Source organism: Silene latifolia, chromosome 5 (genome assembly GCF_048544455.1).
Source record: "Silene latifolia isolate original U9 population chromosome 5, ASM4854445v1, whole genome shotgun sequence".
NCBI lineage: Eukaryota > Viridiplantae > Streptophyta > Magnoliopsida > Caryophyllales > Caryophyllaceae > Silene > Silene latifolia.
In genome coordinates, this window is record NC_133530.1 from 63,281,646 (window position 1) to 63,353,734 (window position 72,089).

The 72,089-nt window shown below is 38.9% G+C and overlaps 1 protein-coding gene and 1 non-coding gene across 2 annotated transcripts; both read left to right on the top strand.

Annotated features, from left to right (window-relative positions):
- The first annotated feature begins 26,342 nt into the window (after nt 1–26,342).
- Nucleotides 26,343–26,449, top strand: LOC141658202 (small nucleolar RNA R71). Its single transcript, XR_012549102.1, has one exon. It is a non-coding gene; the product is annotated as a small nucleolar RNA R71 (small nucleolar RNA).
- A 14,944-nt stretch (nt 26,450–41,393) lies between these two features.
- On the top strand, nt 41,394–42,089 carry LOC141655443 (uncharacterized). The gene is made up of 2 exons (XM_074462523.1): nt 41,394–41,866; nt 42,023–42,089. The coding sequence occupies exons 1-2, from the start codon at nt 41,394–41,396 to the stop codon at nt 42,087–42,089; spliced, it is 540 nt and encodes a 179-aa protein (XP_074318624.1).
- Nucleotides 42,090–72,089: the final 30,000 nt, after the last annotated feature.

Here is a 72,089-nt window from a genome sequence, read left to right on the forward strand (position 1 = left end):
GCTTGGGGACAAGCAAAGGTTTGGTTTGGGGAAGTTTGATGCGTGTCTATAATATGATGTTTTACATCTTTATTTCCACGCATTTTATGTCTATTATTAGTAGTTTATTCTACTATTTGCCCCTTTTCGTCGACTTCCGCCTTTTTATGTTATATTGCAGATTATTGCGGAATTGAGTAGATAATGAGCCAAACCCGTCCCAAAGTGTTTAGCATAGCATTTGACATGAAGGGAAAGCTCGCGAAGTGAACTTGGTGCGCATTTCAAGGCCTGGAGGGTGTATTTGCGTGAGTTTTAGAAGCGGATTGCCAGCTACAGTGGTCTATAGACTGACCTACATGGTCTATAGACCGTCAGAATGCTTCTCGACATTGTAGGCTACTTCAGATGGCTATTTATCGAGTTCTAGAGCAGATAATCGAGCAATTCCAATTGGAGGTGAAAGCTTATCCTCTTAGCTTTCCAACGCCGCATAGAACGCCTGATTTGACCAAGTAACGAAGAAATTGCAGCTGTTTTAAAATCGGTGCGCTGCAGAATCGTCGAATGCAGTGACAAATAGCGCTGTTGGTCGATCGACCTGGTCAAGTGGTCGATCGACCACTCCACGAGTCTGACGAGAATTTAAAGACGAGATTTAGCTTAAGCCCATTGTATATTAGGTTTAGGAATAAGAGTTGCGTGATACTCCTATATAACGTAGCTTTAGCTTTCAGTTTTATCATTCAGTTTTCATCATCAAAAATTTAGGGTTCTTTAGTTTACATTAATTTCTCAATAAAGTTCCTTGCTTGCTTTCGGATTCAATTCTTGCTTCCTACTTCGGTATTATTTTTTCCTTAATTTAAGTTTCTACTTTATTTTGTCATTAGCATAGAATTGATAGATTAGAATCCCGAACCATAGCCTCTTTATTGCGTTTTATTGCTTTAATCATTCAAATTATGTTTTCCCATATCGTTTATTTCAATTTCGTTGTTGTTATCAATTTTAATATGCGTAGGTAATCACCCTTTGCTAAGATGTGAGGGAATTTGTGGCGTAGACGACGTAGAATAGGTAGACCTGATACGGGTCTTGGTCGATCGACTGATGTCAATAGTCGATCGACTGAAAACCTGGTCGATCGATCCCAACTAGTCGATCGATCAGATCGCGTAAGAATTAGCACTGTTCGATTGATTTAATTGCAATTTTTGATAAAAGACCGAGAGGCTATTTGTTAAATTCTTAGGAATTGACCGACCCAATAGATCGAAAGAGAGGGGAGGGCAATAGACTATCAATTGAATGACTAAATTATACTAAGATCGTAAGATAAGTAAAATTTAGGCATTAGGAATCACTTTTCAGGGCGTGAGCTAGTATTAGTGAGACCTAGGGACTAGTAGCTTAGGCTGAGCGGCGCTACTTGTTAAGTTGGTCTGAGAGGACTTCTTATTTTCCCACCTTACGTGATTATTTCAGATTTACCTAGGACTTGCGTCGTCGTAGCTACAATGAACCGATCGTCTTGGCATCCTTTTTATTATTGTTAAACCTAATTTAATTGCTTTAGTTGTAGCTTTTATTTTTATTGCTATTAGTTAGTTTTAAATCAATCAAAACCCCCTCATTGTTACCCTTAGACTAAAATAGAAAGCAACTAATAATTCCCTACCTCCCTGTGGTTCGACCCTGACTGCCGCTATCTATAGTAGTAGTTTGGAAATTTATAAATATTATTTTTGGTACTCTACGACGGTATCAACGCTCGTCTCGGTAAAGCCGCTCGTCCCAAACTCGGTACGCTCGTCTTTTCTCCTTCCCAGTTGAAGCAGGATCCCTGGAATGAAATCCGAGCGGATTTTTGCTAAGATGCTCGGATCAAATGCAGCAAGACGCTCGTCCCGACCACAAAGACGCTCGGATTCATACACTTACCTCGACTAATCCGTCCGAGCCCGACCCTCAGCCGCTCGTCCCACCTCTCTTTTCTATAAAAATACCCCCTACCATCCCTCATTTTCTCATCTTATCTAAACCTAATTCACTCATCTTCATATCCAAACACTCCCCTCACGACAAAAACCAACGAAACCCTAACTTTCCCAAATCAAAATTGATGAATCTAAAGGGAAAAGCCAAGAAGCTTGTTGAAGGCGCTACCAAGAAATGCAAGGGCTCATCTTCTTCATCCCCTCAATAAATGATGGTTCCAAGAAGCTTCCATCCCGTGATAAGAGGAGGGGTGGAGCAACTTGAGTACTTTCCGGAGGTACTCTTCACATCTGATGACCACCGCGCTAAGTTTGTCAAGTTGCTAGGTAAGGATTACGAACAGACTCAGTTTATTGACACTAGGGTGTTAGAAATCCTAGGTATAAGGTACCAAACCGAAATTTTCTTTGACGGTTTGGGGATTGGGAAATTATTCCATGCCCATGAAGAGACGTACCTTAACCTTACCTTGGAATTTTTTAGTAGCCTTCGTATTGTTTCGAACACACGGAACAATGTTGGTATGGAGTTCCGGTTGTGCAACCTTGACCATAGCCTATCACTTGACCAATTTGCTCGAATTTTTGGTCTTGTTGTACCAACAAGCAACATCAACAAACCCTCCGACTTTGATGTAGACCTAGTTTGGAAGGCTATTTCCGGGAGGGATTTCATTCACCAAAAACAATGCTACAACTTTGCTATTCAATACTCGGTGATTCGGATCACCGAACGTTTCTTAGCCGGCCCCATTAATGGGAGACATGAGCAAGATAGGTGCACTCTCCTCGATCTGACATTCCTTGAGTCATATCTAAATGTTCGGGGGACAAGGAGGTACAACTTCAATACCCCCCTTGAGATGCTTACGAGATTCTATGATTTCTCTCAAGGGAACTTCCAACTTAAGACCTTCGTGATGGGGGGTCTAATTACTATCTTGCCTAACTACCTTTGTCTCGGGTTCAATACCCATGGGACTTATACACCTCTTGAGGGTAGTACTTTGATTGATGAGGACGCCATCTTCAACCACCACTGGTGGTGTGCCTACACTCAAAATGGGAGTGTAGAATGGTTCACAAAGGGTGTTCCTCTATTATTCTTTCGGGGTAGAATATACCCGGTACCGACCCAAGGTTGAGCCCGTATTCACCTAGGCCGAGCTACCTTCTCGACATCCAAATCCACCCCAACCCCCCTCAAAGAGAAGAAGTACCCCGCCAACCTCCACAACCTCGAGTGATTCCGGTAAGGCCCATTGCCCCGCCGTCCTATGTGCCTTTCCCATCATACCCTACTCCTTATACGCCATTCACACCACAAATCCCCAATGCTCCCGATTTGCATGACTAGATGAACCTTATGAAGAAGCTTGATCTCGGAGTACACGATGGGCGGGTCGATAACTACATGGCCCTTTATCCTCAGTACTATCAAATGGCACAACAAGGGTATATCGACCCTAATGGCCCTCGACCATCTTGGGCACAACCACACCTCTTGTTCCCTAATCAAGGGAACCAAGCCGGGAACTTTGATGGTCAAGGTGGAGGATACTCTAGTCAAGGAGGAGGGTATGACCAAGGAGGAAGTTCTAGTAGGTATGTCTACCACCAAGATGATGATGACGAGTGAGAGATGCCTACCTCACCACCTCCATTTGTATGATACTCTTCTCTCCCTCTCTCTTTTGTATAGTGCATTGCATTAAGTTTAGCCTTCACTTACATTTGTATTATATTTCATATTGCATTTACATTAGTTAGTTCATATAGTATAGTTGTATTATAATATATCTCACATGATTAGATTATTTTGCATTGTAATATATCTCACATGATTCATGTAAAATAATTGCATACAGATTAGAACTCATAAACACTAATGACCAATCCTATTCTTTTCTACACTAGAAATAGTGTTTAAATCGGTTTGGGGAGGTTTGATCATAGGTGAGAACATGCATCATTTAGTATAGTTTAGATTGCATTCGTTTGTTATATATGACATATATAATTGCATTTAGTTAGAGCATGCATTCATATCATATCATTGCATTTGTACTTTATTTCAAAAAATCAAAAATCCAAAAAAATGTATTTCTTTTTCATTCCTAATCCTACATGTACATTGAGGACAATGTCAAAAATAAAGTTAGGGATGGGAATTTATATTCCAAAAAATGATAAAAATTGAAAAAATTTGAAAAATACAAAAACATGTCTTTTTGTTTCATAAACATAAATACCATAAAAATTTGAAAAATTCAAAAATTCAAAAACATGTTCATTTCCCTTATATTATAGTTTTGTGTATATACTGTGTTTGTATATACTTGTGTTTGTCCATCCTTTTTCACATTGATCGAATACGCCACATCCGAGACATGAGGATATTGAATACCGCATGGTATGTTCTTTCCAATCTCCTTTTTCCTCTTTATGTTAATGACTATGTGACTTTATTTTGATTGATGCGGTATAAACAATGTGAAATTAGGATTGTATTTAGTTTATTTGGCATGCTAGTTGGTAGAAGCATATGCATTAGGATGTATATATGTTAGTTACAGCGTGGCATATAGTTGCATTTAAGAAAAATTTTGTGAAACCGTCTATTTGGGAAGCTTGACAAGTGTTTATAGGCCCTAGTAGATGCTTTTTCGTCTTAAGACTTTGCTTGTTAGAATACTTGTAAAACACCCTAGGATGTGTCATGCTAGTATCCTTTGACCCATGGATTAAGGCCTAGTCAAGAGTACCTTGTGGTGTGATAACTCCTTGGCTACCGTTTATTCCAAGGTGACCCTTGAAACCATGCAACCATCATTCCTCCATGTTCTACCATATTTTTGTCATCAAAGGAAATGGGCACAAAAATTGTTCAAAATTTGAGTTCAAGAAATGAAATGAAAAGTCAAAAAGTTTGCAAATGCATCAAAAGAAAAGAGGAGTAACAAAAATGAAAACTCCTATGCTTCAAAAATAAGGCACCCTCGTTACTAATTGGGGTGACTTTGAAAATATTCAAAAGAAAATGCAAAAGTTGAAAAGTTGTCAAGTATTGAAATGCCAAAAATCAAAAGAAATGGCAAAAAGAAAGTGTTCTCAAATGTTATATGGCACAAGAAATTTGGAGGAAACAATAACAAAAGCAAACTCCCATATGAAACTCAAGTTCTATTGATCCCTTTTCCATCGTATCCACTTTTGTGCATGGTAGAGAGGGGACGACCCTTCTTCTTGTCCAGGCAAGAATGGGAATTCCGCGATCCTCCAGTGTTTCTAACACCATAGGGACTCTATTCTTGACAAAAGCATTTAAAGATCTAGGACAAAGGTACCCTAGCTTGACACAACTTGGAGGTGATTTATTGGTATCCTTCTAAGCTTAGTAGTTTGAAGAAACCATATCTATGAAGGAGTGTGTACCTTTGAATTACTTTCCCTTTAGATAATTTCCGCCACTTAGATGAGGAAAGTGGCTATTCTTTTTGTAGATGCATCCATTACTTGTTTTTGTGTGCTTTAATGATTGGATGTGTTGCCATTTTGGCAAGACCCACCTTGCCTTGCAAGAAGGCATCCTACCTCATGGTTGTCTTGTTGTGAGTTGAAGGGGCGGAGTGAGACCCGCTAATTGTCTCATATCGGTTATATTAGTAGGATAGTTTAAATATAGGTCTAATTTTTGTCACCTCTTTACTCGGACGAGTAAAGGTTCGGTTTGGGGATATTTGATGTGACTCATATTTGCGCAAATTTAGTCCCTTTATTGAGCCTATTTTGCATACTATTATAATATTCCATAGCCATTTTGTCCGTCAAATGCTTTCTATTTTGCTTTCCTAGTGCATTTCATACGTTTTGTAGGAAAGGAGACAATTACGCCGAAATTCCCGTCTCTTGAGCTTATTTGGAAGGACATTAACGATCTTGGTAGAACGAGTGGAGAAAAAGAGGCAAGAACTAAAGACCAATGTTGCAAGAATAAGAAGTATGTGAGAGGAAGCATTCTGAACAGCAATCTGAGTGTCCAAAGCTTCAAGACGCTCATCCAAGTGCCCCAGAATCCTAGCGTCCCGACCTTCAGCCGCTCGTCCTACCTGCCTACAATCCGAGCGTCCCACCCTTGTACACGAGCGTCCCTCGGTGTCGTCAGCAAGGATGCGCATCTCTCCAAAATACTTGCATTTCCCTACTTAGAACTTAGAATTGTTAATTACTAATTTAGCCTTAGTTAACCTAATGAGGCACTACTATAAATACCCCATTTTGATGATAATCAAAGGGGGCTTCCACATTAGAAATTCCTCTTAGATTAGATTAGGAGTAGATTATAATAGATTACTCTTTAATCTTTCCATAAATTTCACATTAATCTCTCCTTAATTATTGTTCAAGTTTGTTACTTTTGGGTAATTGAAGATTATTGGGTTATTATTGGAGGATTGACAACCCTTCATCAATCAATCAATCAAGTTCTCTTCTTTTATTCTTTGCTTTATTATTGGGAATCATCTCAAGTTTGGTATAATTCCTTTACTCTTTACTCTTTATTGTTTATTTCCTTAAGATCTTATCATGTTTATACTTGTTGTAATGATTGACACCATTAATGACATGTTTTCCATGATAATGAGGGAGTATTTACTAAACTAGGATTAGTGGGTAATTAGGGGAAACAAACATGGGACTAATCATGCTTAATCTAATATGTTTTCATAATTAAATTGCTTGCTTGTTGTGATGTCAACCTATGCACATGTTATGTTTGATGAAATGCTAAGCCTATGAATCCTTGCATTTACAACCATCTCTTATCTATTCAACTTGACTTGTAAGATATAAACCAACTCGAGTCTTGTTAGACCATGCATAGAAGTGATTAGGAGGAAATTAAGTCGACTTGTAGGTGTTGTACAATCTAATGGATTCGGCTCCGGGACCCAACTCTTCCTAAGAACCGTAAGACATAAACCAACTCGGTTCCTTTACCACATTAATTGCTTGCAACTTTGTGAACATTTTTGTATGATCATCTCCCATGAATCCCTTATGGCCCCATGATATCCTAGCATTTTTAATCATTTGTTTACATCCTTCCTTTTATTGCTTGTTTTACTTTATTGCTTACATTAGTCTAGAACACAACTACAACCCAAATCAATCGTGACACTTGCATAAATTGAAATGGATAAACTTAGAACCCAAAGCACACCGTCCCATGAATCGACCTCGACTTACCACTAACTAGTTGTTTGTTGAGAATATAAATGTGTTTGATTGGGAGACCCAACGACATCACCCATCACATCATTCCTTTAATTTTTGTGTTTTTTGTTGTAATTTCGCTTTGTTTTTGTCTCACTTTAGGAATTTTAGTCATCTTTTCTGATTTTTATTAATTGATGTTTAATTGTTATCGTTTTCCTTGTTTAATTCATGTTTTAATCATCTCGCGTTACTTGATTTAGTTTAATTTTTGTTTTTTTTGTTGTAATTTCGCTTTGTTTTTTGTCTCAATTTCTGAATTTTAGTCATCTTTTCTGAGTTGTATTAATTGATGTTTTATTGTTATCGTTTTCCATTTGAATTCATGTTTCATTCATCTCGTGTTACCTGATTTATTTTGATTATCTCATGTATATATTGCTCATCACTATTACAATTATCGCTTTATCTCGTCTTTTCTTTTGCGAACTGTTTCGCATGATTCATTCAGATTTGACCTTATTGTTGCTGTTTGACCTAAATTTGTTTACCTACTTAATTTAACTTAGTATCACAACATAACCCTAATAGTATCACTCATATTCTTTACAGTATCCTAGTTTCAAATATAGTTATATATTATATGTTTTACCTAATTAGCATATCACAAGTTGTCTTTAATAATATCACATATCATTCACAATAGTATCATACACTAAAATATCTAATAATACATGCTTCTGTAAATTAGTATCCCACACTTTACTTTACAGTAGTTACTTTATATAATTCAGTATCAGCCCTTATGCTTACTAGTATCACATATTATCCTTAATAATATCACAGCCTGATTTACTCTCATTTACTTTTCCCTGCTAGAATTTGTTCCATCAGCCTGTTTTGAAGATACTTTTTCTGCTTCTCTTATACCTGGTTCTACTCCACAATGCATAGAAGTTGATGATGTGCATAGTGGAAATCACCTTTCTTTGATTGTCACCCCTGGAGTTTCTGAGGAGTGGATACGGAATGTTGCCGCTCAATTTACACCTAGAAAAGGACAAAGTTTTGCTACCTTAGATGAGTGTATCCAATTTAATGAAACTTATGCGGACGCTCGCGGATTTGAACCAAGAAAGTCTTCAACTAAAAGGTTTCGTGGTAGTGGTGATATAAAGACAAAACTCATTGTCTGTAATCGAGAAGGCTTTAGGGATAGTCAGCCGAATGTGTTACCCTCTAATGGTGAAGAGGAGGAGAGAAGTATGAAACCATATGATCCTAGGAAGACCCACTTTTTGTTCTTGATCAGTTTCATGCTGCCCATAACCACTTTCTTTGTCCACTAAAGTATAAAGAATTTCAGAACAAATCCAGCCACCTTAATTTACATCAGAAACAAACAATCATTGACAATTGCAAGGTAAATATCAGCCCAACGACTACTTTCAGGTCTTATAAGGAGTATGTTGATGGCTATGAAAATGTGGGAGCATGTTTGACTGACATTGAAAATTTTGGTAGGGAAATCAAGTGTTTTTATAGGGCAGCGGGATGCTCAAATGTTAATAAATCAGCTTGAAGTGCTTTCTGAAACTAGGCTAGGGTATTATTATGCGTATGATGTTGATGAGAAGCGGTGTTTGTTTCGTGTTTTTTGGGCTGATGCAGAGGCACGTCGAAACTACTTACTATATGGTGAGGTGGTGACCTTTGACCCAACCTATTCAACCAATAAGTGTGATATGAAATTCTGTCCTTTTACTGGTGTAGATCATCACAAGAAGTCGGTCACCTTTGTTGCTTCACTTGTGGTTAGGGAGAACGACAAAAATTTCAATTGGGTTTTCCAGTAATTCTTAGATTGTATGGGTGGAAAGGAACCCAATTGCTTATTTACCGACCAATGCCCTGCAATAAAAATTGCATTGCCTGCTGTTTTTAAAACAGCTGCCCATTGTTATTGCATGTGGCACATCATACATAAATTACATGAAAAGGTAGGCACGACGGTGACCAAAGAGACGGACTTTGTAAGCCGTATGAATTCTATTGTTTGGGATTCCGACCTAGAGCCTTTTGACTTTGAAGAGATGTGGTCTGCGTTGATCAATGAGTTTCAACTGGAAGATAATGGATGGTTTAAAAATATTTTTGTTGGAATATGTGTCCTCCGACAATAATGCAATCACAACTGTCAATCATGATGATCACATGTTTAAATCTCATTTTAAAAATAGATGTGGGATGTAATGTTTTACAGTCAACTGGTCCACACATATCGGTAATGACTGACTGACTAGAGTTTGACATTACTGTCGTACGGCGGTGGTGATCAGTTGATCCCCTTAGGTCATACCTATAGGATGACGCTCTTAATTGATTATTTAATTAATCGTATGCCGATACGAGTTAATTAAATTGCCTAAAATTGACGGATGATTTTGTGAGTAAAGTTAACGTGTCTTATTGTAATTCGATTAAATTAGATACGGTCTAAGTAATCGAATTGTTTTATTACTTGGATCAAATTATTGTTTACGAAACAATTGAAATTGAAATTGAATGAATAATTTATTATAAATACAAGACGTTGTAATTTATAATTTGATAAACCGTTTTGGTACAAGTAATTACGAACTACTAGTCGATTTTGTATATGACATATTTTATGAGTATGTTGATTTTTAATATGTTAAAAATACATTACAATTTCACATGTCAAGTAACATGTCACATATGTCACAATTGACAAATGACAAAATAAAATGGACTACCCATTTTATTTAAGTGTGCCGAAAAAAGGAGGGAGTATTAGATTTATATTGTGTTTTTATTTTAAGTGGAAAACACAATGATCAAACCCTACTTGTAGCCTTGCATGCCTATTTTTCTTGGGTAGAAAAACAAGCTCATGCATTGGCTCCTACTCCCTCCTCCAACCGGTTTTTCCAAGAGAAAAGAGAGAGCTTTTCCTCTATCATTTTCATTTTCACTACTTCATCATAGTTTTCTAGTGTAAGAAAATGAGATTACTCTCTACTATTGTGAAAATTCTAGAGAAACAAAAGCTCACAAATTCCTCTCCTCTTAACCGAAATAGAGGAGAACAAAATAAATATTTTGGGTCAATTTTAAGCTAGATTAATAATATTACTAGTTCATAATATTATTAATTATTAAGAGTAACACCTTGGGTATATGCTTTTGGGAGAGTTTTTAATTTGAACCTTGTTCATCCATTATAAGGAAAGCTCAAGAACTAACAAGAAGGAGATCTTGTTGGTGCCCAAATGGCCGAAAATAAGATGGTGAGAAATAGATTTTTCCATCTCTTTTATTTTAGTTTGCATGCATAAGATCTAGAATTTATTTTATGACTAAATAAATTTGAACATATATGAATATGTAAATTAATGAGATTATATATTTCTAACAATTTTAACAAGCGGCAGCGTTGGATTCCGGCTTATTATCGTGACATTCCTCTTGGTTGTGTTCTCAGAACTACCCAATATTCTGAGAGCATGAAAAACTTCTTCAACCGGTTCGAGAATCCTCGTGGCACACTTGTGGAATTTTTGTTGTGCTTCCAGAGCGCGATGGATCAACAAAGATACACCCAAAAGTCACTTGATAGAGACAGTGATTTCTCTCTACCTGTAACCAAAACCATCCTTCATCTCGAGATTCATGCATCCACCATCTACACACACGAACTCTTTTACAAATTCCAAAGCAGTGTGTCGCTTCTTTGCATTCATCTAGCGCTGGATATTCTTCAAGGGATTCCACTGCAAGGTTTCTTGATGTTGAAGATGCAAAATTTCGTACAACGTACACAACAACATTTAAACCCACAACTTTCGATGCAAAATGTTCATGTAAGAGGTTCTGGAAGGGATACATCTGCAAACACATTATCATGATTTTATCAGGTAAAGGGGTGAGGAAGATACCTGAACAATACCTTTTGAGTAGGTGGACAAAGAACACCAAAAAGATGCCTCTTTATGATGTGCATGGGCAATTGATGGACAATTTTGATTCGTCAGATATGAGTAAGCTGCAGATTTCGAATGTTTGGTCAGAGTTCTACTTAACGTTGTCTTTGATAAAATCTCTGCCTGAAAATCATGTAACCGATCTTACCGATTTATTGAAGGCATTTAGACAGAAATTCAAGCCCGGCCCTGAAACAATGACAAAACAACAAGAGTTAGAGATGCTTCTTGGGGTTAAATGTTCAGATGCGGTCCATATACTACTGTAGGAAATATCGGTATGCTTCCTTTAAGATTATTAGGATTATAACGAAATTATAATAATGAAAAACTATCATAAACGAAATTGCATAAACAAAATAGTATAGATTAAGAATCAACCTTTGGTCCTAGGAAATATGGCCTAAGAACAAATATCAAATTGATATTCTCCTAATAGTTGCACCCAAAATGTGATGAGAAATGCCTCTTTTCTTTGCTAGAATAGATCCCCAATTTTTGTGAGGTTTTAGGGTTTTGTATGATGATTAGAATTAGGTCAAAAAGAGTAGTCAAAAATGATCTCCCTTCTACGCTATTATAACCGAAAAAGGGAGAGAAAAATGGGAGATATTTTTTTCTTTCTTTTCTTGTTTTGACCGAGTGAACCACAAAGGAAGAGAGAAATCTCCTAATTTTTGGTAGTTATTTTAATGTATAAAATGTGTGTATATTTTTATCAATTGTCATATATGTTGTCCCGTATTAATAAGTCCACACATGCCGTTTGTAGTCGATTTATTAATTCCGGCCTGACAATATATATTATAACAATCTCGTATAATATATACTTTAACTATAAATATCGCATATTTATAATTTTCTAATTAAATATAACTGGTTACGTTTAATCACGAATTAACATCTTAATTCGTTTAAGCTAACATTATATACATTAATTAAATATAATAATTTATATTCAATTTACGAATTGACAGTTAATTCGTCTCAGCTAATACTATTTAATTGAATTAAATAATCTTCTCATCATCACATTGACTAACTGTTTAGTCGAATACATGGACTAACCTTTTAGTCATATAAGACATCAATGTGATTATATTTTCATACAATCACATCTCTCAAACACATCCTTTAGGTGTGACTTTTAGGGACCAGTTGATCACCACCATCAGTATGATAATAACGTCAAACTTCTAGCAAGCCAACCGTTATTAAGTAAACGTTAATCGACTGATAAAATACTAAGTATACCCTTGTGAACATATAAAAGATTTATATACGTTGTCACACTAATTGTGGAGGACACAAGCTCCAACAATCTCCCACTTGTCCTCACAAGTGTATGTGCGATAACCGATTCTCATATCCTAAAATTTCTCCCACTCAATGTAAAACAATTTGCAAAATCCGTATTCATAAAGGTCGTATTTTACAAGTGATCAATATCAAGAGTGGTTTTCCCGACTAGAGAGTAACTTAACTGATAAACGAATCATCATTTGAGCATGGCCATGCATTTCAGTTACAACTCCTCGAGTGGCCCTGAGAAATAACTAAACCTGATAAAGGTTGGATATTTTCTTCAACTCGAATCCTGCAGATATAAGCACAGTATGAAATGACCCAAAGTGACAATCGCTTAGCCTCTGTTACTACAGACCATGAGAAAGAAACCAAAGTCACCCAAAAACTGCCTTAATCTCAAGAGAAAGTCGATAGTCAAAAGAATCGACTCTAGGAATACAATGGACGTCCAATCCACGACCTGGCACCGAATGTTTTTAAACATTTAGGACTCCATTGCGTTGTCACAATTCTTGTCCTACGAGGTATCGTTATAACTCGCATCTGTGATCGATCAGCCAACTGTTTGACTTATGGCTCGTTGAACCCACCATCAATCAACTTCACAAAATAATAGCCAGAGTTATCAGCTCATGTAGGCGATTACGGACCAAAACAAATATAATGTAATTCAGTTCACTTTGTGGCGTTCAATGTTGTCGTACAATCCACATGAAAAACAAAATATGATAATAAAACGATGAAGTTATAAATAGCATATGAAAAAGATAATGTATCGAATCCATAATCAACTAGTACAACTCAGGAACACGTTTAATTCCCATGAAAATAACGTGCCCTTCATGCTTATCATATCTTAATGGTTTAGTGAGAGGGTGCGCGATGTTGTCATCCGAAACAATCTTGTCAATCACTATCTCCTCTTGCTCCACGTAATCACGGATCATGTGAGCCTTCCGATGTACATGTCTAGACTTGTTGCTAGACTTAGGCTCCTTAGCCTGGAAGATGGCACCTCTATTGTCAAAATAGATGGTGATCGGGTCATTCGAACTAGGAACTGTGGTAAGTCCTTGTAAGAATTGACGCATCCATATAGCTTCCTTTGCTGCTTCCGAAGTGGCATAGTACTCGGATTCAATAGTAGAATCTGCTACAACTTCCTGTTTGGAACTTTTCCAGCTGACCGCAGCACCATTGAGAGTAAAGACGAACCCGGACTGAGATTTTGAACCATCTCGATCCGTTTGGAAGCTAGCATCTGCGTAACCGATTGCGCATAGCTTAGTATCTCCTACATAAGTCAATGCCCAATCCTTAGTCCTCCGTACTTAAGGATGTTTTTAACAGCTATCCAGTGTGTTTCACCTGGATTCTTTTGGTACCGACTCGTCATACTCAATGCATATGCCACGTCTGGACGTGTGCATATCATGGCATACATGATTGATCCTATTGCAGATGCATAAGGAACACGACTCATGCGTTCAACCCCTTCAGGTGTCATGGGTGACTGAGACTTGCTCAAAAGCATCCCAGACGTCATTGGAAGGTTCCCCTTCTTGGAGTTGGTCATGCTGAACCTCTCAAGAATCTTATCTAAATAAGACTCCTGACTCAGTGATAACATCCGTCGTGATCTATCTCAATAGATACGGATTCCCAATATGCGTTGTGCCTCACCCAGATCTTTCATCTGGAAATGGTTCTTCAACCATCCTTTTACCGAAGATAAGAGAGGAATGTCATTCCCAATCAAGAGTATGTCATCGACATACAATATCAAGAAAACAATCTTGCTCCCACTCGACTTGATATATAAGCATGGTTCCTCGACTGATCGAGTGAAACCATACTCTTTTATCACATGGTCGAAACGATGATTCCCACTCCGAGAAGCTTGCTTAAGTCCATAAATGGAACGCTTAAGCTTGCACACTTTCTTAGGATTTTCCGGATCTATGAAACCTTCGGGTTGCACCATGTACAACTCTTCCTCTAAATAACCGTTTAAGAAGGCGGTTTTCACATCCATTTGCCAAATTTCATAGTCATGAAAAGCGGCAATCGCTAAGATTATCTGAATGGAACGTAGCATAACTACGGGTGCAAAAATTTCATCATAATGCAATCCGTGCACTTGAGTGAAACTTTTGCCACTAGTCATGCCTTATAGGTATCTGGTTACCCGTCTACAGAATGCTTTATTTTGTAAATCCATTTGCAATGAAGAGGTTTTACCTTATTAGGTAAAACAACTAGATCCCATACGTCATTCTCATACATGGAGTCCATCTCGGATTGCATGGCTTCAAGCCATAGCTTAGAGTCAGAACTGGTCATGGCACCTTTATAGGTAGCGGGTTCATTACTCTCTAGGAGCAAAACGTCATTCTCCTCGACCATACCAATGTATCTGTTTGGAGGATTAGAGACTCTAAACGACCTCCTAGGTTCCTGAGGAATATTAACCGTATCATCAGTTGAAGGAACAACTTCCTCCATCCGTTCCTCGGTTGTTGGTTCTTGAATCTCCGACAGCTCGAAGGTTCTATTACTTGACTTTTTCTCGCGAAATTCTTTCTCTTAGAACTTCTCACTAGCCGCAACAAAAACTCGATGTTCGGTAGGCGAATAGAAGTAATGACCAAACATTCCTTTTGGATAACCAATAAAATATGTCTTGACCGATCGCGGGCCGAGCTTATCCTCGTGTCTCCACTTGACATAAGCCTCGCAGCCCCAAACCCGAATAAGGACAAGTTAGGTACCGTTCCATTCCACATTTTATATGGAGTCTTGTCGACAGCTTTAGACGGACTTCAGTTAAGTATAAGAGCAGCTGACAAAAGAGCAAAACCCCATAATGAATCAGGTACTACCGTGTGACTCATCATGGATTAAACCATATCAAGTAGTGTTCGATATCTCCGTTCGGACACACCATTTAATTGAGGTGTTCTAGGTGGAGTTAACTGTAAAACTATTCCACAGTCTTTAAGGTGTTGATCAAACTCATTTGAAAGATATTCGCCACCCCGATCTGAACGGAGTGCTTTAACCTTTCTACCCAGTTGGTTCTCAACCTTATTCTGGTATTCCTTGAATTTCTCAAAGGACTCACTTTTATGCTTCATTAAGTAGACATATCCGTATCTACTCAAATCGTCCGTGAAAGTGATAAAATATCTATAGCCATCTCTAGCGGTAATTGACATAGGTCCACATACATCAGTATGTATGAGTCCTAATAGGTCACTAGCGCGCATTCCAACACCTTTGAAGGAAATTCGAGTCATTTTGCCGATAAGACATGATTCACACGTGCCAAATGTAGAAAAATCGAATGCGGGAATAGTCCCATTCTCGACGAGTTTCTTTACACGTTTTTCATTTATGTGTCCCATTCGACAATGCCATAGATAAGTTTGATCTTTGTCACCAACTTTTAATTTCTTATTATTCACATGTAATATATCTGTGGTTTAATCTAAGATATAAATTCCATTCATGGAAACTGCTTTGCCATAAACCATTTCATTGAAAGAGAAAATACAGCTATTATCCTTTATTGAAAATGAAAAGCCGTCTTTGACAAGTACGGAAACAGAAATAATGTTCTTAGATAAACTGGGTACATAGTAACAGTTATATAAATATAACTCAAAACCACTTGGGAGTTGGATTACGTATGTTCCCTTTGAGACTGCAGCAACTCTAGCTCCATTCCCGACTAGCAGGTCCACATCACCCTTTGCGAGAGGTGTGATGTTTTTTAGGCCCTGCAAATGATTACACAGATAAGAACCACAACCAGTATGAAGTACCCAAGTTCCGAAACTTGCATGGTTAATCTCAATCATATGTGTATAAGATGACATACCAACAGGAGTGACGCGGCCTGCTTTTATGTCCTTACGGTACACGGGACAGTGCCTCCTCCAATGTCCAGTCTTGTGACAATGGTGGCACTCAATGTCACCGCCCTTGCTCTTTACCTTGCCTTGTGAGCCACTAGCCTCACCAGGCCCACTCTTACCGTTTCCTGACTTTTTAAAATTTGGCTTTCCTACAGTTAGCTCGCCATGAGCCTTGGCCTTGCCCTTATTCTTGTTGGAAATCATGAGAACATCTTGCTTCATGCTCCCACTCAATTTCATATCCTTCTTGGTCTGTACGAGAAGTGAGTGTAGCTCATGAGGACTTTTCTTCATGTCATTCATGTAGTAATTTGCCCTGAAGAGGGCAAAACCATGATGAAGTGAATGAAGCATACGGTCAATGACTATGCTCTCACTGATTTTGCAATCAAGTGCCTCCAGTTTCTCGACATTCTCATTCATGTTAAGAATGTGTGGGCTAACCGGTTGGCCCTTCTGGAGTTTCGCATCAAAGAAGCGACAGGTATGCTCATAAGTAACGATTCTCGGTGCTTTTGAGAACTCATTAGTGAGCGTGGTGAAAATCTTGTTTGCACCTTGGGCAATGAAGCGTCTTTGCAAATTGGTTTCCATTGCAAAAATGAGTACGTTCTTTATCGCACCCGCTTCCATAACGAAGTCACTATAAGCAATTGACTCGTTAGCTCTTGCATTGGGGCCCGGGTTTGGCGGTATTGGCTCAGTTAAGTACTTGAGCTTACCGTCGCAATGGCGACATTCCGTAATGATGCCTCCCGAGTCCAAAGTTGGACCCATCATTCTTCAGTCGTGTGAACTGATTCATGTGGTCCATGAAAGCTTTTAGCCAGGACTCGCGTCCAAGTGTGGCACTTGGCATATGGATTTCGTTATTTCCAGCCATTTGTTGTAACAGTAATATCAATATAAAACGAATTCTACACTGCGAAAAGAAGAAAAAATAATAAGCATACTCATCGTTATGATTTAAGTATAATGCAATACTGTTATAACGCGAAGACTCAAGCATTTATACAATTGACCTCCCTCAAGAATTATATAAATGATCCCAAGACTCAATTATCTGTAAATTGATAAGCCAACCTCTTGGCTAATTCTACTATTAGAATTCTTGGTCGATAAATTTCTGTAAATTCTATCTATAGTCTATCATAATCACGAGAAACTCTTCGGATTATAATGTTGAGGTAAACTAAGTCAACACAAACTACTTACCCAACGTAGAAGGGGTCATATGGAGAGTAAGGTCCTATATGCCTACCGACGAAGAAGGGATTCATAGCTGTTTGGCCTATAAAGACTAGTCTCAATTTCATTTTTAGAGGAAGATCCCATCAACTTTATTTTAATTCATTTTAAGTGAACTAATATCTAGCATGCGAGAATGAATAAACTAAGATGATGGCTTATAATTGTGTGACATCTGTATGTCTATGAAAACTAACATTCAATCTATATGAGTCAATTTTCATGCATTTTAGTAGTAGGTGGTTTGATTTAGGCGGAAAATGATGCACTAATTATCATGTGAAGAAAAGCAATAGGAATGGAAAAACGGAAAACAAAATAAAGTCCTAGTGTGGCCTATCTACCAAAGTGAACATAAATACTACTTTGGAATCCATCCTTGGATCCGGGAAGCTTGTCTTGATGTTTCATCTTGGTCCATGGTCGTGATCCCTCGTGGGGTTTAGTTTTCAGTACTTGTCGTTAGGAGCACCTAGACCAAAACACAATTTATAACTTCACAAACAACTCTACAATTAGTAAAGAGGCAAGTAAAGGTCGGATCCCAAGGGACGGGAATTGAGATGAGATTTCTATTGCAACTAGTGGTGTCTAAGGGTGACACAATTGGGGTTTGAAGTAGAAGATTACTAAACTAAAAAGCAATGAAAGTAAACAAGCAAGATGAATTAAAAGGGATGTAAACAATTGATAAAAAGCACTAGGGTGTCATGGGGTCATAGGGGATTCATGGGAATTGATCATACAAACATATTCTCAAGTTATAAGCAAGCAATTATTGTTGTGATGGATCGAGTTGGTTTATATCTTACAATCCTAGGAAAGTTTGGGTCCCGGAGCTGAATCGATTAGATTGTACAACACCTACAAGTCGACTTAATCTTCCCTACTCAACAACTTTCATGGTCTAATGAGACTCGAGTTGGTTTATGTCTTACAAGTCTCATTGAAAAGATAGGTGATGGGTAAAAAATGCAAGGATTCATAGGCTCGCATTTCATCAAACATAACATGTGCATAAGTTGAGATCACAACAAGCAAGCAAATAAACTATGAAAGCATATTAATTTAAGCATGAATCATTCCCCGTGTTGGTTTCCCCTAATTACCCATTAACCCTAGCTAAGGAAACTACTCACTCATTATCATGCTGAACATGCTAGCAAGGTTGTCAGTCATACCAACAAAGTGAAACATGATGAATAAATGAAAGTGATTAACAATAATTAAAAAGGGATTAAGAGAATTAAACCTACTAATGATTCCAATAATAAAGCAAAGAATAAAAGAAGTACTTGATGCTTGATTGGAAGGTTGTCAATCTCCCAATAATAACCCAAATAATCTTCAATTACCCAAAATAAAGGATGAACAAGAGAGAGATTAAGGAAATAAAAATTGTATTAAAACTTGATTAAACGTTGATTACAAGATTAAAGAGATATTTGATTGATATTAACTACACTAAATATTGCTAAGAAGAACATGCTCTTCTAATTAGACTAATGGGGTATTTATAGTGGGAATTAGGTACATAAATTAGGGTTTACTAAGGGCTTAAATGACGATTAAGTCCTTGAGGAATCGCCGGTCTCTAGGGAGACTCCGGTCTCTTTTTCGACGGTCTTAGAAAAAGATGTGCATCCTTCCTTGAAGCTTGTAGAAGACGAAATGGAACTGTCTGGGAATCCGGGCGTCTTTGGCGCGGGACGGGCGGATTTGGGAGCTTTTGGACAGGCGTCCAGAGGGGGAAGACGGGCGTCTTTGGGTGGTTTTACCCGGGCGTCTTGCTGAGGAAGACGCTCGGATTGTGGTGAGGGACGAGCGTCTTCAGGGCAATCCGCACGGATTGTCAGGCAGTTTCATTCCTTCTTCTTTTCTTCGTTTTTCTTCATAAAATCCTTGAGGATTTCCTCGGGAATACAAGGATCTTTTCTCATCATTGCCCATCTACTATAGTATGCACAAAGACCTTCTAATCTTGTCTCTCCTTGATGCTTGGTCATTGAATTCAATCAATTTAGCCTCATTTTGCCATGAAAGTGCAAGGTTTGCACTCCTTTCCTACCAAGGACACAAAACCTCAAAGAATATGCAAAACAAAGAACTAAAGACAATAAATGACCCAAATATGCACTAAAAAGCATGGGAACAAGGCTAATTCGGGGACTAAATATGCTCTAATTATGGTCACATCAAATATCCCCAAACCGAACCTTTGCTCGTCCCGAGTAAAGAGGTGACAAAGACTAGGACCTTTATTTAAACTAACCTAATAACATAGCCTATATGAGACAATTAGCGGGTCTCACTCCGCCCCTTCAACTCACAACAAGATAACCATGAGGTAGGATGCCTTCTTGCAAGGCAAGGTGGGTCTTGCCAAAATGGCGACACATCCAAACATTAAGCACACAAAATCAAGTGATGGATGCATCTACAAAAGAATAGCCACTTTCCTCATCTAAGTGGCAGAAATTATCTACAAGGGAAGCAATTCAAGGGTACACACTCCTTCATAGATGCAATTTCTTCAAACTACTAAGCCTAGAAGGATACCAATAAATCACCTCCAAGTTGTGTCAAGCTAGGGTACCTTTGTCCTCAATCGTTAAATGCTTTTGTCAAGAGTAGACTCCCTATGGTGTTAGAAAAACTGGAGGATCGCGGAATTCCCCCTCTTGCCTAGAAAAGAAGAAGGGTCGTCCCCTCTCTACCATACACAAAAATGGATACGATGGATAAAGGGATCGATAGAATTTGAGTTTCACTTTGGGAGTTTGCTTTTGTTTTTGTTTTCCCCCCAATTTCTTGTGGTATATAACATTTTAGAACACTTTCTTCTGCCATTTCTTTTGATGTTTGGCAATTCAATACTTGACAACTTTAAACTTTTTGCATTTCTTTTTGAACATTTTCAAAGTCACCCCATATGTAGTGAGGGTGCCTTATATTTGAAGCATAAGTGTTCTATTTTTGCTCCTATTTTCATTTGATGCATTTTGCAAACTTTCTTTTACTTTTCATTTCATTGAACTCAAATTTGAACAATTTATTTTTTGTGCCCATTCCCTTTGATGACAAAATGTATGGTAGAATATGGATGATGGATGGATGCATGGTTTCAAGGGTCACCTTGGAATAAACGGTAGCCAAGGAGTTATCACACCACAAGGTACTCTTGACTAGGCCTTAATTCATGGGTCAAAGGATACTAGCATGACACATCCTAGGGTGTTTTACAAGTATTCTATTAAGCAAAGTCTTAAGAAGAAAAAACATCTACTAGGGCCTATATACACTTGTCAAGCTTCCCAAGTAGACGGTTTCACAAAATTTTTCTAACATGCAAACTACATGCCATGATGCAACTAACGTATATACATCCTAATGCATATGATTCTACCAACTAATATGACATATAAACAAAATGCAAGTCCTAAGTTCACATTGTTATACCGCATCAATCAAAATAAAGCCACATAGTCATTAATATAAAGAGGAAAAAGGAGATTGGAAAGATCATACCATGCGGTCTTCATGATCCTCATGTCTTGGATGTGGCGTAGTCAATCAATGTGAACAAGGATAGAACAAGCATAATATATACAACAATATATACAACAATATATACATGACTACACTACAAAGGAAATGAACTTGTTTTTGGTTTTTCAAATTTTTTCAAATTTTTACGGTTTTTCGAAATTTTTTGGATTGATTTTTGAATAAAAGTTAAGTTAGAATTCCCCATCCCCACACTAATAGGGGCATTGTTCTCAATGGCCAAAATGATGGGAAACTATGCAAGCATGATGCATGAATTCTACACTAAATGCAAGCTATACTAATCTACACTACATGATGCATGGGTTTTTGTTTATGACGGAGAGCATAATTTAGATTACCTCCCGTTGCGTATGCATGTACTTCCCCAAATCGAGATAGACATTATTTCTAATGTCTTAAAGTTGGGGGTAGTTCATGCACATAAGATGCAATGCATGAAACTAAATTTGTCATTTTGGATTTTCAAAAGTGGGAACAATGAAATAGGAACACCTCAATGGGGCCGAGGTGTTAGTCCTTTATGTTGATTGGACTCTCCAACCATGATCAAGATAAAATAAATAAAACAAAGAAAGAAGTAGACAAACCTCAAGAGGGTAGGAGCCTCCAAAGCTTGCTAGTCTTCCACCATATCATCATTGTCATCATCTTCCTCAATAGAAGTGGACTCATCACCACTTCCCTCTTCACTTCCTTGCTCACTTCCTTCATCATCTTCTTCTTCATTAGCCTCTTCCCCTTCATTTACCTCTTCATCAATGTCTTCATCAACAACCTCATTACCGACAACCTCATCGTCACCAGGTATCTCACCCCTAGATGCACTTGGAAAGAAGACTTCCCTATCCGCCCAACTAGGCAAAGGACATGAAGGATCAAGTAGTCCTTGCCTAGCTAAATGAAGGAGGGGTGGATATTGGGCTAAGTATGCATCTTCCCGATCCTTAAAAGCTTGTTTGTGCATCTCTTGCATAAGTAGAGTCATGTAGTCATTGCTTGCTTTAACACCTTTGGGTTTGAACTCTTGATACTTGAATGGATAGGGTGGTGTGACAATGGAGGACGAGGGCATTTCAATTTCACCCCTTTGTTGACGGATGATGTATTCGGCTTCTTTTGAGAGGGGAAGAAGGTAGTTGGTCCGATGGACACTCAAACGACATATCTTGGAAGGCAAAGTAAAAGATCTAGCTTCATTGGTGAGCCACCCATATTTGGTGTCAAGAGGGTTATGAGTGACCCACTTGTACTTGTTAATCATGGCATCCATGTCAATGAGATGACCCCCCTTTTTCGCCACATACTTGCTATCCTTGTTGAAATTCGGATCAAAGTACTTAGCCAAAAGAGTGACTAGACCTCCATTTACAATAAAAGCGGTGCCTTGCTTTCCACAATCAACATTTAGCCATCTTTCCACCAAAAGCCTTAGAGAATTGTAAGGCTTGGTGAATTCCCTTCCAATATTCAAGGCCGACTCAAGTAGAACACAATCGAGCTTGGTAAAGTGGTTAGTGTCTTTTCTTGCAATAACTAGGTGAATCACTAAGACCCAATGCTTTACCCAATTCATCAAAGGTGATGCGCCTACTCACATTAGCAAGGCGGAACTCGATGTTTTCTCTAGTCTCTACCTTAGTAACTTTCAAAAAACTCAAGAATTCTAAGGTAAGGGAGGGGTATGTCAATTCTATTGTAGCAAACAATTTTCCCAACCCCATGGCTTCAAAGAAGGCTTTTGTTTGTTCAAGGACACCCAATTTGTTCAAGGCATCTTCACATATGAATTTGGTGGGTAGAAAGGATTTTCTAGCATACGTGGCAAATGTATCCCTATGGGAGTTAGAAATGAAAATTACCTCCGGATAGTTTGATAATTGAGCAATTTCCGGAGTTGTTGATGTTGTTGCTTCCAAGGGAGGAATTTGTTGTTGAACTTCCAAGTTTGAACTAGCTACCACCATAGCCAATGAGGCTTTCTTTGCTTGAAGACATTTTTGTCTTTTTGAGAGTGCCTTTGCCTTAGGTGCCTTTGTTGATCCTTTTGTTCTTGACATTGATGAAAATACCAAGAAAAGAGTGAAAATCTTCAATTTCCAAGTATACCCAAATCGATTTTAAGATGAAAGGCTTTGCCTTTGTAATTTCAAAAATCGACTTAAAGGTTGAAGATTTTGGTGCTTGGTTTGATTTTTGTTGGAAGCGGAGTGATTGATTGTTGTTAAAAGGAAGTTTGGATTTGTTTTTATTGAATTTGGTTGAGGACATCTTGTTTTGGTGATGGAGAGGATGAGGGTTTTGAGTTTTGGGGTTTATGGGTAGTGTTTTGAATGAATGAAAGAAGGAATGAATGTGGGATGAGGTATTTAAAATACCCGAAAATTTTTAAACTGCAGGGGAAGACGGGCGTCTTTCCTTCGGGGCGCTCGAATTCTGCCTATTTTGGGTTCAGGATTCTCTCCTAAAGACGGGCGTCTTTCAGCAAAGACGCTCGGATTCTTTGATTGTAGGACGAGCGTCTTCCTCTGAAGATGGGCGGATTCTTAAACAGCAAGCTTTCTTGTTTTTCACAGGCAAAAAGACGGGCGTCTTCCTGCAAAGACGGGCGGATTTCTGAAGACGAGCGTCTTCTCTACCAGGACGCTCGGATTCTTCGACAGTCTTAAAATTTCAAATTCTCAGTTAAAATGGACGGGCGGATTCTGGCAAAGACGCTCAGATTTACTGAAGACGAGCGGATTCCCTTGAAGACGCTCGGATTCTCCCTGTTTTACCCGGATTCAGTTCCATCCGTGTACTTGCATCTCCCTTGTCATTTTTCATTCTTCAAATCCCGTGTTCTTCATTGTAGGGGCACTACTAAGGCATGAATAGCCTAGGCAATTGCTATCCCCACACTAAGCTAAAGCACTACACATCAATTAAATCATTAGTCCCTCCCTCACTTCTCTCATCCTTAGTGAGATGTCATTGGGGCATGTCCAAGGTGTTGTTGATGTTACTCAACACCTTGAAAAAGTAGTCAAAAGCTTGTTCATTATCATGATAAAGATCTTCAATAGACCTTTTGCCCTTGTTGTCCTTCATGTTGGTCTTTATCGATAGCATTACCAATATAGGGATTGAAAATACCTTCAAACTCATCGTCCCAAAGACCACAAACTTCATCTACTTGATCACTAAATATCTCTTGAGTTGATAGAGACAACTCTCCCACTTTCTTGTCTTGGCCAATGAGGCCATCCTCTTCATTGCTTGACTTTGGTGAGGTTTTCAAGCTCTCTTTGTTACAATTCACTTGCTCTTTGAATGGAGCATCATCGATTTTCTTCTTCCATTGGAATTCCGACTTCTTCCAATCATCCTTCCGGCTATAATGATCAACCATAAAACATGGTTCATGCAACCGGGGAGCTCTCATGGTCTTGTCAAGATTGAAAGTTATGCTCTCATCTCCCACTTCTAGAGTGAGCTCTCCATGCTTCACATCAATCACCGCACCCGCGGTGTGTAAGAAAGGTCTTCCTAGAATGATTGGAATGTTGGAGTCTTCTTCCATGTCAACAATGACAAAGTCCACCGGGATGAAAAATTTCCCAACTCTTACGGGAACATCTTCCCATATCCCTAATGGTGTCTTCGTCGATCTATCAGCCATTTGGATTGTGATATTGGTGCATTTAAGGTCTCCCATCCCTAACCTTTTACTCACCGAGTACGGCATAACACTCACACTAGCCCCTAGATCACATAAGGCTTTGTTGATCGTGGTATCGCCAATGGTACACGGTATTGAGAAGCTTCCCGGATCTTTGAGTTTCGGAGGTGAACTCCCTTGAAGTATTGCACTACTCACCTTAGTGAAGGCGATAGTCTTAAGCTTCCGGATCGACTTCTTCTTTGTGAGGATGTCTTTCATGTATTTTGCATAGGCCGTCATGTGATTAATTAATTCTGTGAAAGGAATCGAAACTTCCAAATTCTTCACAATTTCCATAAATTTTCCAAGTTGGTCATCAAATTTGGGCTTGGCTTGACGACTCGGAAAAGGAAGTGTAATCACAATGGGCTCCTTCTCCTTGACCTTGTCTTCATTTTTCTTTGAAATTTCTTCTTTTGATGGTTCTCCATCCTTGGAGTTTTGCACAATTTCTTCTTTGTCACTAGCTTCCACAACTTCATCCGCCTCAACTTGCTTTTTCGGTGCTTCATACCTTGTACCACTCCTCAAGTGAATGGCACTAACCGTTTCATGTCTTGGGGGATTACTTTGAGGTGGTAATTGTCGCTTTTGCCTTTGTGAGCTTGAAGATGCTAGTTGAGTCAATTGGGTTTCCAACATTTTGGTGTGAGCTAGGATGTTGTTGATGGTAATTTCCTTTGCTTGACTATCTTTTTGCATTTGAGTGAAAAACTCTTGTTAATTCTTTTGCATTTGGAGGACCGCTTTTTGAACATCAAAACCTTGGTCATTTTGTTGATTGTATGGAGTTTGATTTTGGTAACCTTGGTTTTGGTTGTAAAAGGGTCTTTGATTTTGGTTTCTCATGGGAGGTGGGGTGTATGTTGGTTGAGGGTTTTGAACATTTTGGCTTTTGTATGAGAGATTTGGATGGAATTTGGTGTTTTCATTGTAATAGTTTGAATAAGGGGTACCACTCTTGTATGCTTGGAAAGCATTCACTTGTTCATTTGTTCCCCTACATTCACTTGGGTCATGTCCCAAAGTTCCACAATTCTCACATATCCCACTTGGGATCGATGAAGATGCCGTCATGGCATTAACATGATGCTTTGGTGATTTTGAGGCTTCTTCAAGTCTAGCCATAGCTTTTTCAAACTTCAAAGTGATGGTATCAATGTGAGCACTAAGTTGAGCACCCAATTGAGTAATGGAGTCCACTTCATGCTTTCCTCCTTTAGTAGCCTTGCGAGGTCTACTATATTGTGAGTTATGGACCGCCATGTCCTCAATTTTGTTCTAAGTTTGATTGTCATCAACTTCGGTGAACATTCCATTTGATCCCATGTTGAGAATGTTCCTTGAGTCTTCATAAAGACCGTTCCAAAATTTTTGTACCAAGAACCACTCGCTAAGTCCATGATGAGGACATGAGCGACAAATTCCCTTGAATCGCTCCCAAGCTTCATACAAGGATTCTTCATCTATTTGCTTAAAGCCCGTAATTTGAGCTCTTAGCATGTTAGTCTTTTCCGGTGGATAGAACTTTTTGTAGAAAGCTAGAGCTAACTTCTTCCAAGAATCAATTCCGAGAGTAGCCTTATCAAGGCCTTTGAACCATTGTTTCGCGGTTCTAATTAGAGAAAAAGGAAATAAGACCCATCGAATTTGGTCTTGAGTTACACCGGTTTGAGAAATCGCATCACAATAGTCACAAAAAGTCTCCATATGAGAATGAGGGTCTTCACTAGGCATCCCCCCAAATTGGCTTCTTTCGACTAATTGGATAAATGCGGATTTGGCAATAAAATTTCCGGTTAAGTGTTTTGGTGTGGGAGTACCATTGGGTAGGTTCTCCTCGGTGGGTACGGAATGTGATGAAAACTTAGGCATTGTGGGTTGATTTTGTGTTGGATTTTGTGTTGGGTTCTCCTCACCTTCTCTTGCAAAAGGGTTGATGAACTCAATAGTATTTGGTTGAATATCTACAACCTCACCAATACCTCTCAAAGTTCTCCTAGCAAGTCTTCTATTGGTTGTCAAAGTCCTTTCAATTTCGTGATCAAAGATTAACAAGTCACCTTGTGATCTTCTAGACATGCAAAATATCAAACAACTCGAAAACAATTAGAACAAACCTTGAGGAGTTTTACTTCCCCAAGGCAAAGAAAGACACAACTAATAACAATACAAGAAAATCTAAATCAAGTTAACACCGTCCCCGGCAACGGCGCCATTTTTTGGTCGTGATCCCTCGTGGGGTTTAGTTTTCAGTACTTGTCGTTAGGAGCACCTAGACCAAAACACAATTTATAACTTCACAAACAACTCTACAATTAGTAAAGAGGCAAGTAAAGGTCAGATCCCAAGGGACGGGAATTGAGATGAGATTTCTATTGCAACTAGTGGTGTCTAAGGGTGTCACAATTGGGGTTTGAAGTAGAAGATTACTAAACTAAAAAGCAATAAAAGTAAACAAGCAAGATGAATTAAAAGGGATGTAAACAATTGATAAAAAGCACTAGGGTGTCATGGGGTCATAGGGGATTCATGGGAATTGATCATACAAACATATTCTCAAGTTATAAGCAAGCAATTATTGTTGTGATGGATCGAGTTGGTTTGTATCTTACAATCCTAGGAAAGTTTGGGTCCCGGAGCCGAATCGATTAGATTGTACAACACCTACAAGTCGACTTAATCTTCCCTACTCAACAACATGCATGGTCTAATGAGACTCGAGTTGGTTTATGTATTACAAGTCTCATTGAAAAGATAGGTGATGGGTAAAAAATGCAAGGATTCATAGGCTCGCATTTCATCAAACATAACATGTGCATAAGTTGAGATCACAACAAGCAAGCAAATAAACTATGAAAGCATATTAATTTAAGCATGAATCATTCCCCATGTTGGTTTCCCCTAATTACTCATTAACCCTAGCTAAGGAAACTACTCACTCATTATCATGTTGAACATGCTAGCAAGGTTGTCAATCATACCAACAAAGTGAAACATGATGAATAAATGAAAGTGATTAACAATAATTAAAAAGGGATTAAGAGAATTATACCTACTAATGATTCCAATAATAAAGCAAAGAATAAAAGAAGTACTTGATGCTTGATTGGAAGGTTGTCAATCTCCCAATAATAACCCAAATAATCTTCAATTACCCAAAATAAAGGATGAACAAGAGAGAGATTAAGGAAATAAAACTTGTATTAAAACTTGATTAAATGTTGATTACAAGATTAAAGAGAGATTTGATTGATATTAACTACACTAACGATTGCTAAGAAGAACATGCTCTTCTAATTAGACTAATGGGGTATTTATAGTGGGGATTAGGTACATAAATTAGGGTTTACTAAGGGCTTAAATGACGATTAAGTCCTTGAGGAATCGCCGGTCTCTAGGGAGACTCCGGTCTCTTTTTTGCCGGTCTTAGAAAAAGATGTGCATCCTTCCTTGAAGCTTGTAGAAGACGAAATGGAACTGTCTGGGAATCCGGGCACCTTTGGCGCGGGACGGGCGGATTTGGGAGCTTCTGGACGGGCGTCCAGAGGGGGAAGACGGGCGTCTTTGGGTGGTTTTGCCCGGGCGTCTTGCTGAGGAAGACGCTCGGATTGTGGTGAGGGACGGGCGTCTTCAGGGCAATCCGCACGGATTGTCAGGCAGTTTCATTCCTTCTTCTTTTCTTCCTTTTTCTTCATAAAATCCTTGAGGATTTCCTCGGGGATGCAAGGATCTTTTCTCATCATTGCCCATCTACTATAGTATGTACAAAGGCCTTCTAATCTTGTCTCTCCTTGATGCTTGGTTATTGAATTCAATCAATTTAGCCTCATTTTGCCATGAAAGTGGAAGGTTTGCACTCCTTTCCTACCAAGGACACAAAACATCAAAGAATATGCAAAACAAAGAACTAAAGACAATAAATGACCCAAATATGCACTAAAAAGCATGGGAACAAGGATAATTCGGGGACTAAATATGCTCTAATTATGGTCACATCAGTCCATGTAGCGGGAGTGAGCAATCCAATCTCCATCTTTAGTCTTCTCAAAATTACAATTAATAAATTACAAAATAAACCTATTTACATTCTAATTTCAAAACCGTAATACTTAGAAAACCAAAAGGAGATACGAGATCTCAAAAATACATTAAAAATTATGTTTCCATCATTACGAAAACATAATTTAACTAAGGCCACACTAGGTATTACAAATTACAACCGATTGTAAAAATACGTAAATAAACCATTCAACAAAACATTCAACTAAATAAAAATGCATCAACTATAAATTAAACATTCAAGACATAATTCCTTAATTATGTAGAGTAATTTATCCAAACCACCTATTTAAATGATCAAATTATGTGACAATTCCTCAATTACACACAATAATTTTAATCTTAATACATATTAATCTTGTAATATGAATTAATCCAACATTATTTTAAACCTCTTTAAAATAATTAGGTATCTTTAATTTGTGAACCTTTTCACAACAATTATTATACATTATAGATAATAATGTATAATCAATATTGGCCAAAACAAAACAAAAATAAAAACGATTTTTTTTTCTTTTTGATTGTTCTCGGCAAAACAGGGAAAAAGAAAAAAAACAGATTTTTTTTTTATAATTTTCAGCTCGGCAAAACGAAAAAACTGATTTTTTTTCTTATTCTTTCGGCATATCCATAAAAACAAAAAAAAACAATTTTTTTTTTATTGTTGCGGCATTTCTGCCCTAAAACCGAAAAACATTTTTTTTTTAAAAAAACAACTCATTTGTTATGAACAATTGTTTAATGTTGCTATTATAACAAGATTGGCATAATTTTTTTTTTTTAATTTAAACATGTATTCAAACTAGATGATTAAATTTAACCTATTAAAATGAATATCTAAATCATGATTAAACCGATTATCACAATTGATTTGAACATTTGTTAAATTAACTTGTATGCCAAAATCTATATAGCAAAAACAAATCATCAACAAACAAAAAAAAAGATTTCCATTTACATTTCAATTTAATTTTCATTAAATCAAAACATCTACAAATTATCATATTATCATCTTAACTAATTAAAACAACAATATGAATGAATCAAATGGAAATATAAACATCAAAAATCAAAGACCATTTCGGCTGAAAAAAAAATAATTTCACGGCTAAAAAAAAATTGTCTCGGCCGAATTTTTTTTTTCTTTCTAAAAATTCTTTGTTTAAATCCATTTATGAAAATCATATAAAATAATTCCGTGGCCTATGCTCTGATACCACTTGTAGGAAATATCGGTATACTTCCTTTAAGATTATTAGGATTATAACGAAATTATAATAATGAAAAACTAGTCATAAACAAAATTGCATAAAAAAAATAGTATAGATTAAGAATCAACCTTTGGTCCTAGCAAATATGGCCTAAGAACAAATATCAAATTGATATTCTCCTAATCGTTGCACCCAAAATGTGATGAGAAATGCCTATTTTCTTTGCTAGAATAGGGTTTTGTATGATGATTAGAATTAGGTCAAAAAGAGTAGTAAAAAATGATCTCCCTTCTACCCTATTATAACCGAAAAAGGGAGAGAAAAATGGGAGATATTTTTTTCTTTCTTTTCTTGTTTTGACCGAGTGAACCACAAATGAGGAGAGAAATCTCTTTATTTTTGGTAGTTATTTTAATGTATAAAATGTGTGTATATTTTTATCAATTGTCATATATGTTGTCCCGTATTAATAAGTCCACACATTCCGTTTGTAGTCGATTTATTAATTCCGGCCTGACAATATATATTATAACAATCTCGTATAATATATACTTTAACTATAAATATCGCATATTTATAATTTGCTAATTAAATATAACTGGTTACGTTTAATCACGAATTAACATCTTAATTCATTTAAGCTAACATTATATACATTAATTAAATATAAGAGTTTATATTCAATTTACGAATTGACAGTTAATTCGTCTCAGCTAATACTATTTAATTGAATTAAATAATCGTCTCATCATCACATTGACTAACTGTTTAGTCGAATACATGGACTAACCTTTTAGTCATATAAGGCATCAATGTGATTATATTTTCATACAATCACATCTCTCAAACACATCCTTTAGGTGTGACTTTTAGGGACTAGTTGATCACCGCCATCAGTATGATAATAACGTCAAACTTCTAGCAAGCCAACCGTTATTAAGTAAACGTTAACCAACTGATAAAATACTAAGTATACCCTTGTGAACCTATAAGAGATTTATATACGTTGTCACACTAACTATGGAGGACACAAGCTCCAACAACTACCACCTGTCAAATTCAAAAACAAGGGTAGTGGCAAGAGGTTGACCTCTAAGAAACAGCAGTGCATTGAAAAGGCACAAAAGCCGAAAAGGTTTTTCAATAAGTGTAAACAAATGGCACATCATGATAAGCGCAACTGCCCTAATCCAGCTGCTGAGACATCTGAGCACTCAGTGGATGATAATGAATCTAACGTAATTGATTTTTCTAACTACACATATACATTCATTATGTTACACTTCTTACTTGAATTATTTAAATATTTTTGTTATTCATGGCTTTGTTTTGTGTTTTTTGAGAAAAAATATCACATGTACCTCTAAATTATATCATGTTGTATACAAAACAAAATTACATGTTTAACCATCCAAATTTGTCTTCTTGTGAAACAACATCAGAACCATTTTAAGAAAAGTATCATTAGTCATTATATACAATATCACAGTTATTTACATATACAACATACTGCTGAAATAATTTTTTGTTCATTGATTTGCTTTTTGCAGACTTCTTCACTTGCGGATGTTGATTAAGAGCTTGAGTACATGCTGATGAAGTCTACATTACTCGCATATACAAATTCTTTTCTATTGTTAACTAATACAACAGAAAAATAGCAAAATTGTTTTTGTATTCTTATACATCATTCTACATGGGAACCTTTTTTGTATTGTTTTTAAATTTTTTGTTAAACCTCAGAATTAATAATATAGTTTAACTAAGATTTGGCCCGTGTATTTCACAATATAACACTTGATTGTAGATAATATCACATATACTAAGGAACAATATCACTATTTTATGGTAAACAGTATCAGATTGTAACTTTTATGAAAGACCATCCAATTGATTGTTATTATCCAACATATCACAGCAATCGAAATAAAATTAGTATCACCAAAATAATATCAACCTGTGTCTACAACAATATCAAAACTCATAACAAACAATATCACAACTTGTTATAACATCATCATTTTTACTGAGATTTATTATCCCTCTAGAATTTTTGTAACACAATATCACCTTGATTACACAACAATATAAAACTCTACACAAAAAAATATCAAAGTAAAAAGGGTATTTAAATCCCTATCTACTTTTATTGTATGTTGAGAAGCAATATCACAACAACCAAAGGAAAATATCACAAGACACTTGAAACAATATCACACTTTACCAATAACTATATCGGATCCAAACCAAAATGGTTAGCCATAACTACTTTAAATTTGAGATTCAATATTCAAAATGTATACCATTAAATTCATTGTCCTACCAGTATTACATCCATCTACTTCTAATTACAACTTTGTGCCACCAAATCTAGTAGTCTTAATTGCTTCCTCTACTTACACCTCTTTCCCTACCTCGATTCTTAGGAATTGCAACGCTCTTGAATCGTTTGTATCTTGTTTTTGGTGGTTCTCCATCATCTTTAGCATCTTCTCGGCAATCATGTTCTCTATAAAGAAAATACGTAATAATGTACATAATTTTTTGAAAATAAAAGCCAATCAAAAGCCAAATAAAAGCCAACTAATGTAAAAGTCAGGTTATCGATTTTGTACCTTTTACGAAGAATGGATATTTCTGTGTCAATGTTCTGTATCCCAGTACCATCGGCCTTTTCTTTTGTAGGAACTTCTATATTTGTTATTACCTCCTTGACAGTTGTTCCTTTCTCAGCTGCTTTCTCCTTGCCCTTTCTCTTACCACACTTCTCTTTTGCATCTTTGTTGTTTTTCCTTTTTTGCTTTAATGTCTTCAAGAGTTCCTCCTTGCCTTCTGCAAACTCTTTATCATTTTCGATCAAAGTTGTCCTGTTCTGATTTATATCAGCTAAAAGCAATGCTGCTGCCATTTCTGCCCAGTAGTAGTGCCTATACACTTTCGAGGTCAAGTCGGCTTCAAACAGCTCTCCCTCATACCGAATCATGTGCAACATTAAGAAGTTCCCAAATTCAGTATTGTTTATCTTCTTCTCCTGCCAGTTGTAGATACCCAGTATCTGCTGAGACTCAAACAAACAACCGATGATTATCGGACTACAACATGTTTTGGAATCGCTGCGTTTGATCGACAGTTTGTGTACAACTTTACGTCGGAAAACTTAAAACGATTACGAAAATAAAACATTTCAAAACATTTCAAAAATACCTGGAGTGTTTAATGCACGACGAAAGGGTCGCAATAACACTAACTAGAGTCAAAACCGACACCGGACCAAAAACCGACTCAAAAATTCAAATCCCGACTCTAACAACGAGTCAAACCGAGTCAACCACTAAAAACAAAACTTTCCAAACCTTCTACCTTAAGTTTTCCAGGATTCATGTTGGTTAAGTACCAAACATGTGACTACAAAACCTAGGATAGAACAGATCATGATTGCGTTTGTTGTGAAAGTGACAACACAACTCGAAGAACCGCGACGCGGCTCGCGCCTCTTTGAGCAGCCCAAGTGGCCACGTCGCTCAAAACTCACACAACCACTCATTCTCCTATAAATACCCCTCAAATGCCACCCATTTGAGACTTATGCGAGTGTCTGCCCTCTCTTTTCTCCCTTAAAATTCTCGACTCGACTTCTTAAGTCACAACCCGACGCGTATTTACGACCTACCGATCGTAAACACGAGCCTTACACATTGTTTGGTATCGTCATCGTGCATTAAATCACTTAACCGACCATTTCGACCACTACACCATCACTAAACTTTTAAAACACTCTTTTACTTACCAAAACGGTTTTAAACCGAGTTTTTTCCGATCAAACGAGTTATTACACTTACGTCGGTCACTCGCCATAACCAAACATGTAAGTATGAGGGTGTAAAAATCCTCTTTTATTATGTTTTCATTCGTTTCATGACTATAACATGCTAAAACATGCATAACATGAACCAAAACATGGAATGAACGAGCCAAAACTGATTTTTGGTCTGAGGCAGAAGCCCCTTAGGTCGCCAACTAGTCCGCGCCTAAATGGGGTATTTAGACCAGAAATCAACCGTGTTTGTTCTCGTCATTTCTCTTAATCCATTTTTCATATTTGTAATCGATTTTCACCAATTCAAGTATTTCCGAACCATTTTTATTTTATTTCACATGTTTTAACCATAAAGCATTTTTCACCCTTGGTTCCTCATACCATGACGGTTAAATCCGTGTTTCGGTGATAATATTTGGTTAACGACATTTAAAAGGTATTTTAAAACCTTTTATTTCATTTCTTTACATTTTCAAACAAATACATTAGTCACCAACACAAAGTCATCCATGGTTCTACATACCATGACGGATTTTAACCCGGGTACGATGACGAGTACCGACTAATAACATTCAAATGGACTTAAAACAATTAGTCCATAATCATTTTCAAAACTATTCATGTCAAGTCTATCAAATCGAACCCGACACCGAATATTATCAAAATAATGATGATTATTCGAGTCTAGTTCTTCAAATCGACAAAGGCGGTCTAAACGACCCCTTCAAATCAAACCGGGTTCAAATACCCATTTTCAACACGTTTTATAACGTTTTCTAAAAGGTCAGAACATGGCACATAAACCGTGGGCTAACCCGCGCCTAAACAGGCTCTCCATTTCTCATTTTCAAAACCAGAGGGAGGCCCTTTACACCGCCGGCTGGCTCGCGCCTCATATAGCCGTCTGGTACAGGGCCTGTTCCCTTCCAGCATTAGTCTAGGACGATCCCGACTCCGGTTAACCCGGATATAGGACGGATCAGATGACTATTTGATTATCCAAAACCATATTTGCAAAATGCCTCACTAAGACAAATGGATCATGTTATGCACCCTAAACCTAATACGGTAAATGGATGTTTAATTTCCGTCTTGCATGCAAATCAACCGTTAATCCAACTCGACATTTTATACTTGATACTTGGATTAAATCAACCGACTTAGAAAGCTCTCACATGTTAGGTTTAAATTATTGGATGCGCATTCATGTATTTAAACTGTTTTATCAACTTTTGCATTCAACCAACCAAGATCGATCAGTAGAGGCCGCTAACGCGGGCGGGATTGGGTGTCTTATTAAAGGGCTTCCCAATACGCACCTTCACCTCTTACTCAGAAACTTTGGATAGTGGACGACCTTATCTAGGGCATACGAGAGTCATTCTAGAGATAGAATGCTAAAGAGGGACGATTTCCTTATCTTTAGTACCTATGTCAAACGCTGCTTTGTGCTTCGATTTGACCGAGGTATAAAGTGGAATTCGAATGGGTTCTATGCACCCACAAATGCTTGGTGGTGACTCCGAACATCTCTAATCGTTTCGAGACCCTAACCGAGACGAAACCGACCGATCTAAAATGATCCGGTCGAAAGCATCTTTACGCCGCCGAGCGTGGCTTTCAAAAAGACCGCTGCCATTTTCCACAGATTGAAGTGGGCATACGCAGGTGGGCCCGTGTCCACACCAGTCGAAGTTGATGTTGGCAACATCAAATCCAATTATCTCTTCCACTCTTTCAACCTTCTTCGCTTCTAGGTAGTCAGTCATGTCATAAGCTTACAACGTTAACGAAAACCATTAGTGATATTTTCACAAGCAAACAAATTTATTTTTCCAAAGTTAACATACAGCTGATAATTTCAGAACTATCAATAAAACATACCACCAGATCTGCTTCTAGGTTACAGGGAATTGTGTTCCTTGTAATAAATTCATCCGATGCTCCAAAAATCTGTTTTTTATTACTTTCTGTGAACCCCGCCAAAAACGCTAAGAAAATAAAATAAGAAAATGCGGAAATAAAGTTAAGTTTATACAAACCTGATAGTCAAAGATGAGGGAAAATATATCCCTCGAATGACAATACGATAAAAGGTGAGTCTAAGCAATCCTAATAAACCGACTACTAGTCCAAGGTGCTCGCTAGCTCACACGTCTAACCCCATAAATGCATCTTCACAAACCTGTTATTCATGTAAACATGAAAGCCACAGTCAGTGGGGAGTAACTCAAGGTTCTCCTAGCCACAAATTGTCAAAATAAACATAACAATGAACTCAATTATATAAATCATGTAAGATACTTACAAAAGACATGAACATCAATTTTATATTTAAACATGGCAATTAAATGAGATGGAACAAGACAGATCAACATTAGAACGATAAAGACTCAACTATTCATGTGAAATGATTAAATAATATGAAAGACAAGAATACGGTCATTTATACTAAAGCGCGCATTTCATGGAAATATGACATAGATATGAGATTTAGAATCCGAATCATATGAAGTAGATAAATAAGAGATCAATCAATACAAAATACGAAAATGGGAACAATAGCCATTACTTTTAAAACCTCTTTAACAACCAATTGCACGGGACGTGCCTACTAATGTCACATTCATACTTATGGCTTGCATCTCACCATAAGAACGGATGGAACATCAATCCCGACGATCATATCGCAACAAGAAGGATTGCATCTCACCTCTAGTATCCGATAGGACCAAGACTCTCACATCCAAACAATGACAATATCTATAACCAAGCAAGACCTTTACTACTCATTAAATATAATTCCCCTGGTAGGACGACAATGATAATCACAAATAATCAGTCCTAGTCTAAATCTGGCCAGACTCTCGGGACAGTACAATTTCCGATTCGACATGCAGCAGGACAGTCCGCATCCAAGACTCAACGACATATCGGAAGTTGAGAACCCACAATCGGCATAACAGTCCGAAAGAGGCGGAAGATATGAGCTAAACCCATACTTGGCAGATCGGCACAAATAGGGCGTAAAGATAAGTCAAGCACTAAGGTATGACATAAAGGCATTATCATAAGAATATGACTTGCTTCAAGTAATTATTTATAATAATTCTTTCATACTTGTATCATATAAATAAATATTTCATTTCGTAATTAAACATGCCGGTTAAATAAAATGTAACAAGCGGTAATGAATACTTTACGTTAAATGAAATTACGAAGTAAAATATGACCATGCCCATGTGACTCATTCATGAGCACAATAAAAAAACTATAAGAAGCCCAATCAATGAAACATGTTAAGCCCAACAAACAAGACATGTTGAACCCAACATTTAAATCATATAAAGTCCAACCATTAAATCATGTGAAGTCTAACAAGTAAATCATGTAAAGTCTAACAAGTAAATCATGTGAATGAGACATAAGCAAGGGATCCAATGATAAACAAGTGTCAACACACCATACACAAGCATTAGAGCCAAGGTTAATAAGCATACCCATCAAGAAACCAAAACCCCAATTCAAAACAACAAGTTTAGAACTCGATTTAAATTAGGGTCAATTTCAAATGATCATAACTCAAGTTCTATACATGCAAATGAGGTGAAACTAATTGGAGGTGATAGCTTATCCTCTTACGGTTCTAACGGTAGGTCATAAGACCAAAATATAAGTACCGAAGGAGTTATGGCCATTTTACTAAAACTGGTCCAGGCTGTGGCCAATAATCGATTGACAGCCTTACCAATCGATCGACCAATCATCAACAACGCCAAAATCGTCGATCGACTATTCCTCCAGTTGATCGACTTATGGCACCTGCACAACGAGATTTCCAGCAACAATGGACAGCCAATTCTGAGACAAACTTAAGATGGATTTTCAAGCATGAAAAAAACAGAAATTCACCATGTAAACACAAGGCACTAAAACACTTCAGGTAAGCATACAAGTTGAGTTTTTTTCCGACACATTCAACAATTCGAGAAAAGCATAAAGAACCAAACTTTAACACACAAGAGCATGTAAAATGACACGTATGATGAAATTTTGACATTTTTGTCGAGTAACCTATCACCGTTACCTCGAAAGCTCTTTAATCTTCAAGTAAACGGTCAAGCTCGAGTCTTCCTCCGGGTCTTCAAATCTTTCACCTAGAAGCAAGAAAATGGGATATTGAGGCTAAAAATCGAAGCTTTAGTAAGATGGCCAAAAAACGAACTTCCACAAGGGTGGGACTTTCTTACCTAGAAAGTTGAAGGATGAAAAGGGGAAGCTAATGGCACAAAAATCAAAGGAAATGGTCGAGAAATGAGGGAGAAATCTGAGGTTGAAGGTTGAGTAACAATGGTGTTCAAGGTTTATTGTTTCACTGTGTATTGGTGTTGTTTTTTCGAACAAAAAGAAAGGAGGGAGGGGGAATTGACCGGGTATGAGAGAGTGTAAGAGTGAGGGAACAATTATTAAATTAGTTAGGTGCAAAAAGTAAGCGGTATGTTGTCGATATGGGATAGGTTGGGATTAAACTAGTCTCACATGTGAAAATGTGACGATCTTTTGTTAGACGGAAAAGCGTCCTAAATTTACTATAACTTAAGACGGAATTTTATTATTATTATTATTATTATCACTATTATTCCTATCCGACTAAAACATATTTTTATATAAACTGAGCTTTAAAATTAAAGCTTTTATAAAAATTATGTTTAAAATAAAATTAATAAAATTAAGTAATTTAAAAATATAAAATAGAGTAATAGAATGGTTAATTAAATTATAAATGTCAAAATAGAAAATTCCCGGGTGTTACACTTTCTCTGTATTCAGTTCTTTCGACTATTACGTCTTGTTGTGTGTATAAATGTTAAAAAGTCTTATTCGTTTGAAGAGTTAATACATTTAATCAAAGTATAGATCAAACGAAAACAAAATCTTACCATGTGTCGAATTCCAAAAAACATTAAACTTGTATCATTTTTCTGTGTGCTCAATGTGATTCAGAATTAACGCCCAACATTCAATCACATCGCTATTGACGTGCACATTTTGGAAGCAACGACAATATATCCTATATGACAAGGTATTGATCATTATTGAAGCTGGCAACAACCTCACCGTCCCAATCATTAAGACAAATGGTTTTTTTAAAAAAAAAATTAATATTACATACAATATCACACCACTCTAAATATAGTATCACAACGATTGGCTCAGTTCTTTCCCTCTTCTAAATGCTCATTTTTTGCCCGAGGGCACATTTGATCATACTCCTTGTGTGGTGCAGCCAACTATGCAAGATGATAAGAGAACCAGACCGTTTAAATATTTCAATATGTTGAGTCTTGCCCCTAATTTTAAGGAGATTGTATAGGAAGGCTGGCAATGTGATCAGACTGGTACTAAGATGTATGAGTTGGCTAAAAAATTGAAGAATCTGAAACAAGGCCTCAAAACGCTGAATAAAGAACAGTTTGCTGATATTGAGATTAATGCAGAGGTAACCCTCACTAAACTTACCTAGATACAGCAGGCTTTGGGAGTGAACCCTCAGGACCTACAGCTAGTTCAGCAAGAATGTGAGGTTAGAGAGATCTATCAACAGCTGGCTGAAACACATACTCAATTCTTGCAGCAAAAAGCAAAAATGAAATGGACTGCAGATGGGGATGCAAACACTTCTCTCTTTCATGGCATTTTGAAAACTAGGAGGAGACAGAATCAGATTGTCCAGATTACTGATCACCAAGAGAACCAGCATAATGATAAGATGGGTGTTCAGGAGAGCTTCATAAAATTCTACACTCAGCTACTAGGCCAATCTAATTCTACCACTTATGTCAGTTCAAGGGTAATGCAGCAAGGTACCAAATATGAAGAGTATCATAAGCAGGTGCTACTGGCACCAGTCACTGATGAGGAAATCAAAAAGATCATGTTCAGTATACCAAATGAAAAAGCTCCGGGTCCAGATGGCTATTCCAGTCAATTCTTTAAAACCAGCTGGGGCATAGTTGGAGGAGATGTTTGTGATGCAGTCCATGAATTCTTTAGGAATGGTAAGCTCTTGAAACAGTTGAATGCTACTAATGTTACCCTAATTCCTAAAGTGCCACATCCTACTACTGTTATGCAATTTAGACCCATAGCTTGCTGTAATGTGGTTTACAAATGCATTTCAAAGCTACTATGTGCAAGATTGGCTTTGGTTCTCCCTCAACTATTTTTTGTAACACAAGGTGGATTTATTCAAGGTAGAAGCATAATGGAGAACATTCTAATTTGTCAGGACCTGGTTAAACTCTATGGCAGGAAGAGTGCTTCACCTAGTTGTTTGTTCAAAATAGACCTGCAGAAGGCCTATGATTCAGTGGAGTGGAGCTTTTTATTCCAGATGTTAAATGAATTGAAATTTCCAAATGCCTTCATCAGTCTTATTAAGGACTGTGTTACAACTACAACTTATACTCTGAACCTTAATGGAGATAGCTTTGGCTGGTTTAAGGGACAAGGGGGTTTGAGGCAAGGAGACCCTTTGTCCCCTCTGCTGTACACAATATGCATGGAATACTTAACCAAATTACTAGCCTACACCACTACTACAATGAACTTCAAGTTCCACCCTTTATGCAAACCCATGAAACTAAGCAGTCTGATGTTTGCAGATGATCTTTTGCCGTTTTCTAAAGGGGATGTTGAGTTCATTATGATATTGTTGCGTACCTTCTCTACCTTCTCTCAAGCATCAGGTCTTAGGATGAGCAAGGGCAAATCAAATGTGTATTTCAATGGGGTGAGTAGTGAAATCAGAAAGGAAATAGCTCAGGTCTCTGGATGTATTGAGGGTCAGTTACCATTCAAATATCTTGGTGTACCCATTAAGCCATCTAAGCTGTCAATCAAAGATTGCCAGCCTCTGATTGATAAGGTTTTGGAAAGAATAAGAATGTTAGGGACCAAGAAGCTGTCTTATGCAGGGAGATTGGTACTGATAAACGCACTATATAGTACCTTGCACTCTTACTTGGCATCAATCTTTATTATCCCAAAAGCAGTTCCAACCAAAATTGAAGCAATTTGCAGGAAGTTTTTGTGGCATGGAGGGACTGAGTTCACAAGGACCCCAACTGTAGCATGGTCTAATATATGCAATGATCAGAAGGACGGGGGGCTTGGTCTAAGAGATGAATGCATATGGAACAAGGCAGTAATAAGGAAGCTGTTTTGGTGGGTACATGCTCATCCATCCAAACTTTGGGTGCAATAGGTACACAATTTATATCTGAAAGTAAAGCCATGGGAGGACTATACCCCCCCACATGAGGCCAGCTGGACTTGGAAGAAGGTTTGTAAAATGAAGAGGGAGCTACAACCAGCATACAACCAGAATATATGGACCATTGCACCAGACAATGAATATACTCTTAAAAAGGGCTATCTCTGGTTAAGACCTCGCAGGCAGGAAGTAAACTGGCATCACATTGTTTGGACCAAATGGTCTATCCCTAAACACAATTTTATTTCTTGGCTATACTATCAACAAGGCTTTAATACCAAGGACAAACTTCATAGGCTTGGTATAAGCCTGGAAAGCAGTTGCTGTATCTGTGCTCAAGAGGAAGAATCGACACATCATCTTTTCTTTAAGTGTGAATACAGCAGGAGAGTAATACAGAAGATACAGGAATGGACTGGAGTGCAAATGTCTGCTGATAATACTCAAAACTGGTGGCAGCATATGAGATTCACCAGACTGAAGAATGGGATACTAAACAACATTCTAAATGCTACCATGTACTACATCTGGAAGCAAAGGAATGAGAGCAGGCATGAATAAACTATAACTAGTCCTGGCAGATGTGTTGTCATGATTCAAGGGGACATTAGAAGTATAATTCAGCAGCAATCACAGGGCATTATGTCTAGGAAAGATTGGCAATAGATTGAGAAACTTATGTAATAGCATATGTGTGCAAAATGCAGTCAGGTGGCTGAGTCTGAGCTAGAAATTCTCTTTGTAAAAACTTGTATATGGTTTTTTGAGCTTTAATATATTTTTACATTTTACCAAAAAAAAAAAACACTAATGAAAAAGTATCACAAAAATATAGTAGTCTGGAAGTTGGAAACAACCTCACTGCTTGTTTGAAAAAAAATGAAGAATCAAAGATAGCACACTATTCTAAATATAATATAACAGTACAAATGAAAAAGTATCAAAGATTTTAAAGAATCATACTCTAATGGGAAACTATGGTCGTCCAATTGGCAGTAGTCAATCACTTCTTTCCTCATGGTCAACATCTTTGCAAACTGTGATTTGTTACCCCTCATAAACTTTGAGACGAGCTCCAACTTAGCATCTGCCAAACCACAGTTGTACGTGCTTCCAAGACCATCTGATTTCCCCTTCCTTCTGCTGCCCACGACACTCGCAGAACCATCTTCTACCATAGCTAGATAAATATATACTACATTATTCATGATTGCATATTGCGTATTATTAATAAAAATAATTAGTATGGTTCAAGGTAGTGTTAACAAATGTAACCTTTCTTTTTGGTAACGGGCGTCTGAACATTCTTGCCTTTTTTGTTTCTTTTTTGCCTTTTTTTCAGTAATTTAGGAAAGAGTGTACGTTTGATGGCATTAAGGTTTTTAACCTTCTTCAGGACCTCACTCCTATTTTTATTTATCTCTCAAGACGAGCGTCGCTACAATCTCCGCCCTATATAACCGCCTCTTGTTTTCCTTGTACAGTTCACAACTAAAACACTCACCAATGAAAAACATCATGTGAAACATCATGAATACACCACAGTCCAGGTTTAAATCTTTCATTTTCCAAGCAAAGGACACATTTACCTACTCGTACTCCTTTACTTTTAGCCCTCTTTCATAACCTTTAGTGTTGAGGTATTCACCATAGGTACTCCCCTGTATATGTTTAAAGTAAACAACTAATCAATCTCAAACTTATCTAACAAAATCATTATATTATTAGTTTTTATTTTCAATATGGTACTTACAGCCATATGAACCAGGTGTATATGCTCCTCGTCTTCGAAATCATCATAGTTTTTGTTGTCCAAGTAGAAAATGTTCTCCCTCATGAAGTCAGTACAAACGCAGACATAGTGCTCTTCATACTAATACCTATGGGAATATTAGGGCAAAAAACTGCTAATTAGGCTAAAAAGTGTCATTCATATGATTTTCAGAAATAATATCACAAGTGACAAGTAACAATATCATACAATATATTAAAGAATATCACATTTAAAATATATAATTTAACTTTAATAATATCAGCACTAACTACTAACAATATCACACAGTATACAAAATAGTATCACAGCTAAAAGTAATTTAAATGTCTTACCATATCTGAATTCAAATTCAAAGGCTTGTTATAAACAGTTGATCACATATCCTATGAGCCATATACGTCTGCCTTAAGTCTTGTCAATTCATCAAAATCATCTTCATCTGCCTTTAAGATTTTCTATATACCATCCTATTATTCAGAAGGATAATTGATTAGTCTCAATGACACATTTTAATGTACCTAATTTAAAAGATGATAAACACAAAGTTTTTTTTCCATATTGAGTGGGAAAATGCCGTAGAAAATCCCTGTCAGCATGTTGTTGTCCTTTTGTGCCATTAGGAACTTATTGCGCAATATTGGCCATGACTCAATGACCACTGCTTCTATCATAGTTTCAGGCAACAAAGACTCAATATCGCCCTTCTGTATACAATGGTAAGTTCCAAAGTTGCACACCACTTCTCTGTACCATTTTGCAAAAATATTAGCATATTAGTTTTCCAGATATAATATCACTACTAACATGTAATAATATCGCAGTATATAAAACAATATCACAGCTAAAATATTTTTTTGATTTTAAAGAACAATATCAACACTAAGTACTAAGAATATCACACAACATACACAACAGTATCACAGCTAAAAGTACTTTAAATGTCGTACCATACCCGAATTCAAATTCAGTAGCTAATATGGATCAGATTAAGTCATGTCTTACATTTTAAAAAAATAGTTTAAAGAGGGACTTACGACTTGGTAATTGTATGATCTGTAAGGAAGCAATAATCTATGACGTCCTTGCGAAGCTTCAACACGTTCTCAAACAAATCGTCCTTTTTAAACATTGATTCCGAAACATTCTGAGCATCCTTGTCCGGCAAACCACAGTCCAAAGTACAGCCCAAATAATGAGGTATCATATCTGCTGAAGCAGGTACTTTGTCCATTAGTTCTTGGCTCGAGTGCAACAAATACTCATTGATGCTTATCGTTCTTGTTTCTGCCAATTGAACATTTGTTACAACCACCTTAAATTGAGTCACGACACTGTTATCCTCATTCCTTTTCTCCGCCTTTGTTCCACTGCCCCCCGGATGAGCTTTGTCATTATGTAACTCCACTTCAATTTCATCCTCAACAGTTTTCTTCGCCTTTGTTCCACTTCCCTCCGGATGAGCTTTATCACTATGCAACTCCACTTCAGTTTCATCCTTAGCAACGCCTATTACTTCTAAACCAACATGTGAAACACCCTCTTTCAACTGGGTTGCCGCATTGGTATTCTCATTACTTTTATCAGCCTCTTCATCAATGCCTTTCTTATTTGTTATATCAGCATTAACCTCCTTATTGATCCCCTCACCAACACCTCCGGTTACTCCTAAACCACTATTTGATATTATTTCATCCAAATTTGAATCCATATAATTACCCTGCTTATCATGTTATCCTCCATCATCATCAGTGTTCAAGTTTGTAACATCATTATTTTCCTCATCTTGTTGTTTATTATTGCGCTCCAAATCATCATCACTAAGCAGTTCTGTATCCGTACATCCACCGTACATCCACCATATATCTTGTTCAATTCTTTGTACTGCATCTTCAAAACTCAGTCCATACATCAAATGTTCGCAGCCCTTGTTTTTCTTTCTCGATCTTTTTCATACGACCTGGCTATTGCGTAGTCATAAACTTGTGAAAGCTTTGATCTCTAAAGAAAGGTTGTGTTGGGGATATGGGAGGAGCTGCAGCTTGATTTGTTGTTGTAAATTTATCATTATTACAAGCCTCTTTTTCACCAGCGTCTACTTAAGCTGCATCTTCTTCAGCAACATCTTCTTCAGCAAAGACTTCATTATCACCGACTTTCTGGCGCCAGCTTGTGTAGATGTACTTGGTTCATCCATTGGATTTTTCGGTTTCATATTGATGAGCTCTCTCATGTTATGTACATATCTTGAATAGAACAATACATTATCCCTCTTCATACGTAGATAAATTTCATGAGCACTCTGCCAAATGACATAGTCAATATATTAAACATAAATACATTCCTTCATATATATATAAGTAGATACCTCATTTCTGCACCCCCCGCAAACCACCCGGTGATGATTGGGCCGCATGTTTGGTACGCGGAACGATTTGTGACAGTTCTTAAGTTTATCGTCAAGTGATCGCTCAAACACTCGTGTCTACCTCTTAATTGTCATCTACGTGCCGATACGATCGTTTTGGCAGTAATTAGAGTACATTTGGAGTCCGGGTCAAAAACCGACTTCATTTTCTAAAACCGAGTCAAAATGTTCTGGAATGTTCCGGATATTTCTATTCCATATTTTGCAATCTTTTAATCTTTGGTAAAGAATTTCCCGTAATATTCATACAAAATATTATGGAAAACAAGATTAATCCGTTATTCCATAACTAAAACACGGAAATCTTTCTTCCGCAGGAGGAAACCATTTGGGAAAGGACGTAGCAAGTGCTGCGCCTCTTCCAAGAGATGCAGTGCCTGCTGCGCCTCTTCCCAAGTCATTTTCTGCGTATTTTTCGTATCTTTTCATATCTTTTCGAGATTCACTTCCAAAGTTTCTCCGAAAAACCTACATCCGTCGTGTGATTAGTATAAATAGAGACCTTCGGTCTCACATATTTCTCACGTGAGTGTCCGCCCTTCTCTTCTCCCTTTGCATTCTAGACCACGTTCTTACTTTTTCGCTTCTACGTGCTTGAACTTTCGACCACGTAAGCTCGGATCTTTCTGAGTACCAGCCTCGTTTTGCATGACCAACCAATTTGACCAACTCCACAATCAATGAAGTTAATTAGTCTTGTTCGTTTTCCTACTAGAGGGCACTTTCGTCTACATTCGAGTCGAGCATCACTAAACGTTAACTTTGTTCATCTTGTTTCGTCAAACATGTAAGTCTGAAGGTGTAAATCCTTCTTTTATTTATTGTTATTTATTTTTGTATCATAATTGTAAGATTTATGTCGAAAATACTCTTAAAACCGATTTGTAAAACCTTGTTTTAAACCCTTTTCACGGATTATCAGAAGACAACCGTCGAGAAAGGACGCAGCAACTGCTGCGCCTCTTCGAAGGGACGCAGTACCTACTGCGCCTCTTTGTGAAGTTGCCGCAGTTCCTGCTTCCTTTCTTCTTCTTTCTTCTTTCGTCTTTTGTCAATTCGTTTCTTTTATTTTCTTTCGTTTGTTCTTCGATTCTTTGATACGATAATTCTAGTATAATGATTCTAACATGTAATATATTAATCATCATCATTAGTATTAATTCATCTTTTAATTCCCGACTTAAATCCCAAGTAATTCATATTTGCAGGTTTTCGTCATTAAAATCAAATTCGGGTTTTAGAGATTCGATTTACCCATATTGAGTCTCTAGAATTCGATCTTTGATACATTCCCATTTGTTAATTCATCATTAATAATCTGTTTAGCCTAATTAATTTGTTTAGTTTGTTAATCCGTAATAATCCTTTAAATCTTGTATTAATTAGTCCTAATTAGGTTTGCTTCATGTTTTATTGTTTTTATGACCTTAATCACAAGTAAATAATCTGTTAATCACTTTCATCCGAGTCAAATATTATAATCGATCATTAAAATTACCAACGAATATTAACAATTTGCAATTCCGGCTTCACAGCCAGAACTGAGCCAAGGAATGGATGGAGCAACCGCTGCGCCTCTTCCAAGGGACGCAGCTCTGCTGCGCCTGTTCCTGGTTGATTTCTGTCTCTGAACTTCCGTTTTGCCTTGACCTAGTTTATTATTTTACGTATTAATTTGCTATTAATCGTATTATCACCCTAATTCCTGTTCGTTTATTTGTTCATTTATTCTTTATCAAATTATCCGTTTTAAATGTATTTTTGACATAAATCATTAAATCCGATGTAATTATTGTAATTTTCTTTATTGTATTATTATTGTATTTCTTTTATCATATTGTTTGTATGCTCTCACATGCAATTAACCTTAATTTCTACCTCGACATTATTGCATGTTAAATTACGTGTTAACTGACTTTGTATTAATTCTCACATGCTAGGATTAATCTAATGGATGTTGCATTGCATGCATTTAAATCGACAATATATCAAGTATAGATAATTTCCCTAATCATTAGTAGAGGCCGCTATCGAGGCGGGCAGGATTAGGTGTTCGATCAAAAGAGCTTCCTAATACGTACCCTCACCCCTTACTCCAGATCTCTGTGAACATATGTGTTCATTGGCATCCACGAGAGTCATTCTAGACATAGAATGCTAAGGGTAACAAGTTCTTGGTGTTCATGTCATTAATTTGTGTCTTGACATGGCATGAGGTATTCGAACGGTTTTCAATTTTCCACAATAAATTGGTGGCGACTCCACAAATGCAAACGCTTGTTCCCAAGCGCCCCCGTGGACCCGCATCCACAATTTGGCGACTCCGCTGGGGATAATACACTTACGTGTAGCCAAAAGGGTGAAACTTGATCAAGGTTAGGGAATAGTTTGTACGAGACAATTGTCGGTTTTCATAACTCGGTCTTCCTAGATCGCTTCATTCGGCCTTCTTAGGCCCAACCCAACCCATTCGACCAATCGTCCCGTCTAAACGGTCCTACTTTTTATTTGGGCCTATGGATGGATAACGATTGATGTCATCCATACCATGGTACTTACTCTTGTTTGTATCAAGGACTTTCACTACTTGAGGAAATGGACAAGGAATCGGCCTTAGTCTTGTTTGATACGAGCCTCTCCACAGACTTCGGGTTTGATTGTTCGGTATGGCAACCCACCCTTTAAACCAAAACCCTTTTAAATGCACTCAGCATCCCGTTATAATGCTTGTATAATGTTTGTATCATATGTGACCACCATTTCTACACAAAACCATGACGATTTTTGTAAAATCGAAATCCTTCTTTAAAATGTAAAAATTTCAAAACTTGGGCCTAATATTAGCGCAAAACCAGTCGAAACTCTGTCAAATTGTCGAGTCAAAATTCGGGCCTTAAAACCCATTTAAAAACCTCACTTCGAGTCCACTCCTACAACTACACTAAAGGTGACTAGGACCAACATTTTCAAACTTTGTCATTTCCTCAAAACTCACTTGACACAAGTGGCACACTCCCACTTTTCAAATCAAAACATTCTTTTTCAAGTAAGTGTGCTAGAATGGTCGATCGTGTTTTGATTCATCGTCGATCTCTTATTCAGTTTCCAAGATGCCTGAAACAAGCGACGTGAACTTCAACCAACTCCAGAATGGTAATGATCAAATCCTAGCCGCGCTAGATCGTCTCCAAGTCACTCAAGACCAAGTGTATGATCGCCTTGACAAAATTGAGGGCCGAATATATGTCGTGGAAACGAGGATGCCTCCTCGAGAAAGTGAAGTGTCTGATGAATTTGTGAACAACTTCGGGGACGAAAACCCTCCCATAGGTATGAGTTCAGCTGAGAAACGACTCCAATACTTGTAGGAACAATTGATGTATCTCAAAGGGCATGACATTTATAGGGAAAATAATCACAAATATGAAGCCGTGAGTTCCAAGTTGCCAACCAACTTCAACATGACGGATATCCCTAAATTCAAGGGGCATGAAAACCCTCTGAACCATATCCGTGCTTTAAAGGATTATATGTCTATCAAAGGCATTAAACCCGAGATGTTCTTAAGGATCTTTCCTTCATCTCTTGACACCATCCCAAAACAATGGTTCTATTCTCTAGAGCATAAGAAAATCGCTACCTGGGACGATGCCGCAATTGATTTTGCTAAAGAATATGCAGATAATGCTGAAATTCAAGTCAACATGCGCACTTTAGAGGTTCTTACCCAAAATGACAAAGAAGGTTTCACCGACTTCCTAAGTCGGTGAAGGAAGACTAGTACTCAACTTGTTGAACGTCCAGACCAAGCTACCCTCATGGAGAAATTCGTGGACAACCTAAAGCCCATCTATGCAAATCATTTGAGATACCAAAACGTTAAGACCTTCAAAGACTTAACCGTGATAGGGAAAAGGATCGAAGATGACATCCGTAAAGGGCTCTTGTCCAAAACGATAAGTCATGGATATCAAGGCTCAACAAGTCGTTCTTACGACTCTATTAGAAAAACTGATGAAGTTAACCTTCTCGAGCCATCTAAGAAGAGTACCCCACCAAATAAATTCACAAATCTAGGGGACATATATTCCAATGCTCTAAAAAGGTTGATGAAGCTGGGTAAACTTCAACCCATAGGCCCTACACCCGAACCAGAAAAGAAATCCAAGTTCTGGGATGAGAATTCATACTGCGAATACCATAGAGATAAGGGACATGATACAGAGAAATGCTACAAACAGAAAAATGTACTTCAAGATATGATTGAAGACGGTCGCCTACCAATACCGCCTGGAGGTAAGCCTAACAACACTCAGAATCCTCTTGGAATTCTAGTGATTACAAGTGAAGAATCTACCATAGATTGTTCACACCTCATTTATCCAGTTGAAGATGAAATTCATTCGATAGAGAATGAAGGGAACTACTCTACCATTTCTCCAACCATCACCGATTTCATTATATGGGCAAAAAGTGTGAATAGGCAAGTCACGGAAATAGAGAATGCAGTGGCAACCCTACGTGACCCTAACGCCACACCTAAAGAACGTGCACCGCTAGTCTTCTCTCAAAACACTACAGTGCAAGAAGTAGTAGCCATGGTTGACGAGCTAGTCGACCAAATTATCTAATTAGAGGCCGAAATCATGAGAATGAGGGAACTTGCTGCCATCAATTGGATATGGGCCGATGATGATGAAGACGAATATCTCACTTAACATTACCTAGTCAAAATCAGTGAAGAAATCGTCCAAAATGGAGAAGACCAAGATGTAGACCACCTTACTCGTTCGGGACGCCCATACCAAAACACTTCTCAAAACGGTCCAACCAATGTGGTTATACCAAATGATAATTAAGAAGGCTCTACTGACCATTTGCTAAAGCAACTACAGAAGACAAAGGCTGGTCTTTTAGTCTGGCAACTAGTGGCAAGCTCATTCCCACATCGCCAAGCTTTACTACAAGCCTTGGCCAAACTAAATGTGGCACATAACTCCACACCCGACGACGTGGTCAACTTGGTCTTCCAAAAATCGCCGTAGCTAAGTAATCCTATTACATTCTCGGATGAAGATTTGCCAGCCTTTGGTGCTAGTCATAACTTGGCTCTTTACATCACTGTCATTTGCCTAAAGAAGAATGTGCCAATGACTTTGGTAGATGATGGCTCCGTAGTCAATGTCATACCCTTGAAAACGGCATACAAATTGGGCATGAAAGAGTTAGATTGGACCTCTACCAATCAAGGTGTTCGCGCATATGATGATACACGGCGAAAAGTGGTAGGACTTGTCAACCTAACCAAAGCCACAAGGCCAATTGAGTGAAAGGTCCACTTCCAAATAGTGGACATTGAGGCATCCTTTAACATACTTCTGGGAAGACCCTGGATTCACGCTTCCAAAGCGGTAACATCCGCACTCCACCAGAAAATCAAAATCCCACTAAATGGTAAGGTGGTGACGATCACTTCATCACCAATCAAGGCACTAATCCAAAAGAAGTCAAGTAATCAAGTCCTTGCGGATCCAGTACATGAACTTGGGGGCTTCCTCATCATAAATGTCATAGAATGCGAGTTGGCACCTTTGTACTTCAATCCCTACTCTAACTTAGTGGTCAACCACATACTCAAATCCCAGGGATACTTCCCGGGAATGCCTTTGAATCCTATCCGAAGAAACACCTTCGCACCCTACAAAGAGGGTAACTCACAAAGAATACCCCTTGGACTAGGATACAAACCCACTAAAAAGGAAGTTCTCGAGATGCTCGCTCAAGTTCAAAACCGTAAGAACGTGGGAATCCAAATGCGACCCTACCTCCCAACCCTTAATGGATACTTCGTTAGGGAAGGAAGTCAAGATATCTTTCACGGATTTCCCGAACCTTGGCACTATCTCGAAAGAAAGCTAGCCGGAATCGAGATCTTTCACGATTGCTATTTCATTCCTCCAGAAACGGTTCCTACCGTCAAGACTGGTCAAGCACCTTGCCTAGACGAACAAGCTGTTAGTCTACTATTTGGAGAGGATCGATTTGTTAGAGCCGCGCAGGATGAGATCATTACCATGATACTTCAAGACGATCAATTCAGCCCTACCGCGCTAATTACAGAAACCAACACCAATCAGCAGAAAAGATGGAGAAAATCGATCAAGTGGACAAACAATCAAGGAAGACTTTTCAAGCTCACCACTGTAAAAGGAGAGATGTTCAAAGGAGAGCCAGAAGACGATAAATTCGAGTCAGAGTCAGAGTCGGGGTCTAGAGAAGTTCCTAGAGAGTCTCCTCATGTCGTCATTCCCACTCCCCTTGTTTCTCCTAGCTTAGTGTTAAATAACAACAGTAGTTCGGGAAATATCCCAACGGCTGTCCCTTTACCGACACTAACTACAGATCAGATGGCTTCTTTGTTTCAACTTTTCTCAAATTTTAATATGAATAAATCAGGTTCTGCTTACGCTTCGTGTTATCTTGAATGCAATTCTGCTTACTCAATCGAAATACCTCCCTACATAGCCAAAGAAATACTACAAGAGGGTGAAGGGGGACCAGTAATAGAGAAAACCGAACCCATCAACGTAGGAACTAAACTAGAACCCCAAGAACTTAGGATAGGGACGACCTTGAGCCCCACCGAAAGGGTCGGTTTTATAGACCTCCTGCATGAGTTCAAAGACGTTTTTGCTTGGTCCTATAAAGACATGGCATGGATCAACAGGGACATCGCAGAGCATAGAATCCCAATCAAACCAGGTTTCAAACCCGTGAAACAGAAGCTTCGTCGAATGAGGACAGAATGGGCTCTCAAGATCAAAGAAGAAGTCGATAAACAATTCAAAGCCGGGTTCATCAAAGTTTCCGAGTACTCAGACTGGGTAGCTAACATAGTACCCGTACCCAAAAAGGATGGGAGAATCCGTGTTTGTGTTGACTTTAGAGACTTAAACAAAGCAAGTCCTAAGGATGACTTTTCTCTACCACATATCGACATATTGCTGGATAATACAGCAGATCACGCGTTACTATCCTTCATGGATGGATACGCAGGATATAACCAGATCAAGATGGCCATAGAAGATATGCATAAGACTGCCTTCGTCACTCAATGGGAACCTATTGCTACACGGTTATACCGTTACGGTTAATCAACACCGGAGCGACATACCAACGCACCGCAACTGATGTGACCATTATTTGAGCATATTTAGTCCCCGAATTAGCCTTGTTCCCATGCTTTTTAGTTCATATTTAGGTCATATAATGTCTTTAGTCCTTTGTTTTGCATATTCTTTGAGGTTTTGTTCCCTTGGTAGGAAAGGAGTGCAAACCTTGCATTTTCATAGCAAAATAGAGCTAAATTGATTGAATTCAATGACCAAGCATCAAAGAGAAGACAAGACTAGAAGGCCTTTGTACATATTATCGTAGTTGGGCAATGATTAGAAAAGATCGTTGCATCTCCAACAAGATCCCCGAGGATTGTTGGAAGAAGGAGGAAGAAAAGAAGAAAGGAAGAGGCTGACCCAGAATCCGAGCGGATTGCCCTCGGGACGCCCGTCCAAGACCAAGAATCCGAGCGTCTTTGCCAGAGGGACGCCCGTCCAAAAACGCCACAATCCGCCCGTCCATCCAGACAATCCGCTCTTCCAACAAGGCCACAATCCGCTCGTCCCGTGCCTTGGACGCTCGGATTGTGTTATAGCAACTTTCCATTTTCTCCTTGTTCTATGAAGGATGCGCATATCTCGGAAAGACAGGCAAAAAGGAGACTCGCATATTTTTCTGAGAGGAGCGATTCCTCAAGGATTTAATCGTCATTTAAGCCCTTAGTAAACCCTAATTTGTGTACCTAATACCCACTATAAATATCCCATTAGTCTAATTAGATAACCATGTTCTTCTTATCAATCTTTAGTGTAGTTTATATCATTCTAATCTCTTCTTAATCTTGTAATCAACTTTTAATCAAGTCTTAATACAAATCTCATTTCCTTAATCTCTCTTTTGTTCATCTTTTATTTAATTGATGATTATTTGGGTTATTATTGGGAGATTGACAACCTTCCAATCAATCATCAAGTACTTCTATTCTTCTTTGCTTTATTATTGGAATCATTAGTAGGTATAATTCTCTTAATCCCTTTTTAATTATTGTTAATCATCTTCATTTATTCATCATGTTTTACTTTGTTGGTATGATTGACAACCTTGCTAGCATGTTCAACATGATAATGAGTGAGTAGTTTCCTTAACTAGGGTTAATGGGTAATTAGGGGAAACCAACATGGGTGATGATTCATGCTTAATTTAATATGTTTTCATAGTTTATTTGCTTGCTTGTTGTGATCTCAACTTATGCACATGTTATGTTTGATGAAATGCGAGCCTATAAATCCTTGCATTTTTTACCCATCACTTACCTTTTCAATGAGACTTGTAAGACATAAACCAACTCGAGTCTCATTAGACCATGCATATAGTTGAGTAGGGAAGATTAGATCGACTTATAGGTGTTGTACAATCTAATCGATTCGGCTCCGGGACCCAAACATTCCTATGATTGTAAGATATAAACCAACTGGATCCATCACAACAATAATTGTTTGCTTATAATTTGAGAATATGTTTGTATGATCAATTCCCATGAATCCCCTATGACCCCATGACACCCTAGTACCTTTTATCAATTGTTTAGACCCCTTTTTAATCATCTTGCTTGTTTACTTTCATTGTTATTTAGTTTAATGATCTTCAATTCCAATCCCAAATTGTGACACCCCTAGACACCGCTACTTACAATTGAAAATCTTACTTCAATACCCGTCCCTTGGGATCCGACCTTTACTTGCCTCTTTACTAATAGTAGAGTTGTTTGTGGAGATATAAATTTTTTTTTGGTCTAGGTGCTCCTAACGACAAGTACCGAAAACTAAACCTCTCAAGAGGGACCGACCAGCAACTACGCTCTTACATGAAATGATGCATAAAGAAGTTAAGGTATACGTAGATGACATGATTTTCAAGTCCAAGGAAAGAGAGGGGCACATTTCGAACCTTCGCAAATTCTTCTCAAGGCTACGAAAGTACAACATGAGGCTCAATCCTCAGAAATGCGCATTCGGAGTAACATCTGGTAAACTCCTCGGATACGTTGTTAGCCAACGAGGTATAGAAATAGACCCTTCTAAAATCAAAGCTCTAATCGAAATGCCGTGACCTCAAACGGAGAAAGAAGTTAGAGGATTCCTAGGCAAGGTGCAGTACATAAGTCAATTCATATCGAAACTCACCATGATTTGCGAACCTATCTTCAAGAAGTTAAAGAAAACAGATTACACCTTGTGGGATGACGACTGTCAGAAGGCTTTCGACCGAATTAAGGAAATACTCATGCCACCTCAACGAGATCAACCTCTTGGTTTATATCTCACAGTAACTGAAACGGCCATGGGCGCCATGCTAGCTCAAACCGTAGGAAAAGAAGAAAGAGCTATCTACTACCTTAGTAAGAAGTTCTTGGAGTATGAGTGCAAATACACGCCACTCGAGAAGACGTGCCTCGCTCTTGCGTGGACAACGAAGAAGCTACGCCATTACATGCTTAGCTACTCCGTCAAAATATACTCCAAAATGGATCCTGTCAAATACCTCTTCGAGAAACCCGTTCTCAATGGACGTTTAGCAAGATGGACTTTGATGCTCTCAGAGTTCGACCTCAAGTATATACCTTTGAAATTTATAAAGGGGCGCGCCGTTGCCGAATTCTTCGCAGAAAATCCCATTAATAATACACATACGATAGACACCTGGTCGTTTCCGGATGAGGATATACTCCAAACGGATGTAGACTCCTGGGACCTCTGTTTTGATGGAGCATCGAACTTAAGAGGATTTGGAATATGTGTGTTGCTCATTTCTCCTGAAGGCGAGCATACACCAATCTCTATCAAACTCGACTTCGAGGTGACAAATAATGCTGCAGAATACGAAGCTTGTCTCATTGGATTGCAAGCGGCAGTAAGTTTAGGCATCAAGAATCTTCGAGTGCATGGGGATTCATCTTTGATCATCAACCAAATTACGGTATCTTGGAAAATCTGAAGCGAAAGCTTAGCACCTTATCAAGCCAGAATAGACAAAGTAGCCCAATTCTTCGATCAAGTGACCTACCTACACCTACCTCGAGAATAAAATCAATTTGCGGATGCTCTTGAAAAACTTGCATCTTTGATTAATATGCCGGATAGCATGGTAGAAATGCCTCTATGCATTGAACGACGATCAGAGCCAGCTTATGTGCACCAAATCACCGATTCAGAGGAAATCACAGAGGAACCTTGGTTCCAAGCAATCCTAAACTTCAAGCTCAATGGCACCTATCCACCAGGAATGGACAAAAGGGGACAACGCGCTATCCGCTTGCTAGCTTCCCAATATGTTCTCATGCAAGGTGAACTATACAAAAGAACACCTCTTGGTGTAATCCTACGCTGTCTTGATCATTCACAGGCACGAAAAGTGATGGAAGAAGTCCATGATGGAGAATGTGGCCCTCACATGAGTGGACCCATGATGGCAAAGAAAATCACACGTTTGGGGTATTATTGGACCACGATGGAATCCGATTGCATAAAATACGTAAGACATTGCCATAATTGCCAAATCTTCGGGAATGTACAACATGTCCCTCCTTCATTGCTTTACACCATGACATCTCCCTGGCCATTTTCTGCTTGGGGAATTAAAATCATCGGCAAGATCACTCCAGCCGGAACAGGAGGTCACTGTTTCATCCTAGTAGCAATCAATTGTTTCACCAAGTGGGTAGAAGCGGCTTCCTACACCAATTTTACAGCCAAGAACGTGGCAAAGTTCATACAAACCAACATTATCTGTCGATATGGTTGCCCACATGAGATCATCAGTGACAATGGATCACATTTCCAAGCTAGGACTGAACAATTGCTAGCCAAATACAAAATTAAGCATCACCACTCCTCGCCATATAGACCACAAACCAATGGCGCGGTAGAGGCGACAAACAAAAATGTTGTCACGATTCTCAAGAAAATGATTGACAACTATAGAGATTGGCCAAGCAAGATACCCTTTGCTTTATGAGGATACCGTACATCTGTTAGGACGCCCACTGGGGCCACCCCTTTCTATTTGACCTACGGCATGAAAGTTGTACAACAAGTCGAGCTAGAAGTACCATCCTTGCATATTTTACTCGAAAGTCAAATCCCAGAAGCCGAGTGGAAGAGGGACAGATATGAAGAACTCATCCTCTTGGATGAACGAAGGTTACGTGTATTACACAATATGCAAACATACCAAGCACGTATCAAACGAGCCTTCAACAAAAGGGTTAGGCCAAGGAACATCAAAGAAGGAGACTTGGTCCTCAAATCAATTAGAGCTCTTTTACCTGTCGATCCACGAGGAAAATTCAAACCCACTTGGGCCGGGCCATTTCTAGTCAAGTCCATACTTCCAGGGGGTACGATTAGAATCACAGACCTAGATGGGAACGAATTTGCCAACCCAACAAACCTCGACCAACTGAAACGTTACTACGCCTAGAATAGGACAAAAAACGCGCCTCGCGTAACCTCACGTGTCGCTCTTGTGGCACGAAATAAACGGCCCCTGGCCAAGCTGAATTAAGCTAATGTCATCTTGCTCTTGCATTTTGACAATTTGTCATCCTCATATCATCAAACAAACTAAATTTCATTTTAGGAGTAAGTAAAGCTCATGGTTATTTTCTAAGTTCATTACAAGCTCTTGCTTAGAACAATTATTCTTTTACATTTACTCGAACTACTCGCAAGGGTTTGATTTCATTTTCTAAATGAATACGTAGGCAATCCTTCACGGGATACAACCCATTTAATTATTTTAAATGTAAATAGAAGGACATTTGCAATTGCATTTGAAATTCGACAAGAATAATCATAGAAAATCATAACGGTTTCATGACCATTTAACCTTTTCTATTTCATTTCTTTAAATAATAATAGTACGGTACATAATAAAAATAAATAGGCTAGGATTATAAAAATCCCACCTTCTTATTTCAAACAATAATAATAATAATATATAATAATAAAGACCTAGTCTTCTCTTCCATTTTCCCTTTGCCTTTGTCATTTTTGTCAAATTTCTTGTCCCGACCTCGAGCCGGACGCTCTTGCGCCACTTCAGACCTAATCACCAACGGTCTCTCTCGTGGTCTTGCTTTGCCATTCTTGTCAACCACCATCTCGACGGCAGGAGAAGTCTTCGGTTTCTTCGAAGGATGAACAACTCGAAACCCGGCTTCTTCCTCTCCCTCGGTCAGATGCTTCTCTTTATCCTTTTCCACCTCGCGAACCGCGTTCCCACAGTCTCTCGCGCTCTTCCGGAGTAGTAGCTTTCCTCCACCACAGATAGGAATCTGACACCCATAGAGCACTAACAGAAGAATTCAAGAACCAGATGTTTCTTTGAGCCCATTTGATGGCCCATTCTCTTCGACTCTCAGTAGTAAGCGCCACGGCAGTCTGCTGGACAGTGTCAAGCTTCGGGATAATCTGCTTCAATCCAACCTGCCTCATCAACCTCTCCGGGAAGATGCATACCATAAAATCTAAGCCGGGAATGCGAACAGATCGCGTAGGATCCAAGGAAGATACTCCAGTGACAGATTTGAGATGCCACCATGGTACGATCCATCTAATTAAGGGGCCATCTTCACTCTTCAATTTGTATTCCCAGTAGTTGCAGACTCAAGTGAAGTCCACCATGTAGAGCCTGGTCCTCATTGCAATTGAGCAAGCATGATAAGCAGGATCATTAACTGGGGGCTCGATCAATCGAAGACGCTCCATAAGCCAGACCTACCAGAAGCAGGAATTAAAAAAAAAAAAAAAAAAAAAAAAAAAAAAAAAAACAAAGAAAAAGAAAAAGAAAAAGAAAAAGAAAAAGAAAACAAAAACAATTCATTTATCTGCAAAATAATGGGACTCCCCAAATAAGGGAGGTCACGACTGTCTTTCCTGTTATCTAAACCCAATAGGATCTCTCCTAAACACAGACAAGCTGGGCTCCTGCGCAGCTCCATTTGCTCAATCAAGCTCAAATGACGAGGATCGCCTCTCAAATCCTCATCAACATGCCCTTGAAGGGCATATACATGTAATAGGCAAAACCCGAATGCCCTTCGCCTCGCAACATAAGAGATAGTGGGATCTGCCCTGTTGATGAATCGATCGATGAAATCCAACATTCGCACTCCTATAGAAGTCACAAGACGGTCCACATCAGCTCTTGCCAACCCAAGCAAGTCTCTAAACTTGTTCTTATACCCTTGAGAAGTGGAGGGAATAGCAAGCAAACGTTCCGGGTCCCAACCGCCAATCGCAACAATTTCTTCGGGAAATGGGCAAATGTCGCCTCCAGGGAAGGCAAATACGTGATAATTCGGGTCCCAAAAATCAAGACAAGCATCTAGGAATGGTTTGACTACCTTGATCAGCTTCAAACTCAATAGTGATCCCAAATTATAAGCACCCATGTCGTGTTTCTCCACATTAGAGAACTCATTTGTCCATTCTTTTATACGAATTTCGAGAGTATTCATGTTGTATGCTTATTTTGAGAGCTTTATGTAATAAGACGAAGAAAAGACGGAAGAATTATGTGAATAAAACCTCCCTCGACATCTCTATTTATACTAAAAGTTGTTTCCTAAAATCCGTCAGAACGGATGCACTTTGGGAACAAAAAGACCCTGCTTTGCGCCTCTTGAAGGGACGCGACTCTTCTTGCGCCTCTTCCTCAGCTTTCTTTCTGTGATTTTCCGCGTTGGATCTTTCCTAAATTCCTCAACGAATAATTTCCTATTCATACGGGTTATTATTTTGGTAAATACATCAAGTTGCCATATTTCGTGTTTCCTAATTACACGGGCACGCATTTCGACGCGATATCGACATTTTCGTCATTTTAGCACACTTATGCATTTCTTTTTACTTTTCTTTTTGGGGAATCATTTCACCAATTTAATTTATTCATTTTCAAACTTATACATTTCCTTTTTATTTTTCTTTTTGGGGAATCATTTCACTCCCATCCCACATTAACCTTCAAATTTATATGTTTCTATTTTTTCTTTTTTTAGGGGGTAACCCTCCCTACCGTCCGGTCATTTCCGGCAAAATTTTTGCATTTTCGAGTCATGATTTTGCGCTAATTTAGGCCATGTGTACAAATGTATGTTCTATGTGATTTCTGTGTAAATTTCGGCAGCATGACGGCGCAAACCGTCATCTACCAAACCTGTTCAAAGCTAACCTGAAGGTACAAGAAAAGCAACCCAGCAGCAAAGGCACTTAGGCCATCGTATATACAACCAAGAAGGGATATATACACCAAACTGAGGGCTCGAGCCCCAAAACAAAGTCTGAATGTCCAAAATGTGGATCCTAAAAATGTACAAAATGTACAAAATACAACCAAAAACAAAAAGCAACAAACAAGCTACTGCTGGTCGCCGTCTAGCTCAGCAACTCACGCCTCGAGAGCAGCAACCTCGGTGTCGGGACCTCGAGCTCCTTCAGCAGGCGAGTTGTCTCCTCCCGGGACTGGGCAAGCTCTCACTCCATCTCACGCTCCCTCTGCAAACATCAAGAATTGGCTCATGTCAATCATTTCAAACACAAGGAAAATTCGGAAATGAAGTAAACGGAAGGTTCATACCTGACGCCCTCGGCCACCAATAAGTGCCTCGACGGCAGTAGCCCAAAACCGATTGGCTACCCTCCATAAAGCCACGAATCGGGATGGCGCAACCTACATTTCAAAAAGAAGAGATTCTTAACGATTGGACAAACTTAAGCAAATGTGTTCTTACACAAAATTATACAAGTTAGGAGACTCACCCTCCGAATCAGATGCTGCCACTCGTCCAAGCCAGCATCTCTCACCGCCGCATCAAAGTCACGCAGCTCGGAGATCGTTGTCATCCCCGTCGCGTCAGTGTACTCGAGGGTCTCGGGGTTTTCTGGGGGCTCGATGCCCGCCGCCTCGACCTCCTGCAAAGTCAAGTGATTTCCATTAACCGATGATCATTCATCGTGTTCTCAAAATAATCAAAAATAAAGGAGAGTAAATACTCACCACGACCGGCCAGTACGCCAACCTCTCGTAGAGGAACGCCGAGTAATCCTCGCCCAGAAGAAGGAGGGCGTCACCACCGACGCCAGCCAGGTCAGCCTCCTTCTCAGCCTCAGAAGGCTCCCTAAACATCGTCCGGGGAGGATTGATGGGAACCGTCAAGACATCCCGAGAGCACTAACGAGCCAAGCGCTCACCCAAGTACCACACAGGACCTATCGACGTCCTTAGCAGCAACCGACTCGAGCTTCTAGGTCGAAGAACCTCAGCCACAAAGGGAGGAGCGCCAGCGTACTCCACCCAAGGCCTGGGTACCCACTGGGAAAAGAAAACAAGAAGTCATTCTTATGATCAGTTCTGAAAAAGGTAATGAAGAAACGAACGAAGGTGAAATAATCACGCCGTCCAACTGAAGAGCGTTCACCTCCCGCCGAAAGACGTCGTGGAAGGAACGCCGACTCCTCGTACGGCACATCACCCAATCCCTCACAACGGGATATGCCTTCTCCACCGGCTCCGTCCTCTTAGGGGTGAGGCCCGGAAAGTAGGAATACACCCACGCCTATAAAGCAAGATAATCAATAACGATCTTTCGTGATTTGATAAGAAAACGAAATTATCTTTCATAAAATGAAATGAAGGTTCATACGTCCAACATCAGTCCAGGGCCGACAGCAGCAGGACTCTCTCCTCTGCAGTACATGGACGAGGAGCCGTCTCCCTCCCCTCGATCACCACCGACGTCGGGGTCTTCCCCGCAAAGTAGTCGCGAACGTAAGAACTAGGCCCCAAACCGGGTACCGCAGCAGCCTTCGGCGCTAAGTTCCAGCCGATTAACCTCCTAGCCTCCGCTGAGTCAACCCTCATGGCTGTCTCCGGCCACTCCATCACCTCAGTCTCACATGGCAGGCCAGAAATCATGTCGTAGTCCTCTAACGTGACCCCCACCTCACCAAAAGGCATGTGAAATATGGAGGTCGTATCTCAAAACCGGTCCAAGAAAGCTCAGACGAGACTGAGGTTAGCCCGGAGCATCCTCCTCGCGATATCCCTCCAAGCCTGCACCAGGGCGCCGAATGCTCCCCAAACGATCATGGCTCGCTCCTTAGCTGACAGCCTCTCGTAGCACCATATCGCCGTCGTGTAACCCGAGAACGATCTGATTTTCCCAACCTCCTATGTTGATTTCAAATAAAAGCTATCTTTAGCTCAAGTGAAGAAGAAAAGAAATGACAAATGGAAATGAAAGAAGATGAATGAAGAGTGATGAATTCGATTTACCAAGCTTTTCACCGTCCTGTAGGACAGGTGACCCTCCGCAGCCCAAAGCAGGTTCCTACTGTCCCAGGTCTCAGCCCACGCAGGTGCTCCCCTCAGCTGGCGACCACCCCGTCCAACGTTGGCCCGTCTCGGGGCCTCCTCCTCCTCGAGGACCTCGTCCTGAGCAACCTCAGCAGCCGTCACTGCAGCGGTGAAAACCTCCTCTAACGCCTCCTCAAGCATCTAAAAAGGGTCAAGAGCAGTGTCCACGTCCATGGGATCCCTTCCAGATGTAGAAGCCTCGTCACCTGCAAAATTAAAGTGAATTCTGGTCGCTTCAAGTGACGACAAGCCTTAATTAGAGGATTTTCGAGTTTTCGGAGCTCCGAAATCGCTCTTTTCTTGCCATCCTTGACAATTTTTCCACAAACCCGACCGCTCATGTGGTAATTTGGGTCAAGTTAAGCCTAAGTTGAAGCCTAGTCATGGGTTCGAGTCGGAATTTCGACAGCATTTCGTTATAACGGCGATTATGCCCTAGAAAGTGTCCTGAAAAAGCCGTCACCAATCAAAATTCCGAGATGTTAGGAAGTTTACCCATCATACAAGGATTCCAAATATCAAGTTTCGTCACAAATGGGCAATCCAAAGGCTATTTTCGAAGCGATTTACGGTTTAGCTCTGAGACCGTCACAATTTCACTCAAATGCTCGAAACTCAATGAAAATTTGAAACAAATAAATGATTATGATCCTTATATTACCAATTAGCCATTTATAAGGTCAATTTTTCAAGGCAAAATCATTTGGGGGAAAACCCCAAATTTTTGACTATTTAGGGTTGAAAACCCTAATTTTGTCGGTCCCATTTGATCAAATACGGAAGATAAATGTAAGATTAATACACATACCTCGATTAGTCATGGCAAATTCAAGCTTTTGGATCAAATTTTGACGAAAATGGTTGGAATTTGAGAGAGAAATTGAGGAATTGTATTTCGAAATAATGAAATAAACCCCTCTGTTTCATCGGGTTTTTACGCAGGATTGACATGCCCAAAAAAAGACGCAGCAGCTGCTGCGCTTCTTCCAAGGGACGCAGCTCCTACTGTGCATCTTCCTCGGTTTCCCTCCATAGGAATTTTCGAAGATTCGTGATAAGTTCGTTATTTTGTGGGCCCATCTTTGGTGCGCCTCTTCCTCGATGCCATATCACATGTTTGGTCTGTTTGATGTATATTATTTGCCCGGACCCGTATTTTCAAGCCAACAGCAAACCGTTGCCACGTTTTGCCAAGACCTAGCTTGTCACAACGAGCGGTTAATCTTTGACAGGTGTTTCGACACGCCTTTATTATGTTCCCCCAGCGAGAGTACACGGATATACATTCCCTCTCGAGACATGGAGATCAGTTCCTGATTATGTTCCCCCAGCGAGAGTTCACGGATAGACATTCCCTCTCGAGACATGGATATCAACATCGACCCCAAGCTCTTCCGAAGTTTGTTTAAAGCCGACCACAAGCAGATTTCTCCCAGCAGTTGCTGACTACGTTCTGCTGTCTTCTCCCAACATCGCGTTTTGTTTCCCCTGGAGTTTTAAGGAATTTAAGGTATGGTCTCTTCTTATGGCTGGCGAGCCTCCTTACGTAGTCTAATGGAATTTAAACGACCCTCCCCGATAGTACCTCATTTCTGCACCTCCCGCAAACCACCCGGTGATGATTGGGCCGCATGTTTGGTACGCGGAACGATTTGTGACAGTTCATAAGTTTATCGTCAAGTGTGATCGGTCCGTTTAGTATTCACAAATAAATAGATGTGGTCGTTGGTCACGGTCGAATCAAAACACAATTTATAGCTTAACAAGCAACTCTACAATTAGTAAAGAGGCAAGTAAAGGTCGGATCCCAAGGGACGGGAGTTGAAATGAGATTTCTATTGTAACTAGTGGTGTCTAAGGGGTGTCACAAATTGGGTTGATGTAGAAGGTTACTAAACTAGAATAACAATGAAAATAAACAAGCAAGATGAATAAAAAGGGGTGTAAACAATTGATTAAAGGCACTAGGGTGTCATGGGATCATAGGGGAATCATGGGATATGATCATACAAATATGTTCTCAAATTATAAGCAAGCAATTATTGTTGTGATGGATTGAGTTGGGTTATATCTTACAATCCTAGGAAAGTTTGGGTCCCGGAGCCGAATCGATTAGATTGTACAACACCTACAAGTCGACTTAATCTTCCCTACTCAACAACATGCATGGTCTAATGAGACTCGAGTTGGGTTATGTCTTACAAGTCTCATTGAAAAGATAGGAGATGATAGTAAATGCAAGGATTCATAGGCTTAGCATTTCATCAAATATAACATGTGCATGAGTTGAGATCAAAACAAGCAAGCAAATAAGATATGAAAGCATATTAATTTAAGCATGAATCATTCCCCATGTTGGTTTCCCTTAATCACCCATTAACCCTAGCTAAGAGACTACTCACTCATTATCATGTTGATCATGCTAGCAAGGTTGTCAATCATACCAACAATATGAAACATGATGAATAAATGAAAGTAATTAATAATAATTAAAAAGGGATTAAGAGATTATACCTACTAATGATTCCAATGATAAAGCAAGAATAATAGAAGTACTTGAATGCTAGATTGAGAGGTTGTCAATCTCCCAATAATAACCCAAATAATCTTCAATTACCCAAAATAAAGGATGAACAAAAGAGAGATTAAAGAACTAAAACTTGAATTAAAACTTGATTAATACTTGATTACAATATTGAAGAGAGATTTGATTGATATTAACTACACTAATTATTGATAAGAAGAACATGCTCCTCTAATTAGACTAATGGGGTATTTATAGTGAAAATTAGGGAGGATGCATTAGGGTTAACTAAGGGCTAAACTAGTAATTACACTTTTTAAGTAGAGCAAGGAGAAGCCGGTATTTTTGGAGAGAAGGGCTTCTCTTTTCGTAGCTTGAAGAAGACAACCCACGCTGTGAAGGAATCCGGGCGGATTAGGGTCGGGACGGCCGGATTTGGTCGATGGAATCCGAGCGGATTCTGGGGAATCCGGGCGGATTGTTGAGGGGGAATCCGAGCGGATTCCAGCTGGGACGCTCGGATTGTGGATAGGCGGGACGGGCGGATTGCTGACAATCCGCTCGGATTGTCAGTCAGCGTGATACTTCTTCTTTTTCTTCCCTTTTCTTCATAAATTCCTTGGGGATTTCCTTGGGGACTCAAGGATCCTTTCTCAACATTGCTCTTCTACTATGATATGTACAAAGGCCTTCTAATCTTGTCTCTCCTTGATGCTTGGTCATTGAATTTGATCAATTTAGTCTTGTTTTGCCACGAAAATGCAAGATTCTTACTCCTTTCCTACCAAGGGATCAAAATCTCAAAGAATATGCAAAACAAAGAACTAAAGATAAGAAATGACCCAAATAAGCACTAAAAAGCATGGAAACAAGGGTAATTCGGGGGCTAAATATGCGCCAATTATGGTCACATCAAATATCCCCAAACCGAACCTTTGCTCGTCCCGAGTAAAGAGGTGACAAAGACTAGGACCAATACTAACCTATCCTAATAATATAACCGATTTGAGACAATTAGCGGGTCTCACTCCGCCCCTTCAACTCACAACAAGACAACCATGAGGTAGGATGCCTTCTTGCAAGGCAAGGTGGGTCTTGCCAAAATGGCGACACATCCAAACATTAAGCACACAAAAACATATAATGGATGCATCTACAAAAAGAATAGCCACTCCCTCATCAAGTGGCGGAAATTATCTACAAGGGAAGCAATTCAAGGGTACACAATCCTTCATAGATGCAATTTCTTCAAACTACTAAGCCTAGAAGGATACCAATAAATCACCTCCAAAATGTGTCAAGCTAGGTTACCTTTGTCCTCAATCGTTAAAATGCTTTTGTCAAGAGTAGACTCCCTATGGTGTTAGAAACACTGGAGGATCGCGGAATTCCCCCTCTTGCCTAGACAAGAAGAAGGGTCGTCCCCTCTCTACCATGCACAAAAATGGATATGATGGATAAAGGGATCGATAGTATTTGAGTTTCATTTTGGGAGTTTGCTTAGTTTTTGTTTTTCCCCCCAATTTCATGTGGCATTTGACATTTGAGAACACTTTCTTTGCCATTTCTTTTTGATTTTTGGCATTTCAATACTTGACAACTTTTTGCATTTCTTTTTGAATATTTTCAAAGTCACCCCAATTAGTAACGTGGGTGCCTTGTATTTGAAGCATAGGAGTTCTATTTTTGCTCCTCTTTTGTTTTGATGCATTTTTGCAAACTTTCTTTCACTTTTCATTTCATTGAACTCAAATTGATTTCTTTTTGTGCCCATTCCCTTTGATGACAAAAATGTATGGTAGAACATGGTTGATGGATGTATGCATGGTTTCAAGGGTCACCTTGGAATAAACGGTAGCCAAGGAGTTATCACACCACAAGGTACTCTTGACTCGGCCTTAATCCATGGGTCAAAGGATACTAGCATGACACATCCTAGGGTGTTTTACAAGTATTCTAACAAGCAAAGTCTTAAGAACAAAAGGCATCTACTAGGGCCTATATACACTTGTCAAACTTCCCAAGTAGAAGGTTTCGCAAAATTTTTCTAACATGCAAACTACATGCCATGATGCAACTAACATATAAACATCCTAATGCAAATGATTCTACCAACTAATATGCCAAATAAACTAAATGCAAGTCCTAAATTCACATTGTTATACCGCATCAATCAAAATAAAGCCACATAGTCATTAACATAAAGAGGAAAAAGGAGATTGGAAAGATCATACCATGCGGTCTTCAATATCCTCATGTCTCGGATGTGGCGTAGTCAATCAATGTGAACAAGGATAAAACAAACACAATATATACAAGACAATATATACAAAGGAAATGAACTTGTTTTTGGGTTTTCAATTTTTTCAATTTTTATGATTTTTGAAATTTTTCAATTTTTATGGGTTTTTGAATAAGAGTTAAATGTTAGAATTCCCATCCCCACACTAATATGGGCATTGTCCTCAATGGCCAAAATGATGGAAATTATGCAAAGATGATGCATGATTTCTATACTAAATGCAATTCTATACTAAGCTACACTACATGATGCATGGTTTTTGTTATGACGGAGAGGATAATTTAGATTACCTCCCGTTGTGTATGCATTAACTTCCCCAAACCGAGTGAGACACTATTGCTAATGTCCAAGGATGGGTATAGTTCATGCACACACTATGCTATGCATGAAACTAGTTTGTCATTTTGGATTTTTACAAATGGGAACAATAAGAACACCTCAATGGTACCGAGGTGTGAGTCCTTTGATGTTGCTAGGACTAAACCAACAATGATCAAAATGAAATAAAGTACAAAGAGATATAGACAAACCATGGGAGTGTAGGAGTCTCCAAGGCTTGCTAGTCTTCCATCATGCTATCATCATCACTTCCCTCATGAGAAGTGGTCACATTGCCACTTTCCTTGTCATTTGCTTCTTCACTTTCTTCCTCATCTTGCTCATCATCATCTTCACCATCTCTTTCTCCTTCCATTGCTTCTTCCTCAATATTATCATCAACTTCTTCATCATTTCCAACAACCTCATTATCTCCCACCACGTCCCTAGATGCACCCGGAAATAAGACTTCTCTATCCGCCCAACTAGGCAAAGGACAAGATGGATCAAGGAGTCCTTGCCTAGCTAGATGTAGGAGGGGTGGATATTGAGCCAAATACGCATTTTTCCGATCTTCATGGGCTTGCTTGTGCATTGCTTGCATGAGAAGAGTCACATAGTCTTTCCCAATTTCAATTCCTTCCGGCTTGAACACTTCATACTCAAAGGGGTAAGGTGGTATAACAATGGAAGAGGAGGGGGTTTCAAGATCACCCTTTTGTTGTTGAATGATATATTCGGCTTCTTCGGAAAGGGGAAGTAGATAATTGGTCCGGTGGACGCTTAGGCGACAAATCTTCGAGGGCAAGGTGAACGATCTAGCTTCACTAGTTAGCCATCCATATTTAGTGTCAAGGGGGTTATGGGCAACCCACTTGAACTTGTGAATCATAATGTGCATATCAATAAGATGGCCACCTTCCTTTGCTTTGTACTTCTTATCCTTATTGAAATTAGGATCAAAGTGCTTAGCTAGGACCGTGACTAGGCCGCCATTGACAATAACGGTCGTGCCCTTCTTCCCATTATCAACATTAAGCCATCTATCAACCAATAGCCTCAAAGAATTGTAAGGCTTGGTGTGAATTCTTCCGATATTCAAAGCCGATTCAAGGAGAATAAAATCGAGTCTTGTGAAATGATTGGTGTCTTTCCTAGCAATTATGGTATTTCCCACAACCTTGTGCCATACTCTTATGCCCGGATGATGGACCAAAAGAGCACGACATGCATGAAAATCCTCAAATTTCTTCCCGGAGATTGCCTCCCAAAGAGGTTCGGGGTCATACTTTCCATAACTCTTGAAATAACTTTATTCATCACTAAGACCCAAAATTTCACCCAATTCCTTAAAGGTAATGCGTCTACTAACATTAGCTAGACGAAACTCGATATTTTCCCTATTCTCAACTTTGGTGACTTTCAAAGAACTTAAAAATTCCAAGACAAGGGAGGGGTATGTCAATTCCTTTGTTTCAAACAATTTCTCCAACCCCATGGCTTTGAAAAAGGCTTTTGTTTGTTCAAGAACACCCAATTTTTCCAAGGCATCTTTACATATGAATTTGGTGGATTGAATCGATTTCATAGCAAACTTGACAAAGGTATTTCTATGGGTATCGGAAATAAAAGTTACCTCCGGATAATGCAAAAGTTGATTAATTACCGGAGTAGAGGATGTTGATGGTCCCATAGAAGGTTGTTGATGTTGCACTTCCAAGTTTGGTGTTGCCACCACCATAGCCAAAGCTTTCTTTGTTTGAAGAGCCTTTTGCCTTTGTGAGAGTGCCTTAGCCTTTCGTGCCTTTGTTGCACCCTTAGTCCTTGCCATTGATGAGCTTAACCAAGAAAGGAATGAAAAATCTTCAATATGTAGGATGCCCAAATCGATTTGAAGGTGAAAGGCTTTGCCTTTATGAAAACAAAAATCGACTCAAAGGTTGAAGATTTTGTTCTTGGTTTTGATTTTTTGTTGAAGAAGGAGTGATTAAATTGTTGTTGGAAGGGTGGTTTGATTTGTTTTTGTTGAATGTTGTTGAGGGTTTTTGTTTTTATGATGGAGAGGATGAGGGTTTTGATGTTGTGGGTAGTGTTTATGAATGAATGAAGGTGGGAGGGGTTATAAAGAGGCCGAAATTTTCAAAGCTGCAGGAGCAATCCGTGCGGATTAGGCACAATCCGTGCGGATTCTGCTTCTTCAATCTTTGCAAAAGCTCGCCTAAAGACGGGGGGATTTGGTACAATCCGCTCGAATTTGCTGAACACGGGACGGGCGGATTTCTTCAAAGACGGACGGATTTCAGTCCAAAGATTTTTTGCTTGTTTTCCTCAGCTGCAAAGACGGGCGTCTTTTTTACAAGACGGCCGGATTCTTCAAGACGGGCGGATTTTTTGGAATCCGCTCGGATTCTTTAACAGTCAGGAAAATTTCAAATTTCAGCTCAGTTCAAGACGGGCGTCTTTTCTGCAGGACGCTCGGATTGCGTAAGAAAGGCGGATTCTCTGGAATCCGCTCGGATTCTTCCTGTGTACACGGATTCAGTTCCATCCGTGCACAGCGCATTCCCTTTTTCATTCCTCCATTCTTTCTTTCAAGGCTTGTGTTCTTCATTGTGGGGGCACTACTAAGGCATGGATAGCCTAGACAATTCCATCCCCACACTAAGGTAAAGCACTACACATCAATTGAAATCGTTAGTCCCTCCCTCACTTCTCTCTTACATGACAATTATTTTGATCAAAGTAAATAGAAATCCAAAAATGACAAAAATGCAATACAAGAATTGAAATATAAGTTAGGGAGTTAGAAATATTTACAAGTGGTGGTTTAGGGAGGACTCCACCAAACTCTCATTCTTGATGAGATGTCAAGGGGGCATGTTCAAGGTGTTGTTGATGTTGCTCAACACCTTGAAGAAGTAATCAAAAGCTTGTTCATTATTATGGTAGAGGTCCTCAATAGACCGTGGCCCTTGTTGTTGATCATGATCGATGGCATGCCCAATGTAGGGATTAAAAATCCCTTCAAACTCGTCGTCCCAAAGACCACAAACTTCATTGAGTTGATCATTGAAAATCTCATGCTTAGATGGAGACGACTCTCCCAATTTCTTCTCTTGGCCAATGAGGCCATCCTCTTCTTCCTTGGTTGATTTTGATGAGCTTTGCAAGCTCTCCTTGTCACAATTCACTTGCTCTTTGAATGGAGCATCTTCAATTTTCTTCCTCCATTGGAGTTCCGATTTCTTCCTTTCATCTTTTCGGCTATAGTGATCAATCATGAAACATGGCTCATGCAAACGAGGAGCTCTCATGGTCTTGTCAAGATTAAAAGTTATGCTTTCATCTCCCACTTCTAGAGTGAGCTCTCCATGTTTCACATCAATCACCGCACCGGCGGTGTGTAGAAAAGGTCTTCCTAGGATGATTGGAATGTTGGAATCTTCCTCCATATCAACAATGACAAAGTCCACCGGGATGAAAAACTTCCCAATTCGCACGGGGACATCTTCCCATATCCCTAATGGTGTCTTCATCGATCTATTGGCCATTTGGAGTGTGATGTTGGTGCATTTAAGCTCTCCCATTCCCAACCGTTTACTCACCGAGTACGGCATGACACTCACACTAGCCCCTAGATCACATAAGGCTTTGTTGATCTCCGTGTCGCCAATGGTACACGGTATTGAGAAGCTTCCCGGATCCTTTAACTTTGGAGGTGAACTCCCTTGAAGTATTGCACTACTCACCTTAGTGAAGGCGATAGTCTCAAGTTTCCGGATCGACTTCTTCTTTGTGAGGATATCTTTCATGTACTTTGCATAGGCCGGAACGTGGTTGATTAATTCCGTGAAAGGAATTGAGACTTCTAAATTCTTCACAATTTCCATGAACTTTCCAAGTTGATCATCCAATTTGGGTTTGGCTTGACGACTTGGAAAAGGAAGTCTAATCACAATGGGCTCCTTCTCTTTGGCCTTGTCTTCATTTTTCTTTGAACTTTCTTCTTTTGATGATTCTCCATCTTTGGAGTTTTGCACAATTTCTTTCTTTTCACTAGCTTCCACAACTTCATCCTCAACTTGCTTCTTCGGTGCTTCATACCTTGTACCACTTCTCAAGTGAATGGCACTAACCGTTTCATGTCTAGGGGGATTACTTTGAGGTGGTAATTGCCCCTTTTGTCTTTGTGAGCTTGAAGATGCTAGTTGAGTCAATTGTGTTTCCAACATCTTGGTGTGAGCTAGAATGTTGTTGATGGTGGTTTCTTTTGCTTGGCTATCTTTTTGCATTTGGGTGAAAAATTCTTGTTGATTCTTTTGCATTTGGAGGACCGCTTTTTGGACATCAAAACCTTGGTCATTTTGGTGATTGTATGGATTTTGATTTTGGTAACCTTGGTTTTGATTGTAAAAGGGTCTTTGATTTTGGTTTTTCATGGGTGGTGGAGTGTATGTTGTTTGAGGGTTTTGAACATTTTGGCTTTTGTATGAGATATTTGGATGGAACTTGGTGTTTTCATTGTAAAAATTTGAATAAGGGGTACCACTTTTGTAAGCTTGGAAAGCATTAACTTGTTCGGTTGTTCCCCTACACTCACTTGGGTCATGACCCAAAGTTCCACAATTCTCACATATCCCACTTGGGATTGATGAGGATGCCGTCATGGCATTGACATGATGCTTCGATGATTTTGAGTTTTCCTCAAGTCTAGCCATAGCTTGTTCAAACTTCAAGTTGATTGTGTCAATGTGAGCACTAAGTTGAGCACCCAATTGAGTAACGGAGTCCACTTCATGCTTTCCTCCTCTAGTAGCCTTGCGAGGTCTACTATATTGTGAATTATGGACCGCCATTTCCTCAATCTTATTCCATGTTTGATTGTCATCAACTTCGGT

Excerpts from the sequence above, each read along its gene's own strand:
- LOC141655443 (XM_074462523.1), top strand. The coding sequence starts at position 41,394 with ATGAAGAGGGAGCTACAACCAGCATACAACCAGAATATATGGACCATT. Across the intron at positions 41,867-42,022 it reads AAGCAAAGGAATGAGAGCAG|TCAGGTGGCTGAGTCTGAGC; the intron begins GCATGAATAAAC and ends TGCAAAATGCAG.